We start from the raw sequence: 72,089 nt of genomic DNA on the forward strand, positions 1-72,089 counted from the left end.
ATCAATGCTTCGCCTTTTCGGCGAAACTGCGACTTTTTGTCCCTGCAACCCATCTTGTGCCGAGCTTGTTTCATGCTACAAAATGAAAGGGGCGCTGGATGTCGTAATCAGGACAAAACCACAGAATCTGTTCGTCAGTATTCCTACACCGATTAGATTTGAGTGCAGCTAATGTGCAGTTGACTACGTTTCCGAAGAAGCGGCGCAATTGCAGTGCCGAAAACGCTGAAGCCCAAAGTGATTTTCATTATTTTGTGCTCATTGTAACTTTATATCTACCTTGCTTTTAAAGGGACACAAAAGCGAAACAACAAATCAGTTAAGACTAATGAAGCATTGTTTGCGAACCCTGCAGGCAGTAATTTAAAAAAAATAGTTTGATTAATAGATGGGAAAATGAAGGTCCAAGTATCAGTATTTGAATTTCGCGCCGAAACCCCAGCGCCGGTAAGTCAGCCTGACGTCAGGGATACCAAAGTATGTTTTCACATTTGGGCCGTGTTCGCTGAATAAAAGTTCCCGAAACTTGCCATGTTTAATATTTGGTTCCTTTGGAACACAATGTAGTCAATCTGTAGCGCTATATATTATTAGTAGGCCCTAGAAGATGCCATCAAAATCCAAGACGTCACAGCCCCCAGGTAAGGGAAGTTAAGTAGGCGTCGCCACCCGTATTTCCTTCTTGCGCTTTTTCTGGCTTACCAAACGTCTTATCGTTGTAAGAGTTGTGTTTTTGGTGTTGTAGAACGGTAATTTACTCATCCAGAAGAAATCAGTTTTCACTTTAGTGTCCCTTTAAGTATTCACAGTTGAGAGTGATGGGTGTACTAACATTGCCCCACTTCGTTGTTTTAAGGTGTTCCGGAGCTGTAGGAGATTGATATCCTTTTTCAAAGAGGAAGAGTACAGCAGGGTGGAAGATGAAAATCGACATTCTCGTAACGTCACAGGTATTAACTATGCTTTTTAAATCGTGCACGTGTTTAAGGGATGAAAGGGTGCGCGTGTTTAAGGGACATGTTTTCATGTTTTCATAACGACAAGCGAAGAAATTCTGCGGAATTCAGCTAGGGTAAAAAAATTAAAGCTATTTTTTTGCTTCGAGAAAAACAGGCAGAAAGGGAACGGTCAAAGTTACAGAACTGTGGTCGGACAGTGCCAAACTGATGAGGGGCCTTGCAGGTACATAATAAGCACGTTACGAGTAATTGAGCAGGCATGGTGTAGACAATTTCAGTTTCAGCCACAACGAAATGTCATGATAGACATTAGGCGGGCGTGTGTGATCTACTCACAATTACTGCGAAGTGACCTGGCTAGATTGGCAGAGGCATATGAAGTCTTTTGTGTGACCGCACAGGAAAATCTTGATAGGTTCCTCGTCAAATGCTTCTGGGCGAAGGTTCCAGCAGGTCCAATTGTTTTTTTCCTACTTAGCAAGTCCTTTTAATTCTGCTGAGATGTTTCTGTGTGTTCCTGTGTTCATGTGCTTTGTTGCTTTGCGAATGGCACTGACTTGCTAAATTTGCCAAAACAGGCTCATAGCAAGGACAGAAGAAGGGAACATAAGCATTGCGAAAGCTTTAGGTCGATTGAACTTCAGAGGTTATCCTTTTTGGGGTGCGGTACTGGCAGGTGCCACCGCACCATAACAGCTAATTTATATGGGCAACCTTTCCTTTACGTCGTGATATACCTATTGCATAGCTCTACTTAGTCAGTTATGAAAGCTTCATCTTTCATTTTACTTATCTCTCACTTTTTTATCAGCCTGCAAATGAAGGCCCGATTGCTGCTTGTTTTTTGCTCATTTCCAGGTCAACTCAGGTCAAAAACGAAACTATACATTGTTTTTTGGCTTGCATACAGCAGTCGCAAATATAATCTACTCTTCAATTTTTAGCATGTAGCAATTTGTCATAAAGTCCCAAATCTTAACCAGGAAAAGTAGAACACCGCGTTATCATTGCCACGTAGTTGTTAATTACGTGATGGCTTCTATGCAGAGTGCACACGCTGAGCAATCGTTTATATGCTGATACACAATTTCTTGTCGTGTTTGTTAGGCATATTGCAACATACTAGTTGAAAACCTTCAAGAAAACTTGAGATGACGGTATACCTCATGTGGATCGGTCAGGCACGAGAATTGCACATGAAGCCTTAACTTAGATAGATAGATAGATAGATAGAAAAATAGATAGATAGATAGATAGATAGATAGATAGATAGATAGATAGATAGATAGATAGATAGATAGATAGATAGATAGATAGATAGATAGATAGATAGATAGATAGATAGATAGATAGATAGAGACTAGACGAAGAAAAGGAAGTCAAGGCAGAGAGGTTAATCAGCCTTTGTACAGCTTGCTGCACAGTCATGGATCTGATAGCGAGGTCAGACAATTTCGGCAGTACAAACTAAGATTATATACCCAGAAATCGTATATTGCGAACGAATAACCTGAAGTAGAAAACGAACGAACATTCAATATGGACAGAAAAAGAAACTAGAAACGTTATTTTAATGAGCACAGCAATACTTTGCAGTCGGCGAGGTCACATTGAAGGACTGCTCTTTCTCTTGGGCCAAGATGGACAAAGAAGTTGACGATCCTGTCTTGGATAATATTAGCCTGCGAATTGAGCCCGGCTCGTTCGTTGGCATCGTGGGCCCAGTGGGCAGCGGCAAGTCTTCCCTCCTGTCAGCCATCGTTGGAGATATGAGGCAGCTGAGTGGCACTGTCTCTCTCAACGTGAGTGCATCTGGGAAGACTGCGACAGAAAGGTGGCACGTGGTACCACCACTGCCTGACTCGCTGTTCTGTAGCTTGATGCGGCCGCCGAAACAGTCGCATTAGTCTGCGACGTCAAGCTCAGTAGCAGGACGACGTTATCACGAAAGCGGCTTGGTGCGTCAAGAGGGAAACATGTGATAAATCATTCTTCAGAATATCCTTTTACTGTGTAGCCTATTGTTTCTTTTCTACGATAGGTGTGGAGGCAAAAATCAGGAGAGGAATGCGAAACGAAGTTATCTACGATATAGTGCCTGAAATGAATAGCATTACGGATGCTGGTTAGGCTGCTACATTTGATTGCTGAACTAACATTCTTTTCTTGCTACCAAAGTTTGAGGAATTATAGTGAAGTCTATCGTGATGTTTAACTGCTTGTTAATGTTTGACGCAGGCGCGCTAATGTTTTTCGGAGTAAAACAGCATATTTCACAGAGCGTTGTTGAAGATTAGGCACAAAGCGCAAATAAATGAAATTGTTTTCGGTGGGCAGCAAAATAGGTTTTGATATTTTTGCTCCGGTATTTAAAGATCCGACACGCATTTAGTCTTTATTTATTGGTAAATAGGTGGCCTTTATATTGCACCTTTGTGTGCACGAGTATTTCCTCGATGCCGACTGGAATAGTTCATCAATAAAGGCGCTTTTTATGAGCAGTAGTGTCGATTCACTGTTGGTAATTGATTTACAGGGCTCATTTGGTATTGTGTCTCAAACGCCGCAAGTATTAAACATGACTATACGAGACAACATAACCTTCGGGCGGAAGTTTGACGAGTTATACTACGCTAAAGTTGTGGAAGCTTGCCAGCTCTGTCGGGACATTAACAAGATGCCAGCAGGAGATCTCACTGAAGCTGGGGATAAGGTAAGGTTCGCAGTTCATGCTCAGACCAGGCTACATTGAACATAACGTTTTTTTGTAAAAAGCAAATACCAGAATCATGCAGCGCTGCTTGGTGTTGTTGCTATTCCAGCTGAGCTGGAATAGCATCATCAGAACACTAAGAAGTAACATACTTATCATCAGATAACGCTAACATAATTTGTTGTATACACTTTATGATTGTAGTCAGAATAGTGACCTGACGTTCATACTTCTTTGCGAGAAACTTCCAGAGACTTAGCGGGCACAAATCCATGCAGGGTGAAATGCTGAGTGGCGGTCAGAAGCAGCGGGTGGCGCTAGCACGGGCAGTGTACTCGTGCAGCGACATCTACCTGCTGGACGATCCGACCAGCTCCCAAGACGCTCGCGTGGCACAACGCATCATACAGCAAGTACTCGCACAAGGTGGACTCCTTGCTAGCAGGGTGAGAAGGAAGGCGGTATTTAAAAGCTGAAGCCAAGTATGTCTAGGAAGGTTACGAAAGCAGATGTAGCAGCTTCGCGCCCCTGCTTGTGCATGCGCATCAAACAGGAAAGGATTTCTTTCTTTTTCAAATGTTTTGAAAGGCGCCGCCACGTTCGGAGGTTCTACACCTCCGCCGCTAACACACCCTCAGTTGTTGCCTCGCCGACCCACGTTACCCCCTCTCCCCTTTAGGATAACCCTAGCTATTTATACTGTGTCGAAGAAAGCATATGCCGCCTTGAAGAAGACCAGTCCACTTGTCGAAAGGTTGGCTTCTGCTTTTGCTTTGCTCTCGTTAAGCTCATAGTCTTCAATTCCCATCTCCCGCCTTTTCCTCCTTTTCCCATATTTGATGGGAGTCACACAGCTCTGTTGGAAGTTACACATGGAAGATGCACACTCAAGTTTTGATCTCACAAATTATTTGTACGCCACCATGTTCACATGTTTCGGAGAATGGCGTAGATTTCGTATAAAAACCCAATTGCTTTATTAGCTACTAAAAAGGTGTTAGTAGCGTTCAGATGCCAGAACCGATCATCAGACAGCGTACGCCAATGTATTTTAATGACCGAGCTGGATTTATTCGTAGAATAACGACATAATCGGCAAATATGAGGATCACGGTGGTGGAAGAAACACACAAGTGTGCATTTGTTACGATATAATTTCATTGACCAGCAGTTACACCAGCTTTGCACATTGCTGAGGTCGACCTGAATGGATGAATGGTGTGGTATTAGTATCTGTGCGGTATACTGCGCCAACATCTATAAACTTACTAATATAACCTTATACATGCGTAGGTATATACTTGTGTAATTTATTTATTTACGCTCAACTGAATCCTCTTGCTGTAGCGAAACCGGACGACATTGGTAGGTTTTAAGCTTGCGATTTATTGTATAACGCATTTATGCTAAAGTAAGGTTGCTAGAGAATTGCGTCAATTATCGGATGGGATGTACACAACCGTTATACATGCAATGTTATAAAATAATAAGTAAAATGCCAAGCAAATTTTTACGCAAGGTTTACGGCAAACCGCAGAACGTGCATTGCGGTAATTTGTTGACTCGAGGGCTACAAATGGCACCAATTATAGGCTGTGCTATACAAACCTTATGTCCTGAGCTGACCTTAGAAACAGCGGGCAGCCACCATTTTCAAACTTTGGTTCGACAATTTTTGTTGCATGTTCCAAAGTGGTTCACGAGACGGTGTGAAACTGCGATCGATAACACTGGCTTGAAGGACGCGGTACATCACGCAATGTTTAGTCCGTTTCCTAAACTGATGTGAAATATCGATGGGCTAGCATGATGCTCGTACCTTGTAATGAGGCGCGGTTTGATTTACTAGCGTGAAAACGAAGAAGACAAGAAAATGGTGTCTTCAGCATTATCGAGAGCTGTGTCTTGGAGTAATGGGGATGCGGTGCCAGTCCTTATCATAGCGTAGGTGTCCCCTGCTTTTCACAAGCAATTATAACAATTGTCTTTCGCATAGTTCACGCACGTTCCGGTTTGTTCCTGTGGTCTAGTCGTTTTCCTGCTAACTTCGGTCACTGGGTAGTCGATGGTCTTAAAGGTAGGTCATCGGTCTAGTGGGCGGAGGGATCCGTATTTGAAAAGAACAGCTGGACCAACTTGGTCAATGAGGAAGTGACACTGTGCAATGTGCCGCTCTTCAAAGAATTTCTTTCACGCAAGCTTCGGTGACTGGGTATATTGCACGGGGAATGGGCCCCTTCTCACTGAACCTATGCGATACCAACTTGATTGTCCAGGTGGGTTCCACTGGGTAGGGCACTGGGTAGTGTTTCTCTTCAATGGCGAATAGTGCCTGTAAACTTATCTGATGCTGGGTATCTGATGCTTATCTGATACTCTGAATATCTTGTCTCAATATATTTCATTTGATTATATCACCTCAAATGACCCAATAAATGGGGCGTTACATAATGGGCTATATTCACACACGTGCCACGTGTGGACTTCGTGGGAGCGCCGCTAAATGGTGGAACGTGCGCGGAGGTATCCGTTAGAGGGTATCGCGGCTGCCTACTCACTTCATACATCACCCATTTCAGCAATGGCAATGCGGTATGGCGCCACATAACCTTAGTGCTAACCACATTCACATTCTACAGTCATCGTGAGATGGGTTCTGTTCGAATCTTTTGTGCAATTAGCATTATTTCATCTATCTATCTATCTATCTATCTATCTATCTATCTATCTATCTATCTATCTATCTATCTATCTATCTATCTATCTATCTATCTATCTATCTATCTATCTATCTATCTATCTATCTATCTATCTATCTATCTATCTATCTATCTATCTATCTATCTATCTATCTATCTATCTATCTATCTATCTATCTATCTATCTATCTATCTATCTATCTATCTATCTATCTATATCCATCCATCTACATCCATCTATCTATATCTATACCTATCTATCTATATCTATGTATATCCATCCATATATCTATCCATCTATATCCATCCATATATCCATTCATCCATCTATCTTTATCTCCATCCATCCATCCAACCAAACATCCACCCATACATCCATGTAACCGATGTCCCTCGAACTTGAGTTAGGTATTCCATGGTCTAGTGGAGAAATCATCGAGCTGCTGTGCTGAGGGGACAGGGTTCGGAACCAACCGTCCGGCGAAGTCGGATCACAAAAAATTCACCTGCGATTACGATATTCCCTAATGCAAAATTTGAGCACCGCTCTGTAAGTTTTTTCACTTCACGATATATTGGCTGGCGCGGACAGTCTGTCTCATGCGGCACGTTGCGAACGGAGCGAAGTGAGGCGCGACTGCCTCATTATTCGGGAAATCGCGAGAGATAGCGCGCGGGTGACGCGTGGGCGCGATTCACAGCCGTCGCCGCAAACAGATCTCTGCTAATGCAGTGCTTTGTTTTCCTATATGTATAGTGTCGATGGATGCGCTCACCGCATGCCATCGGTGAACAAACGAGGCGTGCTACTCTGGCGCCATCTCGTAGGCATCGTCGCCACAGTGGGGCGCTACGCTTTTCTTCTCGCGCTTTCGCCGTACCCTTCTCCTCCACCTTTTGCTTTCACTGTTGCCTCTTCCTCGCTTTCCTCCTCGCGCTAGCTTCGCTTTTCTTCCTCCGTTCCACTCCGCGTTTACTCTTTCATCATTCGCTATGCTCGTTCGCTCGGTTACGCCGATGACGCTGAGGCACGCTGACACTCAACGCAGGAAGGGGCGCTTAAGAGCTGCACTCTAATATGTGACGTTGAGTATATGTTGCTGTTAATGAACCTCATTCTCGCCAACTTGAGTCAGTGGGTATGTGGTACTAAGTGCCATTTTTCAGTGACAGTTACTCTGTTGCTGGGCGTAATCAAATCCGCGCCATATATATCCAGACAGTTTATTCTGATTATGTACTTACGCATGCCCCACGTGCTTACTTCATTGTGGCGCCTGCATATTCCATAGCGTGCCTCCTGGGAAGCGCAGGACAGGACACGCCTAATACATCACACGTTATGGCGATGGCAATATGGTGTGTCACTACATTACTTCAACGCAAATCGTATTAACGTCGACTTGCATCGGCAAATGCGTTGCAGCCGGGTTTTCTACTTTTCATGAATATCTGTATTTATATTTGCAACGAATTAGTTGATACCAAACTATTCTTTTAATTAATGCGAGCAGCTGCAGCCGAAAGCTACACTTTGTCGCAAGGTAACCTTAAGCGTACAGATTTTTGAAAGTCGGTAAATTAACGGCACAAGGAGTGAGAGAATAACAGATGAAGGGCAGAGACGTTAACCAGATAAACTGTCCTGTTGGCAATTTGGCACGGGGGGACGGGGTAAGGGCTGAATAAGTGAGACAAGAGGAGAATATACGAACAAAATCTGTCCGTACAAGCACTAGGAAGGCAACTGACAGCGACTGTGGTTTTTCAATCAGGCCCGATGCTGTTAAAACACATAGGATTAGGATAGGGCTTATGAGTCTTGAGACATGAGGGTTAAGACTTCAATGTAGTTAGTGTTATTTTTGGTTTTTTCCGGCCACAAAGAAGTACACGGCTGGGAGCATTACCTGGGTGATGGAAATACGGCGCAAGTGTCACAGCGTAATTACGTCACAGTGTACGGTCTCGGCGCCTACTTTTGTCTTCACTCTGTAAAAAAAAGTGGCAGTTTCACCCGGAAGGTGAAGCATAGATTGCGATAGCAAATTAGTATTCAGTTATACGAAGTAAGCACAGTAGCTTTATCGGCTCTTTAAACTTGGAAACATTCGAATACCATCTGAATTAACGAGCATGGTGTTGGTGCGCATAAGCCAATTTGAACACATCACACTCGGTGAGCGCGAACACTCGCTGTCAAGACGCTAGTGTGAGCAAGCACGGCAGCAGAAGCGAGCGAAGTTACCTTTGTCTATCGCTTCAACCGAAGAGCGGCGAGAACATAAACGAGAACACCGCGCGTACAAAGGTATGAGCCGTCTGCATATCCCGTTGAACATAGAGCGCGCGCGACCGCGCGCGGCCGTGCAAAGGGCGCGCTTGTTGGGGGAGTTGACGCCGCCACCCTCCTCCCCCTTCCTCCCGCGCTACCTTCATACTTTCGTCCATCTGCGCGCGAGAATGAGCCGCGATCGACAGTTCCCCTTTCGCGCGGTCGCGAAATGCGCAGTTGCTGCCGGAGCATAACGCCGCTGCCCCGCCCTCCCATGCCAGCGCGGCCTTTCGCGCGACGGAAGACGGCGCCTTTGCTCTCCGGCTCCCTCACTCGAGCGCGTTAGACTGAGACGCCATTGTCGGCTTCCCTCGCCCGCTTTCACTCGCACGTACAGCATATGGCGCGCAGCCACGGTTTTATCGTCCTTCGACTTTATACGGAACTTCATGCCGACGCCGACGACAGAAATGCGCTTGGAGTGTCCATATAATTGCTATCGCAATAAAAATACATACGTGCCAAATCTTACCAGATGCGTTTTCAAGAATCAGTATTGTGTGTATGACTGGTATGTAATCTGGTGTGACGGCAGACCTACATTTATCATACACGCTTTTATTGGGTTCTGTTTATGTATGCGTGTCGGTCCTTTTCTGTGAACATTCCCATTATTTTTAGGGCCTGCCCACACTGTTGTAGCAGTTAAGCTGAACTGAATAAAAAACAAATACTATATAGTAAAACTTCCTGTACTGTTCACACTTTTGCAGACACGAATCCTGGTGACGAACAACTTAAGGCTGCCCGTATCTCCAAACCAATGGATGTTAATGCACCAGAAGAAAGGAATCACATTTCGTGATTTGAAAGAATTGAAAGGCCACCCCGGTGCACCAGTGGAATTATTTGAAAACGCGCCTTCAAAGCGTCTGTCGGAACGCAGAAACAGCTTGAAGTAAGTAGGCGTGTTTTAGCGTGAGGTTGTTGATTATTAACTATGTTATCGCCAGCGTCTGCAAAAGCTCTGAAGAACCTGCTCTGTCTGCAAACACTTGCGTTGCACCTCATGCAAGTTGCGGATAAAGAAATATGCGGATCCTATGAGCTGCAGGAACCGGTTTAAGCGAAGCTCTCATTCGTGTTTGTAAAGAACACTGTCCCACCTTAGCGGCAATTTGAAAGTGGAGCTCACGCGACGCAGTTGGACACATTTTCACTGGGAACCACTTTGCGCAGCATAAACGTGTCGTTTTCGATCATGCACATGCCACGCACGACAACGATGAAATGACCGCAATGGCATAAACGTGATCCTATGACGACGAAACGACGACAATCGCATGACCTCAGTGGATTCACTATGACACAAAGGCAACGATAGAACGAACACGGCCGCATGGTAACTGCATGACGATGACGCAGCAGCGGCAATGATATGACGATCACGGAAGGACGATGACGAATGACGACAAAACGATCATGGAATGGCGGCAAGGAGCGACGACCATGTCATGACAAAGGCGGTGTGATGACTGCTGTGGTGAAATGATGGTGGGACGGTCACGTGATGCCTATGCTGAATGACGCTGACGATGGGACGACGACGCAATAACAAAGTTGAAGCGGGCACAGGCCATGATGCTGCTGCAATGACGTCGATGACATGATGACGGCAAAGTGAGGGCAAGGATGTGGCAACGACATGAAAATCAAGGTATGACGACGTGCAAGTGACGACGATACCATGAAGACGATGCCACGACGACACAGTGTGACGACAACGTGATGCCGATGCTGGAATGATAACGATAGTATGAGAACTACGGTATAACGAAGATGAGAGGGCAACGTGGTATGACAAAGCTACAATGACGACATTGACATGATGACGACGATGTGACGATGGCATGGCGAGCACGAGCAGACGACGCTGGTGTGACAGTGACAGTATTGTGACCATGGCATGAAGGACATCGTGATGCTGGTACTGGAATTTTGCCTATTGTTTGAATACGAAGGCATGACTACGACTGTGTGAAGACAATGGGTTGACGATGATAAATTAACACGGTATGCCGAAAATGGTATGACGATGCTCGAATGACACCGACTGTAATGGCGACGGCATGCCAATCAAGGAGAAACGACGAAAGCAGGGTAGGCAATGGAACCACTTCGACAATATAACGATCGGATGATGGCATGGCGGCGACGCTATGAGAATGACGTGAATACGACAATGGCAGGACAACGCATTGGTGAGGACGAAATGACGATGACGCTATGAAGACGACGGGTCGAAGAAAGTGGCTTGAAGACAACGATATGACAGCGCAGTAGCAGAGTCGGAGTGAACACGACGGAAATATGACGATGAGGTGACAACGAATGATAGATCACGATCGCATGACGGCAATGTAGTGACGACGTGTTGGCGTTGGAGCTCGCGTCTAATCTTGCGTACATTGCCTGCCGCTGCGAGATTTTTCAATAATAACTACATCGGGTGCTCGTTTGCACTATGTCCGGTAATGGCGAAGTATGCAAGACTGTATGAGGACCAAACGCATGGCGGTGCTGAATGACGATGACTGTATAACGACGATGGTGTGACAACGACGGCACCACGACAACCTGATGCTGATCCAGGTCGTTGCTGGCTGATGCTGACCACCTAGCACATTGTTCCCTCCCAGCTCAATTTCTCAAATTGAGCTCAATGTGGAATTACGACAATGAAACTTCGGCAGTAGAATCACTATGACAGAAAGACGATGATAGATAGACCACGATGACATGACAACGCATGAATCATCAAAAGTAGGAGTATAACGGTAATAGTGCCATCCTGTGTATAAGCTATTCAGCAACACAACAGGCAACTAGCAGTAGCAGCAGCAGTTAACAGAAGCTGCGGGAAAGTCGAAGGAAAAGGTAAAAAAAAAGCTTCGATTTAAAAATAAGGCAGTCGGAATTTGTCAACGCAGGCTGAATTTGGTATTGAGTTATCGAACTAGCTTGTTTTAAAACCGGGCCGTTTAGTATGAACAATAGTGTCAGTAATGCTTGCGTTGTTTTAGTGACGCTTATGCTTCTTAGACGTTCAGTTAGAAGAGCAGTCAGTCAGACCCAACAGTTCGTAATGTCCAATCCAGATTTCTCGACTGAAATAGATTTCTGGCTGACATAACAATGTGCTCGAATCTTCTAATACTTGACGTTTGCGTTACATATAATTAAAGCGAGTTGTAAAACTTTTAAGCTGATGGCTTATTATGAACTTAAGGGATGTCTATTGCCTTCACTGTCTTACTCGCCTATTGCAGCATTAATAGATCCCTTGCCGACGATCATGTGGCTGCATAATGTGAATTTTTCTGACTCCCGCATTTTTTTATTGAAAAGTTTAATTTGTCACTGACGCATTGCCTTTACAGTCACAGCGATCCTCATTTAGAAGAGAACGATGAGAAATTGAAGGTCATCAAAGAAGAAGGAATGTCAAGCAAGGTAACGAAGTTGTTACTCTAATTAGCCGACCAGAGTGGCTTGCAAAACCGAGCTATCAAGGTTACAATCTCAAAGCGTAATGATGTAGGTATTATCGACACTGACTCGGCGCATGGCCAAAGCAACGTTTTTAGCTTCTCTAACTTTAAACGCGGCTTTTATGGCGGCAGTACATAAAACGATGAAGCCACCATGGGAAATATTTACGAAAGGCAGAAAATTTGGACAAATATTTAAGCACGTACAGTCGAGAAGAAAAGTCTGGGAACCAGAGAAGTCGTTAAAAATGTTTTTTTTTCTTCTTCGCAGCCTAGCAATAAAGCTGAAACCAAGTAGTACTGTCTACGTGTGCCTGCTTGACCAGCACCATGCCTTCGGGCAATTTCAGAGTTGTGTGGCTGTACTGGAACAAAGATTTTCTTTTTTTAACTGAAACGACTTTATATTTTGGGGGGCTGTCGGAAAACATCATTTGAGGCAGTCACTATTCAAGTGAATTTAGTAACTACTTTCTCACTCTGGACTCTGGCACTTCGAAAATTTTCACTTCTGCGTGTGCAAAGAAAGCTTTCTTGCATTTGTTTGTAGTGCCTCACCACTTTTTGAAATCTATTGCCATAGGTTTAGCTAAGAAATTAGCTATCACTTAGTAAGGAAAATAAAAAAAAACATGACCAGGACTCTTATTGCGTCATTATTGCGATCATTTTAATGGACTATAGGTAGAGCCAGTCTTTCGTTTTCGTGTAAAACACAATGATTCCTGATTTTTGTAGCTAGAACATGTTTTTTTTTTCAGAATGGGTTGAAACCCGATTTCTCCTCGAGGTTTGCTGCTTTGTAAAGGACAATAACCAGTACAGGTGTTACTAAACTAATGGACGCTGCCCAGACTGTGTAATCAAGGAATCAAGATATGTCAGATTAGTAATATATTATTTGTATATAGTATAACATATGGAATAATCCATACAACACACGAGGGTGTTACAATCTATATCACGTCGGAGTGGAAACGGGAACAAATGTCTGAGTTTTGTAAAAGAATGTACGACTACGAAATGTTAACGCTATAAAACTTATGCGATATATATCGCCTACTAAATGGAAATGTTTTGCGCTTGGTGAGTTTCTTTGATAATTTACAAGAATACCTTGCTGCTAGGTATTTTTGACTTGTCTGCGGGGGCAACACTAACAAATGGTATTGAAAACAATGCTGTTGCACACGGCTTTACTACTAGATTTAGCTGTCATGGTTTTGTGAACCTAATTAGTACACCAACTTGTGTGACATTGTTTTCGTCAACATGCGTTGATATTTTGATGGGAAAGCATCAAATGACCCATTGAACGAAAAAGCCGGCATCTCTAGCAGAGGAACGGCGTCTAAATTTCCATTAACTGCGATGCCATTTCACGAGAGCGCCTCGACGGAGCAGAACGGGCGACAGCCAACACCTGCTGCCGCGCTGGCACGCCAGGTGTCGTGTGAGGGGAGAGGGCGTTGCCGCGACGCCACGTCACCCTCCCTCTGGCTCTAGGAAGCCTGCGTTATTCGCGCGTTCCCTGTCCGCGCAAGCTCTCGCCTGCGTTATAACTCCCGTCTAGGGAATCGCTATAAAGAAATTAATGTATAAAAACAGAAAACATTTGAAAGGAAAAACGTTGGCGGTATGCGAGTTTCGAACCTACAACCCCGTGCTCAAAAACCGAGTGTACTGGAGACAGCAGGCCTGCCCACTCTGCTTTATGACATAATGCTACTTGGACCGAAACTCCCATTGACGAGCCCGGCGTGACTATAGAGATGACTTCAACATCACCGCGGCATACTCGGGAACGCGCCCATTAGACTCTATGGCAATAGGACAAGGTAGCATGACGTCACGTATCGAAGTGCCCGGCCTTGTGCTATCTAGGAGGTGTTTTCCAAGCATCTCAACACGCTCGCTTGCCCGCGAAGAGTTCATAACTGGAAGGTACGCTCAGAGGCGTACAATTGAACATTATGGCTTTCACATTCCCAGCTCATAAGAAGTGCGTAGGTGTCCTCGGATTTTTTGAGAACTAGTCAAACAGATGTTTATAGCACTTTTGCGAATCTCAAAACAGTAAAGAACTCGTCATTAACGGTACATACACATATTAAGCCTATAAATTATGTTTTATAATACATCACTCCAGAATTAACGGCCATCTTTAATTTACTTATTCTGTCTGGGGTGTTTCCAGAGAAAATAACTAGGGTAATTCCACTTTTTAAAGGAGGCGACAGGAACTCTTTGTTAAATTACCGACCGATTTCGATTATTCTACTACTTTCCAAAGGTTCAGAAAAGAATGTTATTTCTAGCATGTCAGATTTCTACGACCGAAATAACATTACATCTTGTGCTCAGTTCGGCTTTCTTAAAGGCAGATTAAAAGAAACAAGATTGCCGACACTCAGAGCATGCACTAAAAAACATGGCAATTATTTTTTTCACGTTGGTGCTATTTAATAGATTCCAGTAATGCTATTTATTGCATAAACGAGGAATTTCTTTTATGGAAGTTCCAAAGAAAGGCATTCGAAGTATTGCACTAACGTTATTTGAGTCGTATCTAACTAACGCGCAACGATCAGTTAGCATTAAAAAAAAATGAGAACTCACGTTTTCTTGCTACATTAAATGGCGTGCCGCGAGGAAGTGTATTAGTTCCTGTGCTTTTTAACTTCCACGTTAATGGCATTATCAATATGAATACGACAGTAAAATTTATCTATGCGCTGACGGCACGACGGTTATTTCTGGTCCGAACTCACAGAAATTAATAGGAAAATGTGATCACCTGCTTATACAGCTGGCTTAGTGGTCAAGCACGAATTGTCTAAAAATAAATCTTACAAAAACTAATGTTATTTCACGAGAGAAATAAAGCATCTACAGACAGCGATTCTATAGTACGTGCTGGTAATGAAGTGCAAATTGCAGATGAACATAAAATTTTAGTCATTACCTTCTTTTCGCACTATGCTTGGTAGAAACACATTGAAAATATCTGTAAAATTGTGTCTGTTGACATTGAAGTCTTGTTTCAATGTCGGAATCTTCTTGCAGCCCAAGCGATACTTGAGCCCAAGCGGCGAGGTGGTGGTGGTGGTAACAACTTTATTGAGACTCTGCTCAGTTATGATCTGGCAGGTCCGAGTCCTAGAATGGCCCCTCACGAGGAGCGACCCTTTCGGCCCAGGCAACGAGGGCTGTTTGTACTTTTTCATCCGACGTTCTGAGCAGCTCTTCCCACGTCTGTTGTGAGGGAGCTGGCAGGAGCGACCTGGGAGGGGGTAAGCCCTCGCACCCCCAAAGAATGTGATTTTAGGTAGCCAATGTTTGATTTGTGCAGTTTTGACATATTGGGGGTTCCATTGCCCGTTGGTAATTATGGCTAGCCAATGTGGGCTGGGGAACGATTTAGTTTGGATTCGACGCAGGATCGAGGCTTGCGCTCGCGTGAGGCTTGCGTTTGGAGGCGGGTAGATTCGCCTTTTTTGCTTATAATAGTTTGTTATTTCTTGGTATGTCGTCGGTCCCTCATCCATGGGATCCGAGTCTGAGGGGCACATCTCCCGGTTGATTAGACCTCGGGCTACCCAGTGCGCCTCCTCATTCCCTTGATTCCCCAAATGGGCAGGGACCCATACGAGTTCAACAGTGTTTTCATTATTAAAGTCCCGTAGGACTCGCGCTGCACAGACGCCTATGCTGCCTCTCGAAAAGTTGACTATTGCCCTTTTGGAGTCGCTTATGATAGTTTGCACGGATGGATTCATGATGGCCAAAGCAATGGCAGTCTCTTCCGCTTCCACGGTGGACGCTGTTTTTATGGTCGCGGTGTTGAGGATACTTCCCTCTCCGGTCACGACGCTCACTACGTAGGTTTGGTGATTTTGCTTTGCTGCATCGACATAAGCGGTGTGCTGGTTGCTTTGGTACCTTTCTTTAAGGGCCTTGGCTCTGGCAGACCGCCTCTTGTCGTGTCTCCCAGAGAGCATGTTCTTGGGTAACGGTTTTATAACCAAACGGCGTTTGACCGCACCGAGTAATGTTGTTCTTCCTGCTGAATTCATAACGGGATTCAGCCCGAGTTTACTTAGAATAACCCTGCCAGTTGCGGTGCGGGAGAGTCGTTCACGTTGGGCTGTTTTATGGGCATCCACGAGTTCGTCTAGGGTATTGTATATACCTAGCTCAAGTAATCGTTCAGTGTTCACATACCTCGGGAGACCAAGGGCAGTTTTATGAGCTGTGCGAATGACGCTGTTAACCTTTTCCTTGTCAGAAAAGCATAGGTGGTAGTAAGGGAAGGAATACACGACGCGACTGATCAGGAAGCGGCGAACATGTATATGGCTAGGATTTTGTGTATTTTTCGCGTGCGTCAACAAAACCTATCATCATCAATGGCTCATACCCCCGTAATCACTCATAGCCCCGTAAGGTATACAGACTACAAGCACTCAGCAAAGTGATGTGAACAGAGCCTACATTCTTTCTAATCATGCATACAACATACAAAAGAGCATGTCGAAAACTTTCATCATTGATGGCTCATACTCGCGAAAGGAATGCCTCGTACCTCCGTAAACAATACAAAAACCCGAGCAGCGCATATCATTTGTGTTCTAGAGTTGTATGGGAAGGCCACGTACAGTTAGACAAATAATGACCACCGATCAAGACAATAAATGAGTGTGCGTACCTATCGTCAAAATTTTCTTTCACCTCAGGGTCGTGCGTTAAACGGCTTCGCCGGTCACCCACCTTCAGAGAGCACAGAATAGAATGGCTCAAGGTATTTAGACCTTGTTTGCTTCCAATTGTAATCATTGTAGCTTACTGTGGGTGACAACAGGTAAGACGAATATTATAAAATCCTTTCGTTACAAAAGAAAATGATTCGGCACATTAATAAGGTGGATTTTCTACAGACAATTCGACCAGTCTTTTTAGAACGTAAAGTTATTAACATAGAACACCTATATGTATTTCGCCTTCCAAATTCATATCACTTCTCAAATGTTGCCTTCCGAAATTTTCTGGTGACTACCAAATCATTCACCCAAATATTCATTTAGGCCTTGCCACGAAATAGTGCTACATGGTACGTGTCGTGTTTTCGTAATAACTATAAGGTACAGTCATTACAATTTAATACACCCTACATTTTAAGCCGATATTAATCTAGAAATGGTTCTTCATCCAAGGGTCTTCGAACGAATTTTGTAAAAATGCGATCACAATTGTATTTCATGTTACGTGGGCGTTGTAATCTTTCATTCCCTTGGGTACATTTAATGTTCTCGATTTCATTGTAGTTTTACAGAGCCGAAGCTGTTGTATTTTTGTAACCTTTGGAAGTGCGCTGACGTATCAAATATGGTATTTAGTCTCCACATCCTTTCTTGCTTTTGCGCGCACTTATTTTTGCGATTAGTTAATCTGTTTTCGGTGTCTAAATGGTATTACTATGTCAACACTCTGCCATATATGGCTTGTAACGTACCTTCGGCCCAGTCAAGCTGTTTGCAACATTTAACCGATGGTTTCTCCAGCAAGTCTTATATTTCAGGAAATAAAACGTATGTATGTATGTATGTATGTATGTATGTATGTATGTATGTATGTATGTATGTATGTATGTATGTATGTATGTATGTATGTATGTATGTATGTATGTATGTATGTATGTATGTATGTATGTATGTATGTATGTATGTATGTATGTATGTATGTATGTATGTATGTATGTATGTATGTATGTATGTATGTATGTATGTATGTATGTATGTATGTATGTATGTATGTATGTATGTATGTATGTATGTATGTATGTATGTATGTATGTATGTATGTATGTATGTATGTATGTATGTATGTATGTATGTATGTATGTATGTATGTATGTATGTATGTATGTGTGTGTGTATGTATGTATGTATGTATGTATGTATGTATTCAGTGCCTGCCGGCCTTGCATGAACGAAAACTGGTTGCTTTTCTGAACGTCACATACACGCAAAGGGTGGAGGAAGAACTGCCGTCGGTCTGCGATTGCAAACAGTAGTTTTGACCTTGAAAGGACGTTTACTCAACTTTGTTATGGTTAAGGAAGGTGACAGATTGATTTAGTTCGATATTACATTATTTGTATCGCCACAGAGCGTGGTATGAAGCAGAAAAAAAGAACGGCAGCACACAAGGGTGAAAGACCCGAGAGGTCTAAGATGGGCCCGTAAATTCTCAAAATGTATAAAGTAACGTACGCCAACCAAAGCTTAGCCATGTGAAAACATTTTACCTCTTCGCATCCTAAATTTTAAATAAAGTGCAAAGAATAAAGTAATGAATTGCTCGGTAAACAGGTCGCTACTTGTTTTTGTTCATGTAGTTCCATTAAAAAGTGTAATTATTGCCTACGAACAATGTTTTGTAATGATGAGTTCGCCAGAATATTTATTAACCGTTTTTTATGTCATTACATGTTTCTTTGAGGAACTTCTGTGGTTTAAATATGTTTGCGGCCATGCCCCCAAAATAATGACTGTTGCCTGTGTTAATTGTTGGTGAAAAATTGCCTGGAAGGTACATATTTTTGGGCTGTCAAAGAGGAAAGACGCCCGATTTCTCCCTGGTTTTTCCTTTTGAGAGTGACACTTGATTTTTACTCCCTCATTTCAAAATAATCAAACCTGAAACACAAGGAACCTAGGTGTAGCTAGCACAAAATTCATTCAAAACACTTCTTGTTAGGTGCGCACTACGCTGTTAAAATAATGCTTACAATAAGATTAAAAAAGTCTGTCACACCAGGAAGTAAGACTGGTCGCCGTAGTTTACCTACTGCCAAGGTTTTATTAGAGATCTAACAACAGCAACGTAGATAGACATTTGCACATGCTCACTCCGAAAGCCCGTCAATATTATAACTATAATAAAGTATGTTTTACCGTTAAAGGTTAAATAAAAAGCAGAGATAAGATGAATAATGCCGGAGTCGTCAAAAAGCGATAAGCATAGAAATATAGGTTTTAATAAAGAGAAAAATATCAAGGAGTCATGGGCGAAATAGTCGGCTGCTATGGATGCATACATATTGCATAATTAACTCAATGAGGCCAGGCGACCATTTGTCGCCACCCCGTTTCGAAAGCATGCCGATAGAAATCATCGTCATCAGCATCTAGCTATAGGCAGCCATTGATTTACTGGTGCCCTTGCGTTGCTCTCAGGCGTAGTGAGCGGCACAAGTTGTACTTTGGCACCAAAAAAAAAAAGAGAAAGAAACATCACCTACGTGTAAAGGCAATTATGCACACATTAAAATAAAACAGAAATATGACTGAGACGCTGTCTCAAAGCGCTATAATTCAGTTAACGTTGCGTCATTCGAAACAAAAATATTCAGGGCTATTGTTGACGCCTCTTCTTGCAAACAGGCGCACATATAAAAACACCAGGAGGTAGCGACTGGTGTACTTCAAAGAATCTTTTCGGTCTTGCCAATGAAGACATTCGCATGAACGAAAAACCAGAATGAAGCTACACCTGCATGCACGAACGTAGGGGTCAAGCTTTCTGGGGTTTAATCACTTTTGAGACATTTCATTATAGACGTCAGCGAGCCTGCGATTGAACGCCGATGAACGCACATTCAGAACTACGCAAGTAACGTACTGCGCGAAAATTCAAGAAGGGTAAAAAAACAGAGGTGCAGAAGAGCGATGAGTACTTCTGCAACATGCTCAGAGAACGTGGACAGCACTTCAGAGCCGATGATTTGTGACGATACGCCCCATGAGCGGGTTGGTGAACGATTAAGTGTCTGTGCACCTGCAACGGGCGATTGTATTCAATCTAAATTATGTTCCGTATTTACTAAGGCAGCTCCCTCACTGTGTTGGCGCAGTCGTGGTCTTGTGGAATGTCTAGAACGTATGGTCTGTGCTTCTTTCAGGGATTCTTTGAAATCGTGCGAGCGTACTTCAAGTACTCTGGCTCATGTGCGCCGGCGGCACTGTTATTCCTGGCGGGGAGTGCCGTATTTGTGGCCTGTCAAATGCTTTGCATTAAAGCTTGGGTAGCGACGATGATGTGCGACACCGTAAACACGACGAACTCGGGGAGAAACATTCTGTGTTGGCTCGCCTTCTTTTGCTTGGGAGACGGTAAGTCTGTTTAGACTGAACGACTTAATTTTATACACGCATAGGACCCGTCAAAATTGGTATAAACCTCGCGTACCGAAAAATGTAATGCTTTATGATGAAGCGTAAAAAAGAAAACGGCAACATGTTCATTGAAAGAATAAAAAAAAATATGTGATAGAAGGCAGCCATTCTATTTCAGAATGTGCTTGTTGTGGTATTCATAATTCCCTCCATGGAGAGAGACATAGCTTATATTGCCATTTCGCTTAGGATTAGGTTTTTTTAGAGTGAATATGACTGAATAGAATATGGGTGAATAGACCACGCACTAGCATTCTATAACGCGTTGCCTTTATGCAGGCAGGTGTGTCACCACTGAACGCTTAGAATATCTTTGCTACAGGAGCTTTGACGGGCTGAAATCGTGAATTACAGGCATCTGTTCTGGATGACGCATGTTCTACGCTCTTCATTCACTGCAAAATAATCCACTAATGACACTGGAAAATGCTAAAGACTTCAAAGCGTACACAGTAACGAAAAGAAAGCTGATAATAACGGAGCACGAGATACACAACCATGAGCATCTGCAGAAATTTTCCAGGCTGTTCAACATGCCAAATAATCTTCATTATAACTTCTTACTGCCCCTCTAAGAAATAATGAAAGTTTTGCTTCGGTTTCTGAGTGCGTTTTGCGAACAAATATAAGAACATGCTACATGCAGCCGCACCCCGAGCGCTCCCACTTTTCTCTCTAGGTGCAATAAAATTTTGTTTAAGCAATAAAACAAATAGAAATGTTGAGCGGTTGCTGCCATCTAGTAACCTAGACGGAGGTGGAGGTAATACACTGCGAAACAAATCAGCTAACGACAAAGAGTGTGCTTGATACTTGTACCTGGAAATTTCGCCAGGTAAAGTAAATATGCTTCTACCGTAGTTTTATAAATCGAACCTTCTTCAAAATCAGCCAATGGTATTTGGCAGAGTGGCCCGGGAGTTCCTGCAGCAAGGTTATATGTGACTACCGTTTGGTCACTGTTGCGGACGCCCATGATATCGAGGCTTTTCACGGGAAACATATAGCTTGGGTCTAGGTTCCCTGCACAGTTAACTTATGGCCTTCTGCAAAATCATCCAGTAGCCCTGTAGCCGTCATAAAGACATGATGACACGTGAATTGTCTCAAACCCGTATTCTATACAATGGTGCCGTTTTCGTACGTTTCTGCAGTTATCCTAAGGCTTGTTGGGGGCATGCTGTTGGCTCGCGCCAATCACCACCGTTCGCTGAAGCTTCATGCCGACATGCTGGAGCGGGTGGCCGGCAGCGCGCTCTCTTTCTTCGACGCTACGCCAAGGGGGCGGACCTTCAATCGTTTCTCCGTGGATCTGGATATAAACGACACTCGTGTATTTCTGTTCTTCAAGCTACTTCTGCAGAACCTCTTTTACGTGTTCGCACGTCTCGCCGTGATAGGAACCCAGGCGCCCTTGGTGTTCGGCCTTACTCTTTGTGCGCAGATCATTTTGATAGTTTGCATGGTGAGTTCGACTGAAATACCCGTTCCGTGAAAACATAATTTTTGTTACTATCGCTGCATTGCTGTTGAGTATGAGTATTGTTCGAGTTATGCACGAAGTCGTCATGTAAATTGGAACATGATATAAATTGAAATGAATTTAATCTTAGGAGCAAATGAAGCAAAGCCAACGTCCACCCTGTATTAGCCTCTCGAGACGGTGACACCCTTACACTTTGCTGCGTGACATAGACGTCTGGATCTTTTAGATTGTTCGAGGATCGGGCAGCTCAGAAACCGTGGCATAGCGTATAACTATTGGGTCAGAATTATGCGGCTTGGCCAGAGAACTGAAGTGGGCCTGCAAATGTAAGTGCTACGGGTAGTTTGTGGAGAAAAAAGAATAATTGCTGTGGAATACTCAATGGAAATTTTAAATACTTCTAACATATTAAATGCGAAGCTTCCCAGTTGCATACGAATGCGACTTTCGTAGTCTGTGCTACCACGCCATGACTGTCCTAGTACCAACGTGCTGCCTCTAATGGCTGCCTAGGGTTTATTAATTTCAAGCAAACAATCGATCATCGCAAGAGCAGTTCTACAGTTCATCTGCAGCAGTCCTAGAGGATAATTATGCAATTATGATGTTTGCCAAGCAACTGCGTTATAGCGTCTAACATACAATGCGCTCAAAATCGCAAATATGTTTTCGTGAATTGTATGGTTTAGTCTACACAGCCATTTAGTGAGATAATAATAACTATAGAATCGTAGATATTCTTGAGCTTTTTAAGGGTCTCGGTATCTGGTCACTTTGTCAGTGCACTAGTGCATAGAGTGAAGGCTAAGACGGTGAAAACAAACGGAATGTGTTTGTATTCACTTGGTTCGAGCAATGAGACATAAGGTACGGGTACGGCCTAGGTACAGAACATATTGCACACTTTTTAACGCATTGATGTAAAAGGTGAAGTATTCCTTTAATTAGGAGTATGTAATTTTTATTGCAGGCAGGGGGATGATAATTTGGCATGCGCTAAGCAGTGGTTCGTTGAATTATTTTCCTGGGGTTTTCTTGACTACGGGCATGCTCACAAATCGCAATACTTCCTGCAATTTGCTTTCTTATTTCTCTTGTTTCTCTTATGCCATCTTGCTATCCTGTGGGCTAGCAGATACGGGAAGAGTGAGAATTAGCCCAGCATTGGTGCGACAACTACGTACCTCTAACTGCCCTTAAACGTGAAAGATGCGAAAAAATGTTTGCGGTCGGAGATTGATGGGACGGCGCTCTTTAATGTGAGGCCATTCTAAATTTAGCAAGAAAAACGGCTCAGGTGAGAACTATCAGTACTGTTATGATATTTTTTTTACTGGTCATCCTGTTCGATCTTTCTTTCAGCGATATCTCATACGGGCCACGATGTTTGGACGCCTCTACGAAAGCACCCGCCTGTCTCGAGTACTCCAGCACCTGACCGAGACACTCGACTGTGCAGGCCTGATACGCAGCTATGGTGTCATGGAACGTTTCTGCGCTCGGTTCCGCCGATTCATAACTGTATACTTGGAGTCGTTCAACGCGTTTTCCTACTTCTTCGCTATGGGCCGGCTCATCAGTACCATCTGCGCCCTAGTGGTCATAGTGCTCACCGTAGCTATAATCGTTGCACCAGCCCGTGATGACCCAGGTTCTGCGGCAATGGCTGGCCTGTCCCTGTTGTCGGCATTCACGGTAAGTTGGCATCATCACATAGACTGCTTAACCTCGTTATTATTTCAACTTTCACTACGGCTAGTGAACATACTGGAGTCAACGATCAGCCAGAATTAAAGGGAATGAGAAGGAGCGCAGGACGTGCACTAACTTACATTAAATGTTTGCTGGAAAACATAACACGAGTACAGTCAGGGTGCCGTCACACACTCGCTCAAGCAGCGCATAGACATGAGTATTAAGGTGCCCTAAGTACAGCGTGAAGTGAACGACCCTGGCTCTCTGCAAAGAAGCGGGAGAGGACAGGAAAAAAGACCTAACAGACTTCAGCGATTGCTTCAGCTCTGAACTGATTTACTGCGACACTATAGCAGGTTATTTTAGGGAACACAGCCATCTCATTGGGAACAACTTACCCGCGCACAACCACGCCTTCGTCCGCTACAGAGTTGTTTACCGAGGACCAGGGAATACGTGTACAGGTGCCAACAATTTCGGTGTCTCTGGTGCAAGAAACCGAGCATAAACTGCTAAGCGCTGAAGCTGCCATGTAGCGCGGTGGTTAGCGGACCTGCCTCTCAAATAGAAATGGACACAGGGACATGATTTCAATCGCCGGTTGCGGCGTTGTGCGAATCTCCTCTTTCTTTATACTTTTTTTGCCGTACGGCAAGTACGTCGCTGAGATCGATGGCGTGACCGCGCTTGTGTTCGTAGTGTAATTCCACGTTACCGTTTCTTGGTGGCACTGTTTCTAAGAAAGGTACCCTTTCGACGACGACCCGGCGATTATGAGTACAATTGTGAGTATAAACACTTATTTTAAGGTTTACACATAAGACATCGAGAAACCCATAAGGTATTTATTATTTATATCTATATTGTTACGATAGCAGCCGGCAAAATAATCTTGGCGGCAGCTTGCGGGCTTTTGCAACAGCGCATTTTCGACAGAGCTATAAATTCTAATTCCTTATGCGTAGTGAAGGCGGACACTGATTTGGGCAAAGAGTGGTCGTAGAATAAATACCACGGCAGTTATTGTAACTTTTTTGTCGTTTTTAGACAAAGTTCACTCTTTCTTCTCGTATCGAATTCTCTGCGTAGTCGATACCATATAGGCTTCGGGATCAAGCCATTCAATTAGCTGCGGGAGTAATGAGGAATAAAGTGTACCAGTTGGAGCGTTAAAAATATTTGCATTATATAGGCTGAAATATATTGAAGCACCAGTGCTGGCGGTGCGCTGTGGTTTTTTTTCAGCCCGAGGTACAGATGCGAAACAAGGCGCATGTCCCGACGAGTGCTTTGAACTCGTTTATCTAGTCTCTGGCTCTCTCGCCATGGACGTGAACTGGCTTGCCGCTTTATGCCTATGCATGTTCTACAGGTGCAGGGGGTTTCGGACGCCTCAACCATCAGTCGCCTGTGCAGAGGCCTGAGACAGAGTCGCGACTTGCTCAGCAATCCAGTATCTCCAAGGGTGGGGAAAGTCGAGAAGAACACCTCGAAACAGGTTGAGGCATGAATCGAAAGTAAGAAAGGCGGTGATCCGCAAGCAATGCATTGCTCAAGTTGAAGGAACCTGTCATGTCGAACATTCCGACTATTGGTGAAACTGACTTTTTTTCATACATCGGCTCTACTATGAGACAGACCCCGTGAAGAGGAACACTTGAAGCAATTAGGTACTGTTACTGCGAAGCCAGCGACATTCCTATAGCACTATAGTTGTATTTCTTAGATTGACGATATAGTTGCCGATATTTTAAATTGTCGTATATTTGTTTCTGTTTTCTTATACATAGTGGTGGGGGAATACTTGAAATTTTGAATACGAATTGAATAGCATTTTTATTCGATTCGTATTCTATTCGAGAAATGACTATTCTAAATTATCGAACATTCCTTTCCATTCGAATCCCAGAAATAACCATACTTATGGAGTCCCGAAGGGAAACGTCTGGTGCAACTGCGATGGTACCAAATGATACTGCTGTAGGAGAGCCCGCACAGGGGCGCCAGGTCCTGAACAATCACAGTGGACGTTTGACTTCTTTTATTGCGATATGGACACTCCAGGCGCATTTCTGACATCCCCGTGACGTTCCGTATAAAGTACATTTAAAATCTGGTAGTTGTGAAAATAGACAACCGGTGACAATGCGACGTTAGAGCTCGGCTTTTTGTTTTTTGTAAATGTACCTTCATAACATATTTGTGCAAGCGAACTGCCGGGCCTCCTTGCCCTTGCTGTCGCGTGAGAGCTTTGGGACGTATGAGGTCTTGTATGCTACGGTGGAGCACGCTGACTGGAGTAGGACAGCCATTTTCTCCCGCCGCCCTCCGCAGGGAAGGCTGCTGCCGGAGAAGGGCGAGGCACCGCTACAAATGAACTGGTTAACGGTTTTGTTCACTACGGAATTGGGCAACAAAACAACGAACGCTACCCAAGTGTCCTCACTTCAACAACTCGGCTCCTTCGAGCGCAGCACTCCTTCAATAAAGCGAATAATGTTCTAGAACCGTTTGGCTATTCACTTATATTGACAATTACGGTAGATTGTTTCTGAACATTTAAAGTGCTGAACAAGGTGTACCACTGTCTCTCCCTGTGAAGCAACAGCTCTTTTGTCCATTTATGCAGGTTCCATTTGCTATGGTGATGACTTTCCTAGGCTGCTTCTGGAATGCCCTGGGTGACGCTGCTTTTCAGAGGGCTCTGGAGTATACGGAATTGCCTTTGGAAAAGGTGCGTCTGTGTGAGAGGCTTCCTTAAAACCTACCACAATATTAAAAATTATGAACGAAGTATTTTAACATGTGGCGTTTGATGCTTATCGCATTTCTGCCCCTACAGCCGGTTGTGGAGAGGCGGGGATAAGATATTTGAAAAGTCGCGCTATGGAATTGGTCAGTTACAAGATATCGAATTCACCGATGTAGACTACACGTTACTACTGTGCATTGAAGGTAGACTGTGCGTGATTCCACTTATCAGGAATCCTGATAATAGTGTCAGCTGGAATTCTACAGTTTCAAATATATGACTAGTTTTACGAATAGCCTTGATTGCGCAGAGCGGAAGAAAACAATATGGATGAAGAATGAGCGTATTGGGGAAGCATGTTTATTTACTTTATTAATTGACAATACCTAAATGGCTCGAGGGAATGAGTTTTACGTGATGCGCAACTATTTTAGACGACATTGAAATTACAAGTTTTTGGAAAGTAGGTAATGTTGAAAAGAATTTGTCTAAAGCACGCGTTTGGTGGAGCGTTAGGCAGTAAAAAAATCAGTGAGCGACAGATTTCTCTAGCTTCCTCGCCCATTTTGGATGGGTGGCGGCCGGTCTGGCGCTGTAAAAATAGGGAGGAGAGTCAACTTGACTCGCGATACGTATGTGCCGGTCGCTGTCATACTGAGGAGACAATATGGGTCGATGGCTATATCGGTGTTTCGGTCGCATTCCCTTACCATGTGGAAGCGGGTGTTTGAACCGTGGCAGAATTTGCACTCGCATTTGTAAAGGGCGGTTTAAATGAGGTGATATTTCGTGCAATGTGGGAATGTATTGGTCTGTAGTATGTAAGTTATCGCGTCCTCTTTCGAGAACTTCGGGTGTGGCGAGGTATAGATTCTTCTCCCAAGTCTGTAGTGAGTATGTCCATATATTTGCGCGAAACGTGTCCGCCAGGTAGGACCATGACTCTATCTTCTAGCGAGGCTGCTTGGAGGGTATGTTATAGGGCCTTAGTGTGGACTGCCTCCTTGCGTGCCAGGGACGACTTTCCACGTGTCGATACTCTGAGCGAGCCGGCGGTCGGTCTATGAGGGACGTTTATTCCAGGTGCGAAGGGGTATATGTACAGAGCGCCGACATCATGGGGCATGCACACATCATGCAGGATCACACGACGTGAGCCTTCCCCAGCACTGCTACACAGACTATGTACAGTTTGGGTAAGTGGCTGGTGCGTTCGAGGACGCGTGGGGTGGCTGCCGTTATTCAGCCTATCGTGTAATTGCGGCACGCTGATTGCGAGTCTGTCAGGATCGTGACGTAGCCTGCTGAGTTAGCCGCGGTGAGTGTTACGACTATTGGTACCTTTTCCACAGTGTCTGTGTTTTCCACAGTGGCTACTGCAAGTTCTTCCTTTAAGTTGTTTATTACACTAAGAATGAATACCTGCCTGCCTCTGTACTTGGCTGTGTCGGCGTACCTGGCAGTTTCCTCTTTCACGGCAGGAGCGCTACTGGGCGCGCACTTTTGCCTCCTTCTTGCTGCGTTGTGTTCCGAATGTACTTATATGCATGCTTCGTGGGATAGGGAAAAAACGTTTGGCTCCTGGTTCGCAGTGGTATTCACTGCTTAGAGTTTGGTTCGCCTTCTATGTCGTATCCCAGCCGGATGTCCCAGCCAGCTTCGAGTAGGCTAAAAATTATATTTCGAATAATCCACATGCCTAAGTGAAATACCTTATTTTAATTATATGCGTTCACCTTCTTGTGTAACATCCAGAAAGGGGCGAAATAACTATTTAAGGATTAAAATTTTGCTTTTACCGCGAAGTATCCGTGTATGTGTCGATTTTAAATAATATCAAACGTTGGTGATGCGCTACTGCACTACCGGGAATAAAGCAATGTAAAGTTGCACGAAGTCGGCGGCACAAAGGCGGCGTGCATGGGAATAATGATGATCATAAGCCTCAAACAAGGCACACATACCAACAGCAGAGTATGTGCCGAGAATAACGTGGTTGTTGCAAAACAACGTTAACGGCGTCGGCAATGTCATTTCTAACAGCGATGTCGCAGCAGCAACGCCACGTTGTTTACACCGTGGTCAGAGTATTCACAAGCACGAAGGGCCCCTTGGTATTTGTGACTATTCTATATATAGCAGTGCTGGAAGTGTACAAAAAGATGGAACCGCTAAAATATTGACGCGTGTATTTGTTTATCGGGTGACCACGTTTCACCGTCAAACAGACGTCATCGCTCAGCGCAGGACGCGCTTGCATGTATCGGAAGTTTCACGAATGTTACCGATGGTTCTATACGCTGTCTGTTGCCACCGAACCTTGTGTAATCTGACTGCATGTATGCGTGACGCAAATTGGGTAGTACTTTCTGGAAGACACGCGCACACCAGCGATTACTCTACAACCTTCGATGACTCGTGTATAAAAGCCGACGCACTTGACCCACTGATAAGGCTTCGACGATCGCCGACTGTGTTCGCCGCTATCGTAGTGCTTTGAGGCCTGTTTTTATGGGCACAAGTTCACCCAATCAAACGCACGTTTCGTCTTGCACAGTTTTGATACTGTGTTCTTTACCGTCACTACTACGTGACAATATGGTATGTGGCGCTGCGTCATTTTCAAGACGTTTTGGCCTCAGAGGCCACCTGAAGGTGCCAGTAGCAATGCTCAAAACGAGTGCTTGAGCCAGAAATGCATCAAACCTTAAACACGGAAGTCGTTCCTCACGTTGGGGTGAAATACTGAGTTGCGCAAACATTTATTTAAAAAGGCGATGTAAGGAGTCTTGAAATTGGAAAGTCATCTCAAATGCCATGCCGCGGTCACGTCGGGCATGTAGATGATTTGGGGTTGCCAACTACGCAATTGAAGCAAATGTGAGTTTACATGAAACAAACAAAACTAAATATAAATGTTACGATTATCTAATCAAACACATGTAAATTGGAAAATACTCAACGAGCTCGAACCAAACAAAATATTACCGTAAGCCTTTGGCTAAAGAGCCAAATGAAAGGTTCTATAGAGGCATGTATATTGAGTAAAAAAGATGACCAGATCCAACATGTCAGAATCCTTATACAGCGAAGCTTTGTGTGTGTGCATGAACAGCCGAAACACGAGTACACACATAGAAAACGCGCGCATACATGTGCACACACAACTGTGGGAGCACACGTATTATGCCGAGCCTCTTGTTAAGCGGGGTTATTGAGTAATAGCGAGCATGACGGACACCTTGAATGCATCCTGCTTTCAGAAGCAGCATGCGCATACGAACGAAGCGCTATTCGAATTCATTCTATCCGCAAGAAGCGTTTACATCTCCATTACCGTACAGCCGGAGATGCGCGAAGGCGAGCTTTCTGGTTCTTTTATTTTGTGGCTTCCCCCGCACGATCGGCGCTACCGTTGCCGTGGCCGCGGATGTGCATAGGCGAGCTTTCTGGTTCTTTTTATCTTGTGGTTTCCCCCGCCCGAGCGGCGCTGCCGTTTCCGCTGCCGCGGACGCGCGTAGGAGAGCTCTATCCGGTGGTGCTGCAAGCGCGCGTGCTCAGCTGTGACTGGGTGGCCTATTCAGCAAGGGCACAGCCAGGCCGCCGCGCCTCAAGTTTCAAGTTTATTGCTTGACTCTTGATTTTGACTCTTGCTTGACGCCGATCGACATGGGCCAAACACGGGGCAGAGTTCCCAGTCTCAACCCGTCCTTTAGCACCGGCCTCCGAGCAGCTGGATTCTTGACTCTACGGTAATCGAGAGTGGACGTAAGCATTAAATGGCAACTGGTAAAGCAGATTGGTTGGAGACGATACTAACCACAATCTTAAAATGGGTCTAGCGCAGGCACGTACCCAGGCGGGGGCCCGGGGGGGCCGGGACACCCCACCGAAATTAAGAGGCGTAACCCCCCCCCCCCCCTATCTGCACACCCCACCACTCCTCACACACATTCCTAAGGCGCCGCCAAATCAGTCTGTTCGGCGGTCAACATATTGCTGCCTTTTACAGCGAGAGCAGTATATGACTAACTTCGGGAGTATTTTTGGCGTCCGTCAACAGAACAAATCATCATGTGGACCGATTCTGGTGATAGTTCACAAAGGGTCCACGCTCAATGGCACATACTCCTGCGGGCTCGGGAACCTGTAACTCCCCCTTCGGGACTTTCGCGATCGGCCCAAGTATGGGGAATGCTTAGTGCCTGCTTCACCTACGCCGCGGGTCGGCCCGGCATTGCACTATCTTCGGGATCGGCACACGTGTGGGGAGTGCTTAATGCCTGCTGCGCCTTCGCCGCGGGTCGGGCCGGCATCGCACTACCTTCGGCATCGGGCCACGTATGGGGAGTGACTAACGCCTGCTTCGCCTCCGCCGCGGGTCCGCCCGGCATTGCACTAGCTTCGGGATCGGCCCACGTGTGGGGAGTGCTTAATGCCTGCTGCGCCTTCGCCGCGGGTCGGGCCGGCATTGCACTACCTTCGGTATCGGGCCACGTATGGGGAGTGCTTAATGCCTGCGTCACCTCCGCCGCGAGTCGGCCCGGCATTGCACTATCTTCGGGATCGGCACGCGTGTGGGGAGTGCTTAATCCCTGCTTCGCCTCCGCCGCGAGTCGGCCCGGCATTGCACTATCTTTGGGATTGGCCCACGTGTGGGGAGCGCTTAATGCCTGCTTTGCCTCCGTCGTGGGTCAAAAGCGTGTGTAAAAACATATTGGAATAGTTTCACATTATAGGGCCCCAGTTGTCACCATCTATTCAACGAACACGCGCATCGCTCTTGCTTCGTTAGTTCAACCTTTTTTTGTTTAGACTGATCCAGGCACCAGAGAATGGATTCGTTTCGTAGTCAGCTGGCCTGTATGCTCGTGGAAAGAGTTGCGGCCAGAGAAAGCGCCAGTTGCGTTTAACTTTTCCTTTTGCCTAATTAATACCTCGAGTGGTGGCTCGCCGCGACTCTGGCAGATCCTCGGAACCATATACTCGCGATATGGGTTAGATAAGGCGGAATATAAGATAATGCAATACGGCGTCCATCATCAAGACGTGCAATAACCGTTAAATCGATAATCAGTACGACTGTCGGCCTCGTCGGGCCTTTCACTAATTGTACAGCACTTTTCGTTCTAAATTGGCAACTGGGAATAACAGTCGCAAGGAGTTCAGAAATTAAGCAATCTACTGAGTGAGAGAGCCAAGGCAACTGCCAAACAGCAAGGAAAAGCAAAAATTAACAAAATTAACCGTTGTTTGTGACAATATTTATGGATCAACATCTCTTTATTTAAAAAGGAAGTAGAGAAAACGTAGCCAGAAGCGGAGAATAATTCCCTGTTTTGAATGACGCTTCTACAGTTATCAGTCGAGCCGCCTGATGTAGCCACTTCTCTGCTGTGCTAATGTGGGTGTTCTAACCTTTCGCGGTGGGTGCAGTACCTCTAGAACCGCATCTTCCTGCGCTCTACACGGTTGTACGGAACTGGTGACCAGGCATCGTTACGCAACATCCCAAATAACAACACAAGTCGGTTTTGCCTCTTGGTAGAGCAGTAAACGAGGGATAATAAAAAACTGTGATTGTTCCGCAAATATATACTTCTCAATAATTATATTAGAGCTCATTCAAAAAAACGCCACTAGAAATTTTATTTCACAGTTTCGGTTGTTGTTCTTGGAAGCGTTCTTCCTGCGCTTCTTTAATGCGCGAATTTTTTCCGCAAATCATTTGAAACAGGAAACATTCCTTCTGACTGGATGAAAGCGCGAATTGTGCCCGTGCTGAAAAAGAGTGATCCTGCCTTGATTGCTAATTATCGTCCCATATCAATAACTTCCACATGTTGCAAAGTTGCTGAGCATATCATAGCTAACTACATAACTACATTTCTAAACGATAACAAGGAACTTACCCCCCATCAGCACGGGTTTCGAAAAGGCTTTTCCACTGTCACTCAGCTAACTTCTGTCATTCATACTTTTGCAAGTGTACTAAATAGCGCTGGTCAAATGGATGTTATTTTTTTAGACTTCAGCAAAGCCTTTGATGTTATTTCTCATGCCAAACTAATTTACAAACTTGAACTTATTGGTCTTCCTAATTTCATAATTCGTTGGATTTCCTCATACTTTTCTCACCGCACACAATTTGTTTGTAATGTTGATTGCTATTCAAACCACCTGCCGGTCACTTCAGGCGTCCCACAGGGAAGCGTCCTCGGACCTCTCCTCTTTTTGATATATATCAATGACATTACTAACGTTATAACTACCCCTGTTCAAATTAGATTATTTGCAGATGACTGCGTTTTATTTCACCAAATTACTTGCCAAGATGATCAAGTTTTACTAAACTCCAATCTTCAGAACATACATACATGGTGTAATAAATGGGGCATGAAGCTAAATTTAGAGAAAACAGTATACATGACGATAACTAACAAAAAGGCTTCCTTCTCATTTCCTTACAATATTTAATCTCCCCTTCTGACCGAAGTCAGCGAGTACAAGTACCTAGGAGTTACAATAGCGAAAAACCTTAGCTGGAATAAACATGTATCAAACGTATGCTCCTCAGCCTTTCGTAAACTCTGCTTTCCTAGACATAAACTAAAACTTGCCCCACCTGAACTTAAAAAATTAACCTACTTTTCAATAATAAGGCCATCACTAGAATATGCGTGCACCGTCTGGGATCCCTACACTAAGCGTAACATCGAGGCCCTTGAAATGATTCAACGCAAAGCCTTCCGTTTTATTTTTTCAAAGTATCGTGTAACTGACTCACCAACGACCCTCATGCGAACTCACGGTATTGAAACATTACAGCTGCGCCGGAAAATTCAAAGACTGAAACTACTTTTCTTACTAAAAAACCATAAACTGTCTATGAATGCAGACCCCTTCCTTAAAGCTAACACTACGCGCCAAACACGAAATCATCATGCACAATCATTAACCCCTTACAGTGCTAGGATTAACGCCTTTAAATACTCATTTTTTCCACGCACCATTGAGGAGTGGAACAGGTGTCCGCCAGATCTTTTAACCAGAGCTGATTCTTTTGACTCAGTGTTTTCTTCACAGCATTTAATTTGAGAGCCATTTATTTCTACGTTAACTTTTTGTATTTTGCATATGAGCCTTGTATTTATTGATGTATTGTGTTACAACTTGTATTTAACATTCTTCAATTTTGCTACTCCTGTTCTTTTTGCATATATTATGTATTCGCCCCTCCTGCTTGGGCCTACTGTAGGCCTGCAGTATGTTCTAAATAAATAAATAAAATAAATAAGTCCACTTGATGTGGTTCTTTTTCCATGTAAATGAGAGGTGTATCTCACAGGCGTACCTGTGAGATACTCTTTAATTCAATTCTCTTTTGCGGGTGTACGCGTCTTTATGGCGAATGTGGAGCATTATTCACATTTGTAAAAGTAATAGTACCGCCCTCATTTGCACATAAAGGTTACCTTGGGTTGCCCCCCCCCCCCCCGAAAAAAAATCCTGGGCACGTGCCTGGTGTAATGCATGCTCGCAAAGGCACACCCCACCCCACCACACCGTACCACGCCATAATGTGTACTGGTCCATATGGACGCCGCGCAGCAAGAAGAAAAAAACCGTCCGCACGACAGGCAGCGAAAGACGCCAGGGAGGCACAGCGCACCTTCTAGCTACAAGAAGAATTAATTCTGCAATTTTACGTGCCAAAAGCACGATTTTATTATGAGGCAAGCCGTAGTGGGGGTCTTCGAATTGGTTTTTACCTCCAGGGGATCTTTAACGTGTCCTAATGCACGGAACACGGGCGTTTTCGCACTTCGCCTCCACCTAAATGCGGCCGCCACGACCGGGTTGCGATTTTACAATTGCTAGTAGGTACAGCGGGGCGTGGCACTTTAGACGGCGCTCGACGTTTCCGCGCAAGCGCGAGTAAGAGCGGGTGCGAGAGAGAAAATCGGGGGCTTTTGCTCCTTGAATATATGACTCAGCCTAGGCACTACGGAGGAGGTTTTTTAGAGCGCGTTGTATTCGTTTGTCTCCTAGACATGCCGGCATTGCAGAGTGCTGTCGAGTTGGTTTATACGCTCCGCCGCTGGCTGCCCGCGCGGTGAGCCAGTGGGCGCGGACGCCGCTTGGTGATCGCTGTGTCTGAAGGGACAATGTTATGACTGGTGTTGTATAAGTCGCGGGTCGCTTTTTTTCGTCGCGACGATAGATCGGATTTTTTACTAGCACTGCTCCAGGAGGGCACTTATAACCGGAATACGGAGGCCTCAGGAGAGCACCTGAGGTTATATTAAAGCAGGCGGCGCAGGATCTCCGGGGCACCCAAGCGGTAGCGGGGGGATCAAAGCTGGAAGCCGGGCGGCCCGTGTGTTGGGGCCGCAGAGGTCGAAGCGTGCCAGGGGGTGTTCGCATAAAAATTTGGCTGTCCGCGATAGAGGACTGCCGATCTTATACTCCCCTGGCACGCGCAGGCCTCTGCGAGCCCCCACCCACGGACCAGTCCGGCTTCTAGCTTTGATGTCCCCGTTGCCGCTTTGGGGTCCTGGAGCGCCGTCAATAATGCAAAATAATGACACGTTGTTTTCATTAATAAAAACATGATCGAATAAATATAATTGCCTCGAGCCGCCAACTTGTGATGCTAAGTTCAGCACTACCGCGCCCCGCGACTTCTGCCGGCACGCCTAGGGACAAGCGCATACAACGCGCGCCAAGAAACTCCTCCGTAGTACCTAGGCAGACTCGTATATTCACGAAGCAAAACTCCCCACATTTCCTCTCTCGCACCCGCTCTTATTCGCGCATGCGCGCAAACGTCCGTCGTCTCCGCAAGTGCCACGCCCCGCTTTACCAACTAGCAATTGGAAATACGAGACCGGGATTTGATCTCGCGAATTCGTGCTTCGCAGCGCAACACCATAATCGCTAAGCCGCCGCAGCGGTTACAAGCGCTTGAAGGAGGCGCCATAATTTGCGCCACGCAGCGTGGCGCCATCTCTCGAGGCAACGCAAAGCCCGCGGCTGCCTGTATCTCTCTTTTGAACGTCGCTACTGCAAATGACAAATAAAAATTCACCGTTCTTAATGTTACAGCTTTAGTGATATTTTGAACAAACAGAAAAAGACGTGGAAGAAATATTTTTCTAACTTGTTTGGGCAGTAATTAGCGTTTGTAATGCAGTCCAGTGCAAAGGCCTGATGGCCAAGAGCGCATTTTTAAAAGTTTAGACTGGTTGCCCGGATAACCGTTCTGGCTTTTGACTCAACGGCTTTTGACCCTCCGTCAGAAACAACTGCTTCCATGTGGCCCACCCCCAGGTCGGCCGCCAGATGTAGACAGTTGGGTCTTGGGGCCCCACTACCGGACACTGCTGGACTTCCTCCGAGAATCCGGCGTTTATCTACACTTGTAAATAATTATTTATGCCAGAGGGCATTCTGTCGCAATAATAATAAATAAAAGCCTAGGTGGCGGAACGTGTTTTTGGGACACAAAGCGGAAGGACGAACTGAACGGAGCAGAAAATGACCCCAGGCCTTTCTCACTCGCAAAATTGCTGGGCCTCGTCAGGCTCGTCATTCGTTTCGCGAGTGATGAGCAGAAGGGGGAATAAGATCGACGCACTCATCAGGAACAGCACTAAACGAGTATTCGGCATCCTCATGACGACCAGCACGGAGAAGCTGATGCAACTCAGGGTCCACAACACCCTGAGCGAAGTCGTAGAAGCACAGAAAACGGCACAGATCGTTCGCCTCTCTACCACCAAGGCCGGCCACCGAACACTTGAGATGGCGAGTCTGGCAGCCATGGCCGAGGAGTCGTGTGCCGTCCCGCTCTGCCAGGGTGCAAGGGCCGCCTTTCGAGTCTCCCCCTTCCCAGGGAACGTTCACCCACAACACAACGAGGCCCGGCGCGCTGCCTGAGCACGAGCACTCATCAAGAATGTCCTGCAGAAGCCAGAGCTCGCATCCTTTGTCGACGCGGCGCAGTATCCCGGAAGAAACTCGTACGTGGCCACGGTGGTTGACCACCAGGACAAGATCCTGAATGCACTGTCTATCCAACACTCGACGGCGCCCGTCGCAGAGCAAGTCGTAGTGGCACTGGCTCCGTGCGAACCTGGGCGCACGCAGATCTTCCCGGACTCCAGGTCGGCGGCGATGGCCTTTGTCGCCGGCTCGGTCTCGGCCGAAGCTGCGGCGGTGCTGAGGACTTGCAAGCCAGGCACGGCCCGTCGCGTCATCTCTTGGTTCCAGGCTCAGTTGGGCCGGAACTTCTCCCCGGGCTCGATCAACCCCAATGAGCTCGCCCACGACCGGCGCGAGGTCTCGTGAACCGCGCCGGTCTGAGGTGCCCGACTTCGCCGGGGATCGACTGAACCACGGACCTGCTGCTTACTTTCCACGACATCACTGCTCACTACCAGCTGGGACGCAGGCAGTTTCCGGCTCCTCACCCGAAGCTAGGCAGATCCCAGGCCTCGGTGCTTAGAATGCTGCAGACGGACTCCTTTCCGTCTCGATCCAGGCTGAGCCACTACACTCCGGGTGTGGATCCCCGCTGCCCCGACTGCGCCGAGGAACGGTGCACCTTGAACCACATGCTATGACAATGTTCTGCATTGCACCACTCGCCTTTCAATAGGCAAGAAGACTGGGAAAAAGCCGTCAAGAGCGATGACCTTCAGCTCCAGCTTCGGGCTGTCCAAAAGGCCTGCGACAGGGCTGACGATCACGGTCTTCCGCCCCCGGCGCGGGTGCGGCCCGCGACTACGACAACGTAGTCCCTTAAGATCAAGTAAAGTTTCTTGTCTGTCTGTGTGTCCAAAAGGCCTGCGACAGGGCTGACGATCACGGTCTTCCGCCCCCGGCGCGGGTGCGGCCCGCGACTACGACAACGTAGTCCCTTAGGATCAAGTAATGTTTCTTGTCTGTCCGTGTGTCTGCTGGGCCCATGGCCATCGAAAATAGCACAGCGAAAAGCATTCAACGCACTTCAACATTTTATGAAGAAACAGGCATCCTTAACAAGTACTAGGTATTGCACTGAATGATCACACGATGTTACTACAACGTTCTTCTATTATTTGTAATTATTGGTGCTTGTATATTACATGTTACTTTTTTTCTGTGCGTGACATTTTTTAACACTGCGTAATTCCTCATCTGTTTATATGCTCATAGAAGTGTACATCACGGCCGTTTGTGTGCCTTTGTGACTTTGTTTAGGAACTAATTGTGGTGCAACCTGCATTTGACTTTCATATTGTTATGTTCATGAGTGTATAGGACTGTGGTGTAGATTTCTGACCGCATGAAGCAATTTCTTTTCATTTTGTGACATATTTTTCATATTCTTGTTTCCGCTGAGAAAAGCAGTAGGCGTCACCATTATAAGGTGACTACGTCTCTTTCTTTTTTTTTCATTTCAATAAAATAAGTAAAGCTGAGCGATGTGCGGCCTTTTGTTCCTGCTCTTTCGACAGTGCTTGACAAGAGATGGCTGGTCCTTACAAGTGGGTGAGGATTAGTGCATTTGAGCTCAAGATATCTGTGGCACTAGCAAACCTGCAACAGACGGTAGATTCATAAGAGTAATGTACTCTTCCGTTTTGCCGCAGGAAGTTGTTACAAAGCGCAAGGATTCCATCGGTCACCCAAAACACGGAAGTCCTCGGATTTTCGTTCAGCCCTACGATGACTTGTGGCCCAGTAAAGGGGTCGTGAGGTTCGAGAATTTCAGCGCCTCCTATCGACCAGGGATTACCGACGACACGCTCAAAGGTATATCCTTTGTAGCAGAAGCGGGGCAGAAGGTGCGTGCATTTGGAAGCCTGCATCTTTTATCCTCATGTCGTTTGCTGATACTTCCTGTACGTAAATATTAGGGAACTAAGCTGCCACACATTTACTAGATGAACGTGGTTTCAAATACTCATCTGCTTGCGATTGCTAAAAAATAAGCTAGAGTGCGAGTTTTCTAACCATCTTGTGGTGCCTAACGCGCCAAAACTGCAATGTATTTAATTAGCTTCGCCGTAGCGGAGGCAGCCGACCAATGCTGGCCCCTGTGGCCTTTTAATGAACAGTTCAGTTTAGGCAGACAAGCATTTCTGTATTTCATTCCCATTGAAATTCAGCTAAGGCGTCAAAGAATTAGACCAGCTACCATGTGCTCAGCAGGGCGAAAGGCATAGCCACTGAGCCACTTGACCTATACTTCTACTATCTGCACGCCAGAACGCTCCAGAGTACATGGCGTTATGCTGCTGAGGAGGAGCTGGCAGGTTCCATTCATCGGTTGCTCCAGCAGAATGCTCCTGGAGGAGTATCCTAATACGCTGGCGTACCCTACTTTCTGAGGACGCCAAATAATCTCGAGTGGTCAACATTAATCACATACCACATTGTATCGTCTCTAATATGTTACAGGGTGCTTTGGGACGATGAATTATGATTTAATTTCTCCACGAATGTAAACTCGGCTGTCGTCAAAGTAATGCCTGCACTCACGTGAATGACGTACAATGGTGTGAAAGAATGTTGTAGAAGGCACTAAAGAAGCAAGGATAAAGCATATAAATAAAAGAGTGGAACTCGCGATCGTTCCTGTGGAGACATTTTTAAGTATACCGGAGTATTTATGCATTTTAAAGCGTTTCTTACAGAAAGTGTCTCTTGTATTTTGCTCACGTTTCCAGTTGGCTGTCGTGGGGAGGACGGGTGCCGGAAAGTCATCGCTTGTACTTGCACTTCTGCGTATGATCCAGCGCACATCAGGAATGATCACCATTGACGGAATAGATATACACACACTTCCATTGAGTCGCCTTCGTACTGTAATTAGTGTTATCCCACAGGTAAGAGTAAAAAAAAAATCGTATGCAAAAGTTTTTTTTTTGCGAAGAGTTTTTCATAATGTTTGGACGTTGACTGCAGAGCTGTCTTTAAACCGAAAATAAGCTTATAATTCGTTAATTGGCCGTTATTAAAGTCATCAGCGTTAATCTCGTAGGAAACATCTCGCAATTACCAAATATTGCTACTTCAGTAACTATTTATGCTATATCCTCGATACACCTGCTGCTTTCTGAAATCACCATCTTTCAGTGCGTGTGTACTTTAACCCCTGCAAATTATGAATTGAAGTTAATTCAATGTGCAAAATACAGGCACACTTTAGGAGGGCAAACGTACAGGGCCTAATCAGGCCCATCCCCTTATAAACAGTCATATCGTTTGACGGCAAGCAGTAATGTCACTTCACAGTAGAATGAACCACAAAAGTGCAAGACAAATATCTAATAACACCATCGAACAACGCACAACACATGTACGTGTACGTAGTTGCTTGTTTAACAGGAAATAGTGTGTATATGACAACATTTATTGCCTTCATTTGAAGAATGAGGAGTGATTAACGTTTCTATTACTCGTATGAGCTCAGACTAGCAAACAGCAACGTAAATGCGATTGAATGAGCTCAAAGTCAAGCTCTTTCTTTACTCATAGAAACACCATTTCTGTTATTGCGATAGCACTTATAAGGTCACACAAGCCGCATTACTGCCATCGTCGTCGTCGCCGTGGTGTTCCAAGGGCGATAATATCTTCCCCGCGTGGCGCAGGCGGTATGTATGAGTGAAAGCGTGCGTGGGTGAGCTGACTAAGGCGGTTTGACCTCGCGCGCTCGCGGGAGGAAAGCGCGGAGAAAGCATGCAATATTCTATCGCACGCAATGCGCAAGGGGAGGGGAGGAAGGAGTCGGGAGTTTTTTCTCCGGCAGCTGCTGCATATGGCGAGGCCGCGTGGGTCCTATATCGAAAGCGATCTGCTACGGGGACAGAGTCTAGGCGTCTAAGCGAATCGAGGGCAGATAGCTTCGTATGCATTGTGTTTTGCAGCTTAGTTCGCGTTGAAGCGAGAGGCACCACGAAGGTCAATCCGCTCGCTCCTTCTGCCGCGCTTCGTTACTCCAGCGTTTTGACAGCGAGCTTCCTCTGTCATCGAGTGAGATGCGCAAATGTTTGCGTGTGCGCGCGCGGCACCATATCTTTCAAGTTTACAGGGCCGATAACACTACTATCCTTACTTTGTATAGCTGTCTACTAATCTGTTGTCTAAATCGATGTTTCGCCTCTTGGGTGAAACTGCGATTTTTTTGTTACCCGATAGACTGGGAAATCGTTGAGCGCACATCTTTAACGTATTTTGTCTATGAAATATGTTAATGGAAAGCAACACCAAGGAGTTTACCAGGCTGGACACGTTCAATTACACGGCCAGAAATTGTAAAATCCACATTTTTGCTACAGTTTTTATTTTTTTAGGTCGAGGAAAATATATTTTCTATTTAAAATTTCATTGTAGCCTATTCGCACTGAGCTATATTCCCAATTCATTTACTTAGTATTCCCCGCAGGGGCGTCTGCGTCAGCAGGCGTTTGGTGTGTTGCGACACCACGTACCCGAGCACACGAGGGTTGGACCCTCCCGCGTGTAGTCGTGCGCGGCTTAGCCGTGTCCGGGGAAAAGGGGATCCTGGGAGTTGAGTCAATGCCGGGTGCTTGGACCTTTACGGCCCCCCAGCAGCGGCAACACACTCCTTTGGCCTCTGCTTCGCGTAGACGGCACCTCCGGCCTGACCCGACCGGGGGAAATCGGCAGTCACCTTTTCCTGTCCTCCCCTATATCTTTCACTTTCCTGTCTCCTTTCTCACAACTCTCCTGTCTCCTCATCTCTTCTTGCATTTTCCCTTTTTTCCTGGGTGGCTAGGGTTAACCTTGTGTGGCGAGCTGTCCTGAGTTCAGCCATATTTGGTTATAGTTGCGCTGTACAGCTGGCGTGGGCAGGACTTGCTTACAAGTTCCTCTCCCGTCCCTTTGTAGGGCTCCATGGTGGGTGGCTGGCACCGCGGCCGAATTATACGTTTTTCCCATGGCACCTCCTCTCTCCAAACCAGATCGCCCTCAGAAAAGAGGGCGGACCGATGTCACTGCTGATTTTTTCCAAACAACCAAAGAAGTCTTCCCTAAGTATCACGTGATACACAGTGAAATGCCAGAAAAACCGGCTAGAAAGATATCTCCGTTCTCAGTTGCAAGATGTCTGAAAGAAGCCATAGGCACTAGTTATAAAGTAACAAAGCTTGCTAGCGGTGACCTACTGCTAGAAATCCAAAGCAAAGCTCAAGTGTGCAAACTTGCTAATATCCTGTCGTTTGAAGACATCCCCATCTCAATTTGAACCCACAGATCGCTGAACACAGTGCGTGGGGTGATTTCTGAAATTGACTTTCTGGATCTCTCCGAAAAAGAAATGTTAAATGGTCTTTCCGAACAAAATGTGAGCAATGTTCAGAGAATTAAGATAAGAAAAGATAACAAAGAGTTACCTACCAAGCACCTAATTTTGACTTTCACCTGCTGCACACTTCCAGAGACAATTGAAGTTGGGTATACGAAAGTTGCAGTTCGCCCATACATACCGAACCCTCGACGTTGCTTTAACTGTCAGAGATTTGGCCACGGCTCCCAGAGTTGCCGTGGGCGCAAAACCTGCGCGAAATGCCCATCCAAAGACCATACTTCCGAAATGTGCGAAGCAGCACCTCGCTGTGCGAACTGTGAAGGAGACCATGCTGCATACTCCAGATCTTGTCCCTCATGGAAGAAAGAAAAAGAAATTATTACATTGAAAACAATTGAGAACATTTCATTCAAAGAGGCTAGAAATCGCATCCTAGTTAAAAATAAGTTTTCACTCAAACCGAACATGAACTTCGCCGATGTGGTACGACAGGGCGATCCACCACACCGGCCTCCGGCACCTGCCCAGACCACACATAGTGAGGCTGGGACGGAGCCATCCTCGCCCCCGGTGGTAGCAGCTCACGCTGCTCCACCAGCCGCAAAGCAGGCTATGCCATCCCTCGAGTTGGCAAGCCTCAAGGCCTCTGCCCACGAGGGGAGGTCTGAAAAATGTGCCGACGTGCAGTCTGCACGACCCTCCAGCGCCTCTGATGAGGTGATGGAGACGAGCCAGGGTGGTTCCGTGCCGTCAACGTCACAGGGACGGCAGAACTCCTTGGATACTGCGTATAAAGAAAACCCCCGAATCACGGGGCGAAAACCAATTAAACGTATCCCAACTCCACACACATAAATCAATATGGCGTTCCTAATACACTGGAATTGCAGAGGACTCCTAAATAATTTTAGCGATATAAAAGAGATCATAAATTCTTTCTCTCCTGTAGCAATGTGCCTACAGGAAACGAACTTAGGTCCTCAGCATACAAGTGTACTGAAGAAATATAAAGTCTTTCGCCGTGACCGAGAGCAGGCAAACAGGCTCTCAGGAGGGGTAGCCATCATTGTACAAAGTGGCATTGCAGCTCGTGAAGTAAAAATAAAAACTAAATTTGAAGCTGTGGCAGCCACTTCGCTCTCTTACAAAACGATTACGGTGTGCTCTGTGTATTTAGAACCACACCTAAAAATAGCCCTTCATGAGTTAGAGGACCTGTTCCAACAATTACCAGAACCCTATCTGGTAGTTGGGGATTTTAATGCGCATTCCGGTTTTTGGGGAAGCGAGAAAACAGACGTAAGAGGCCAAATTATAGAAAATTTCATTTTGAGCAATAATGTTTGTTTGTTGAATTCTGGCAAATCAACATACTGCTCCCCAAGCTCAGGAAAGATGAGCTGTATCGATTTATCTTTTAGTTCACCTTGTATTTTTAACGATTTTAAATGGGACGTCATAGATAACCTATATGGAAGCGATCATCTACCAGTCATAATCACTCTTCCATCCTCACCTGCAATCATTCCAAACAAACAACGACGATGGAAGCTCCAAGCAGCTGACTGGACACTGTTTAGAGAAAAGGCCAATCTAGATGAAGTCTTTTCTGAAGACCTTAGTGTCGATGATCTAAATGAAAAATTCACAACCTGTATTTTAGCCGCTGCCCGTTTAGCTATCCCCCAGACTTCAGGAGTGGTGAGACAAAATCACAAGGTGTGGTAGACTCGGGAATGCAAAGAAGCAAAGCGAAAACAAAATAAAGCCTGGGGTGTCCTTCGCCGATATCCAACTCAGGACAACCTCCTAATCTTTAAAAAGGCGCGAGCTAAAGCACGATACGTCCGCCGTAATGCCGAAAAGACGTCATGGCAAGCATACGTTTCATCAATAAATAGCACAGTCACATAAAAAAAAATGTGGGAGCAGGTACGTAAGCTCCATGGTAGCTACTCCCCATTTACAATTCCTCTCCTGACAACCCCTGGCATCCAAACAAGTATAGAGGAACAGGCCAACATATTAGGAGAACATTCCGCTGCAGTCTCTAGTTCTTCACACTACACCGAGTCATTTTTAAAATATAAAAACGTGGCTGAAAAGCAAAGGCTTCCGATTAGTGGCAGCATAAATGAGCCGTATAATAGTTTAATCACTCATCAAGAAATAACTAGAGTACTGTCTGCAGGGAAACAAACTGCACCAGGGCCTGATGAAATTCACTATGAAATGCTGGCACATCTTTCCGAATCAGCTATAAATGTACTTCTGCATTTTTTTAACAAGATACTGTTACAAGGGAAAATACCGGAGGCCTGGAAAAAAGCTATTATTGTACCCTTTTTGAAAACCGGAAAGCCACCGACATCTCCCGGTAGTTACAGGCCAATAGCCCTTACCAGCTGTCTGGCGAAATCTTTCGAAAGCATTCTGAATATTAGATTGATGTTTATTTTAGACTCCCGTGAACTACTTGACATCCATCAGTGTGGTTTTAAAAAAAACGTGCTCTACAACTGATCACCTCATTCGACTTGAAAACACAATCCGAGAGGCATTCATCCATAGACAACACTGCCTTGCCGTTTTCTTCGATCTAGACAAGGCTTATGATACTACTTGGAGGTATGGCATTCTCCGCGACCTAGCAGACCTGGGCATTCGCGGCAGGATGTTAAATTGCCTGCGTGACTTTTTGTCCAACCGTTCCTTCCATGTGCGCCTCGGTTCAACTCTCTCAAGGAAGTTCAGTCAGGAAAATGGTGTACCACAAGGGTGTATCTTAAGCACTACCCTCTTTATTGTAAAAATGAACTCCCTAGCACAAATAATTCCGAAATCCATTATGTATTCAGTTTACGTTGATGATCTCCAGATTGCTTGCACATCATCAAACACAGCAACATGCGAGAGGCAACTACAGTTAACAATAAACAAACTATCAGCATGGGCAGATAAAAATGGATTCCAGTTTTCCCCACAGAAAACAGTAGCTGTTATGTTCTCGCTGAAACGAGGTTTACAGCCTGATCCCACCTTACACCTTAATGAAACCCAACTCCCAATAAAAAACGAGCACAAATTCCTTGGCATTACATTTGACAAAAAGCTCACTTTCCTACCCCAAATAAACACTTTGAAAAACAAGGCCTCTAGAGCACTGAACATACTTAAAGTCCTTTCACGGAAACGCTGGGGCTCTGATAGGGCATGCCTTTTACAAATATACCGCTCCGTCATACGGCCGTCCTTGGACTATGGGTGTATAGTGTATGGGTCTGCCAGATCATCTTATTTGCAACGATTGGACCCAGTACACAATTTAGCTTTACGCTTGTCAACTGGTGCCTACAGGACGTCGCCAATAACCAGTTTGTATGTAGAAACTAACGAACCCCCTCTTGCCGACAGAAGAAGCATGCTGACATGCTCATATGTTCTAAAAATCCGTTCCTTGCCAAAACATATATGTTACCCAATAGTTAACAAATGCCCATCTAGAATATTATTTACAAACAAACCCCAGGCTATCAGACCACTCCTTCTCCGTTTTGAAGAAAAATTACAAGAGTTAGATGTAACGGACACACTGCCTAATATTGCCCAGAAACCCAAACCACTGCCACCATGGTACTGTTTGCCTTCTGTTTCTGACCTCGCATTAACACGATTTCAGAAAAACCTAACGCCGCAGGAACATATATTACAAGAATATTTAGCACTAAAAGAAAAATATGGGGAATATACAGCATTTTATACCGATGGTTCCAAAGCTGCACACTACGTGGGATGTGCTGTGATACAGGATAGCTGGGAAAAAATCGTACGGCTGCCGCAATGTGCATCAATTCTCACTGCAGAGGGTCATGCAATTTCCATGGCAGTGGAAAGAATAATCCATGAAAACATTGAAAACAGCATCATTTATACAGACTCACTAAGCATACTTACAGCCCTTCAGCCTAGGAATGCAGTTCTGCCAATAATCGGTGACATCCTACACAACATAACAGGAGCCATGAGGCGGGGACAAAACATCAAATTTTGTTGGGTGCCGAGCCACGTAGGAATCTGTGGAAATGAGAAAGCAGACGAGAGTGCAGCTAAAGCTCGAAAGAAGGAAATAAAAAACATAAGAATCCCTTACAGAGATTGCATGAAATTAGTGTGCCATAAACTGAAAGAAAAATGGCAGTCCGCATGGAACAATCAAACGAACAATAAGCTACGCCTTGTTAAACCCATCATAGAAGAGTGGAAGTCATGTTCACACCAAGAACGTTTTATTGAAGTTGTCTTATGTCGCCTCCGCATTGGACACACACACACTACCCATAACTACTTGCTGACAAAAAAAGACAAGCCAGTCTGTGAGAAATGCGGAGACGAACTTACAGTGACCCACATTTTACTCTCCTGCAGACAACTTGAGACATTAAGAAAAAAATATTTTAAGCCATTTTACAGCGAACGTATTCCTTTTCATCCTTCACTGATTTTAAGTGAAGATGCGCTGGTTGGGACAATTCATGTATTTAGCTTTTTAAAAGAAGCCGGTTTTCTTGAAAAATTGTAAAGCGTGACCTTGTTCTCTTTTACATCCAGTGACACACCTCATCCAACTTCTCATGTCAGAGAAGAAGGCTGAGGTGTTTATTTAATTTGTTGGAATCCTCGGGGTCCTCTATCAGAAAAGGACCTTCTGAGGTTACCCAGCTTTTTCCTACATTATACCTTGCGATTGGCGCATGATAGCCTTAGTTGCTTATGCGCCATTAAACTCAACATCAACATCAACATTTACTTAGTATTTGCATCTCTATTTATTTGACCTGTATTGTACCCGCTATAAATTTGCATCGTACGTATATAAGAGTATTTTGGGCGTACTTGGAAAGTTTACAATGTCAGTGATTTACTGAACAATATGTGGGACCCAAGATCGAGCCATGCGGCACACAAACGTCTATATATTTGTATGTTAACTGAACAAATACAATTTAATTATGCGCATTGCAATTACGAGGTAAAGTTACTAGCGAATAGGGATGGTGGTTTTCCTTTCGTCCGAAAGAATGGTAATTTACGTTAGATTACCTAATGGTTTATTGAATCGAATACCTTCTTGAAGCCCACGAAAAGGTCAAGTGTCGATGTCGGCTAGGTATTCAGATTCCAATATATGAAGAGATCGTATGAAATTGATCAGAGCTTTATGGAGGATGCTTGGGCACATGAGAAAACCCGCGATAAAGCAACATAGCAAGGTTGGTGAGTTGGTTAGGATTCATCGTACTTTTGGCAACAGGGCAAAAGCAGACGAAGACAAAAGGAAGAAAAGCGACTACACGGCGCTGACTCGCAACTGATATTTTGTCAGGATGTTCCCACGCATATAGGAACCGAAGTCCAAAAAACCTGGGCATGCGCAGGACACATGGTACGCTTCCATGATGTAATTATCAGGACTGATATGTATGGCGACGTTCTTTCTCGTTAAAGCTGAACGATGGTTCACTTATACAAGAAGCTGTGTACCTATCTTTAATAAAACGTCTATTATCATCAAACATGGAAACGAGACAGATCGCAAGAGAAATAGAAGGAGTATACGGCACAAAGATTACAAGGGGGAGGGGGGGCAATTGTATAAGTGAAGCATCGGTCATTCTTCAGGAGAAAGAATTTTGCTATTTATATCACACATGATAATTACATCATCGAAGCATACCATGTATCCTGGACATGTCAGGGATTCTTGGACTTTGGTTCCTATATATGTGCGTTAAATTCCTGAATAAGAAATCAGTTACAAGTCAGCGCCGCGTTGTCGTGTTTTTCTTCCTTTTATCCTCCTTTGCTTTTGGAATGTTACCAAATGTACGTGAATCCGCCCTAACATGACATACACGCTGCGAAAGTCGGAATAACTTCCGGAGCTAGAAGGAAAGTGCTGTACTTGAGAGTTTTTTTAGGAAACTACACAAACGCATCCCGAAAAAATAAAAAAAGTAAATGTTGAGGCATTTGTATCAGAACTCTGTGTGGCCTCAAGGCCATTAAGCCTTTTTACCGGCTAATAGCGCTTCAATTCACATTACTCAGCAACGCACAGTACCGTCCTCACGCCTGGATATCTGCGCAGCTGTCGTCAGTCTTTAAGACATTAAGCGATTTTAATGATCTGCCTCCTGCGAGAGTGCCCTTTCCAGCTAGTCGAGTTTAAAGAGGTTACGGAATCATTCGCTGGCACCATCGCTATTTTTCATGTGTTAACTCGTAATTAGGACCCTGGAAGTGTTAAAAAAATTGTGGTCGAACAGGTACAATGGCTTGGCCTCACCCCCCCCCCTCTCTCTCTGAGGGCGTGTCAGTTATCGCCACGCAATGGTGTTTAACACGAGTGCCTAATTGAGGCATTTGAACGATGTCGAATTCATAATCTTTCTACTTCCAATCGCATCAGTGAGCCGTCATGTTTTATTTCATTAGCTCAAATGAAGTGACAACACGTTATGGCGGAATGCCACGTTTCCCAAAATATCACACCTGCTAAATCTTTCACACGTTAAATTAGTGCTCTAGAAATATTCGACAAGTGCCTAGGGGCACGACTGATCGACGTGTCTATGCGGCTGAGCAATCAGAAGTCGCAGCTCGCTCCCCGTTTTCAGAAGAAAGGAATTTTATTTTATGGCATCAATCTATAAGCCTTTCTTTTCGTGGGAGGGAACTTCGGCTAGTTGACGTAGTAAGGCGTGCTCATTTCAAGGCATAATCTCAAAATAATTGATTTCAAAGTAGCTTCTCCTATTTGGGTTCTTGTGGCACCATAAGTATTCTCAATACGTACAAAGTATTTGGCTTCTTCCGATTCCAATGATATCAACCTATGCTTATCACTAAAGAATTACCATGAGCCTTGATGTAGCAGCGAGGTTTACGTGTCTTCTGCCTCCCACGGTAAGAGAGGCTGTTTTGGTACAGTGGAAGGCAATTTACTCCCTTACTTTAGAACGTTCCTCCCATACACTCCTCCTCGACTCGAGAAAACAGATGGCAACACTGCCTCTTTATAGAATTGGTCACTGACACTCCGCATCAATTTTTGAAATGCCTAGTGTCTTCTTCAGTTGTGGGCGGCGCTATACTCAATTCGCTTGAATGGAGGAAGAACTTCGAGTCAGGGATCGTTCAAGAATACGGGGATGACTTATACAGGTCAAGGTTTTTTTTAGTGCGTCCTGTTAAATCAAGCTACTCAATGTCATTATAGAAAACCAATCGACCGAAATACTTTCAATCATACTCAGGACTACTCCATGTTTACTGGCACGTTACGTGAAAACTTGGACCCACACGGCAGCCACTCAGATGAAGTCCTCTGGAGAGTTCTTAGGAGCGTGCACCTAAGCGACTTCGTCGAAACGACGCCTGAGGGGCTGTCATTCTCCGTGTCTCAAAAGGGAGAAAACCTGAGGTGAGTAAATGGGTTTATTTGTCACCGGCGTTTTGGACGACAGTCAGAGCAAGGCAGGGACTCTCAGCACAAGTGGCGTTCCCTGAGCAAAGCGCTGGAGAGATTGATCCACTAGAAAGCACTGGAGAGGATGGCTTGCTATAACGTTCTTCTTCGCTACAGAATGTACGTTCACCTGCTGATGAACCCTGTCTCAGAGGCTGCGGGATTGTCTAGCTACTAAAGTACTTAAAAATTGATAATCGTCTTCCTGATAAGCAAAATAGTAAAGGGCAACGACAGTTCACAAATTTTTTTAGCTCTGTAAGAAAATGGAAAACACTGACCACGAAAAAAATTAGAATATAAAAAAAATCTTCATTTTCATCATTACCATCACCAGCCTACTAACATTTGCCTGATGGTTTTGGACTGATAATATATTCATGCTCCTTAAAAATATGGAGGTGTCCACACGAAAGTCAAACAATTAGGTTACTGATATTTGATGAAAAGCTAACGTTGTGGTGCTTTTGCGCGGTGAATTGTAGTGCCGGTCAGCGACAACTGGTGGCGCTCGCTGGGGCCCTCCTGCGAGCCACAAGAATTCTGGTGCTGGACGAAGCAACTTCCCAAATGGACTCGGACACGGAGCGCAGGGTGCAGACGGCTTTGAGGGAGAGCTTCGCGCACTGCACCGTTATCACGATAGCGCACCGCATCGACACCATACTAGACTACGACAGGTGAGGCACCACTTGAACAACGTCATCACCGTTGAACACACTTCATATTGCCCAACATGGAGGACAAGTGGCGATATCATTCGGGTGATGATTCCAAGGTCGGGGACTGACTTGTCAACCATAGTGATGGAATGCAGGTCTTCACTGGGTACAGTGAAAGAACACTTGTTTAACAAGATTTCTGCACATTGCAACCTGCGTTTTTCTAGACAACTCAGGAACTCTTCACTACGCCGTCTTTCATAGCTCCTATGTAGCTTGTCGGGTCATTACCGCGTTAATCGGTTACTAAAGTATAGCTACGTTAAATCAAGCAAATTATCCAGCCAGTTCCTAAGAATCTAGGTCTTTCCCAGGCTCTCTTCACCGTCACGTTGGAGTTTTCATAAGCAACAATCTTTGTGGCTGCCCTTCAATATCAGCATGCTGCATCATGCTAGTGAATAAAGTATTTTGCAGGGAAACCCACAACTTCTACGTGGTATTAGAGCGTGTTGAATCGCGGTCACCTTGGAAGAATGTCAGGCTTCAATTCACCAGCGCTTGACTGCTCGTGCCTTGCATGTTTCTCGCACGATACATCATGCGTTCTCACGTGAGCGTGGTGCTCGGAAGCCCCGAGTGAGGGTGCTCTTGGCATGATTGGTTCGACTCTTGTGGTCCGTTTCTGTAGTTCGTAACTAGGATAAGGGCGTCACACATGGGATCGCTTGCCTACACCTAAATGTTGGTAGCTGCGCTATACCGGGGCATTGCACTAAGCTGACCAAGTGGACACGCGCAATCGTCCGCCACTATCGCCGAGAGCTGCTTGTTGGCGAGAAGATAAGGTAGGGAGGTTGAATAAAACGAACAGGTTTATCTTACATGTTTACAGCGCACAACTGACTCAATGAGTATGAAAGAACACTCCATGTCGGAACACTTTAGTTGCATGAGCAAACTAGCCTGAGCACGTTCTGCACTGCACCAAAAACCTGCCTTTAAGCCAACGCTTTCCGTATGTCCTAGGCGAGGAAATTCGGTTACTCTTTTCTGGCCAATCAGAAGGGTCGAAGTGTTCGCAACACTCTGCCCATAATGACGCACCAACTTGCTGGACCCTGTCTGTGAAGTTGTGCAATCGCTCCGAATTCGACGCAACCAAGAGGCTGTTAGGAACCTGAAGTCGATGCTGTTCCCACAGAAGTCGTCGACGTTGGTATCTTGCATCAATTAGTGGCCTCTGAATGATAGTGAGCTTGTGGCGATACTAGAAGCCTGGCCTTGACGGTCGTTACGTGGTTCCACAGAACACTGTGGTTACTGTCACCTCGAAGGGATATTCTTTGTTGGCCTGTAATAGTCATCGCCGGGCACCGCCGTTGTCTACGTGGGCGCTGGTGAAGAGGTCGCTTCGTAGCAAGTATACCCAAAACATTCCAATTGCCATTTGGGACGCGACACGGCACAGCCTGAGCATTCGCTTGTTTCTGAGGCGTTGCTCCTGATTATTGTGGTCTTGGCAGCCCTGCACATGCGTTGGTGTCCGGAACCACCATTGCATTCCGGATACAGCGGGTTCCCGTGGCAGTTTGACATGGCCCGACTGCACTAGCAAGGTATATACACGGTGTCCCTACTATTATGCAGCAAGATTTAAAAATGTGTGAATGCCACGTACTTGGACAGAACTAAAGTGATGTCCCAGAACAGAGAAAAAATACAAATAAATAAAGGCAGGGAAAACTGCCGTGTGACTGGCCGATCGATGCACTTAGCGTGTATTTGCGGGTTTCTTTCAAGCTCGGAAAAGCACTTTTATGCACCACATACTGTGCAACAGAAAGCTGTATCGCCAGTTTTTTATGTTGCTCTTCAATTTTCTCATTTACATTTTTTATCTAGTCATTTTAGAAGTTGATTAATTAAGACTAATTATGGAATTAGGCATAATGCAGAACATGATCTCTGTATCCACAAGCGATGGCAAACAACATTACCTTGGTTCTGTCCAGTTACGTGGCATTTGTATATTTCACAGCGTAACCTGTTATGGGCTCATTCCAACAGTCATTTCAGGTAGCGATGATGTCCGCCGCCAGTGTCCGGTCTCCGTAGAAGCTATCGCCGGGAATGAGAAAAAATTACCGAGTTCCCGCCGCGATCGTACCCATTCTACCACTGAGCCATTTGTGGTTAGTGACATGTGTTAATAGCATCGCGAAACAGAAACTTGTCAACAAAGGCGAGTTGTTGGTGAAGGACCTCAAGTGCCTTGTCATAGACCCGGAATGTAAGAATATCAAGATGAAGCTTCTTTGGCTTCCCCACACCTCGAACACAGATGGATTGTTGGAGTCCTACTGTCATATGGCACAGCGCAGTCTAACACGAGAGAAATGTGGCGGTGTGACGCCATGAAGGTCTGGCCAATGACTAATCGAGATGTGGCGTTTACATTGAAGGATGGAGTTTCTGCCAGTAATCTGCCTCATATATTGAGCATATACGGGCACCAGTGCCTCATCTTGGTTCCTGGCCGACCACTAGTTTGCCTCCGGTGCAACAGAGTCGGGCTTATCCGTCGACAATGTAGAACACCGCACTGCAGTAACTGTTACCGCTACGGTCACCTTGCAGATGCATGCATGGGAACCTACGCTGACAAGCTTCGTGGAAATATACCAACTGAGTGGGAGACCATCACCGATCATCTATTGGATGTTAGGAAAGTAGTGGATGCAACCGGTGATACAACCGCTGAAGCTCATTGATAAGAGGAAATTAAGCCTTCATCGGCTGACAATAGCCTTAGTCCGAAGCCTGCTACGAAGCCTGCTCGTAGTAAGGTTGAGACTAAATTGCTTTACGACGAGCCAACTATGTCATGCGCAGATTTTCCACAAGTTCATGATCGCCCACCGTCAATGGAATCTGGATCGATGTGCGAGGCCGCCAAGAAGTATCCATCGCCACCTGACAACCTATCACCCTCGGGAAATGAGGCCCGGGTTCTCAAAGTGTCAAAGTTGACAAAACCGCTCCAGGGAACGCCTACTCCTGCAGATGCATATTGTGTTAAAGTGCAACAAAAGGTCGCTAGTGCATGACCTCATCAAGAAGGGAGTGGTGCACCTCTGGAGCAGCGTTTATACGCAGCACCAAGATAGGTAATCATGGCGGGCGCGCTTCCCTTCTATTTTAGTACTTTAAGTGTCCGTGACTTACGAAGTAAGGGACGGCAAGTACAGCTTCTTCGTTTGTTACGCAACAGCAAATTATATATTGCTGCTATCCAAGAAACAAAGATTGAATCCGACGAAAGTACAGAAGTAATTCCGTCTCCATTCCTACATGACTATAATGCTTGTGTTAGCCACGCTGTAGGCATTTCCGCAGGTTGTATGTTATTTGCTAGAAAACATTGATATTGTGATTTCCAACAGTTGTTACATAAAGGGAAGGGCGCCTAATATGGTGTGATATTGATATCAGTGGTATGAGCTTGATATTTGTGCGTCTTCATGCCCCGAACAAGTTACGTTAACAAGAATATTTCTTATCCCTAGAACGGTCTATTCCTGTACTGATCGTGCATTGGTCCTTTTTGGAGACGAACTATGTATGTAACGCACTAGATCGTATGTCATTGAAGCTGAGACATGATCCAAGCAGTGACGCGTTGCAACGTTTGATATGTATTATCGGCTTGTGGACACTGCAGAAAATGAAAAGGCGGGATGTCGCCACACGCATTTCCAACGCACCTCGCATGCAAGTCTTGACCTGATTTACGTTTCACTTAGCGCACTATCTCTTATTTATGGTTACACTCTGCACCCTGCCTTCTTTAGTGACCATTGCCTAGTCTCAGCATCGTTTGGTAGCCGTCGGTACAAAAGTCGGCGTATGTGCTGGCAGTTGTGGAAGTTTTATAGCCAATTACTTTCGTCTGACTGCTTCCTAAAGCGTGTTACTAGCTTATGGCTAAACTGTCATGCCGCAAGGACTTGCCCCTCTCTGCTGTGTGGGTATTATTCAAACAGGAAGTTAAAATGTTAGCTATTGAAGAATCATCAATATTGGCCTTTGAAAAAAGAAGAATTACAAAGCATTGCATCAACTTCAGATACAATGATTTCATACCGAGCTTGAATGTATACATCCGGGTCAATATATTGATCATATTCATAGTGCCAAGGCGCAGTTACAAACTTTGTACACAGAGAAATAGAGATGTGCACTAGTGCGTGTGCGAGAGGAGCGTTTTCTGGAAGAACATCCTCGCAGTAGGTCTCTAGGCGATGACCGCCCAAACGCGCTGTTTAAACACATACTACACATAGAGTACGGTGGAATCATTGTTAATGAGCCGACTGAAACAACTAAAGCGTTTTTCGAACATTATCAAAAATTATTTCAGGGCCTTAAGCCATGGGATACAGATGCTACCAGAAAATTTGTATTGTTGCTGCCTCAGTTAAATCAGGATGATTATGAATATGCAAATAAATACATTGATATTAATGAGGTAAGTTCATGCATAGATTCGTTAGCGAAAGGCAAGATGCGCTACAGTGATGGCCTTAGTGCGGAATTTTATCAGTGTTTTCGCTCCCTCTTGTCACCATTATTACTTCAGGTCTACCGTGAGGCCTAGGAAGTAGGGTACCTAATTGCGACAATGTACGAAGGGCGCACACTGTCCTCATAGCCAAAAGTCATGAGGAGACCAAATTGCAAAAAGTGTACGGATATCGGCCTATCTCGTTATTCAATGTGGATTATAAAATTTTTGCAACGCTATTAGCTAACCATTTGCAAATCGTGATAAGATGTGGTCATAATAATAATAATAATAATAATAAAAATAATAATAATAATCAGCAGCAGCAGCAGCCTGGTTACGCCCACTGCAGGGCAAAGGCCTCTCCAATACTTCTCCAACTACCCTGGTCATGTACTAATTGTGGCCATGTTGCCCCTGCACCTAACTTTCTGCCGCCCACTTAACTCCGCCCACCTAACTTTCTGCCGCCCCCTGCTACGCTTCCCTTCTCTTGGAATCCAGTCCGTAACCCTTAATGACCATCGGTTATCTTCCCTCCTCGTTACATGTCCTGCCCATGCCCATTTCTTTTTCTTGATTTCAACTAAGATGTCATTAACTCGCGTTTGTTCCCTCATCCAATCTGCTCTTTTCTTATCCCTTAACGTTACACCCATCATTCTTCTTTCCATAGCTCGTTGAATCGTCCTCAATTTAAGTAGAACCCTTTTCGTAAGCCTCCAGGTTTCTGCCCTGTACGTGAGTACTGTTAAGACACAGCTGTTGTACACTTTTCGCTTGAGGGATAATGGCAACCTGCTGTTCATGATCTGACAATGCCTGCCAAACGCTCTGTGGTCTGTGGTCGGTGATCATCAAATATGTGGCATCAGGGGCCGGTCCATTCAGACCAATATTCATGTTGCGAGATCGGCGCTAGAGTTTGTAGCTGAGAGGATGGGCAGGTAGCAATAGTACTGCTACATCTGGCTATAGGGCGTTTGACAGGGTCAAAAACTCGTTCCTGTTTATTGTACTAGAGCACGGAAATATGGGATTCTTGCTTGTTAGAGGTGTCAGAATGTGTTATGCTAATGGCTCAACGAGGCTAACGAGGCTAAGTATGTGTCTACTTCGACACAGCGCTATGCTTGTCTTCAGACGCTAAATATGTGAAACATGATCCCTTCGCGCTCTTACACTGCTTGTCGTACACCGCATGAATCCCGCTGAGCTGTTGTCTTTATGAAATTGTGTTTTACTGTGTGCCTCCAAATACCAGAATATGCCTGTGTAGTTTGGAAGGAGCGAGCAAGTAAAGTGATATCTATTTTGGAGCACCGCTTTTGCCATTCCGGCGACCATAGTGCAGCCCTCTAATACACCTAAACTCCCACCTCTAAAATCAGGACGTATTAAATCCGACCTTCTGTTCCTCTACAAGGTGGTCCATGGCAATGTACATTGTGCAAAGCTTCTTGATCGTGCGCAACTATCCTTGCTTTAAAATTACACCGGGCAGCATCCCGTGTTTTCTGCTCAGCTTTCTTACATTAAAAATCATTTTTTTTTTCCAAAAGAAAAAGGAATGGTGTAATATGTCTTCTACCTGTATTGAAGTATTTCAGAATTCATTTTCTGTGTTTTGTGTATATGAAGATACTCATCTTGTATGATTAGCTCCCTCTTAGGCCTACCTGCTTATTTCCTGTTTCCTTATCTAGCATTGTTTTGACTACCACATTTCTTTGTCTACATCTATTTTGTCAGTTTTGTCTACTATTTAACTGACCCAACACGATGGCTTCGTAGCTTTTCCTGGGCACTATAGCAAACATTTGTTATTGCAACTTATGTGACAGCGCGAAACATAAGGAAGGGACAAGAATCAATCAGTGATGTTTATTTAACATGCCCAGGAACAACCTGCAGGTCTGAGTGCTGGCGCGCGCATACATTAAAAAATGTATGCGTGGGCAATAATAAACAAATCAAATCAAAGATGTTTATTAAAGTGCTCAGCAACAACCTCGAGGATCTTGGTGCTGGCGCACACGACAATACAATGCACAGGAAGAAGAGTGGAAGCCCACACGCACATACAGACATACACACATGCGCAGACACACAAAAAAAATAATAATTTCGCAAATACAGATTCTAACAGAGCATAAAATGCGTACACGAAGAGAATACAAAGCAAAAGTGTACAAACAAATAAGGATTGCAGAATGACGCAACACACAACAGATATGAAAGGTTTTGTTCAGTTATTCAAATTCCTCTGCAACTCTTTGCAGGAAAATATTAAAGTTAGGTATGAAGATGTAGACTCACTCTGAATGGCGTTATATGTAGCCTCCACTCTAGATAGAGGGTCGCAAAAATCAGAAGGCTGATAGGCGCGCTGTTTCCTTGTCCTTTTCTGCAGAATCTAAAAGCTCACATTAGAAAGCAAGTGCGAGCAGCAGATTTTTCCACGTATTAATTTGTGGAGAAAAAAATCCGATTTGTTGCTTCTACAGGTAAAAGTAGGTAATGCGAGAGGCTGTGTTAGCTCTATTGAGATAGAAGGCTTTTGACAGACTTGATGTTGAAATGCAGACGTGAACTTTTTTTGCACACTATCGAGAAGTTCACAGTTTCACCTACAAGTGCCGCCCCAAATGACGGAGGCGTACTCAAGAACTGGAAGGCGTACTCTCTTATAGAAAGTTAAAATTGGCCAAGGTTGTTTCAAGTGCATTATTATTATTATTATTATTATTAATTTTATAATTATTATTATTATTATAGAAGAGAAGCATTCCATTTTTTCTTCGTACTCTGCAGAAGCCTCAATAAGCAGGATTCCAAGTGATACATTGCATTCTTGGAAAAGAGCCCCTTCAACCGGCAGCCGGGACTTTGAAAGTAAATGCGTAAACACTTCTAAACGTGGGGAGTGTTTTCGCCTGCTCGAATCTAGCGAAGTAAAAGTCCAAGCAGTCTGTCTTGCTGCCGATTTCTTTTTACAAGGCAATTAGCGGCATCCCTCAAGGATGAGTATTAGGACCACTTCTTTTCAAAATATTAATGACGTTCGTCCCTCTATTCAGAATTCTTGGATCCTTCTACATGCCGATAGCTTCGAAATGTTAAAGAAAATTCATATTGCAGAAGTCTGTCGCATCCTCAAGTCGTGCCTCTAGTTTTCTGAATGGTGCAAAAATAATCACATCACCTTAATTGCTTCTAAGATTGAAGCCATGACTTACAGAGACAGGACACGAAGCACTTATTTTTCTTATTCCATAGATTCTGAACCATTGTGTAAGGTCTGTGAGATAATTGACCTCAGTGCACGTTTTGATATGACCTTACAAATTTCTGCTCACACTAAACATATTACAATGCGGGCTTCACGCTCTATTTGTTCTGTTTGCAGACTATCGAGGGAATTCAATTCTCCTACACCGTTTCCCAAACGGTAAAAAAACTACCTGTTTTTCTCAACTCAGATACGTGTCACTCGTCTAGAGCGGCATTTCTAGATCCATTATAGATCAGCTCAGGAAATCGTTTGTAAGCAAATATCATCCCCGTTTTGCTAACACAGACACCGGACGTTGTTCTACCACTGATAGTTTATTGTCACTGCCCTTACTTCACTGCCCACGCAATCGCACTGACCTTCTCTTTCTTTTCTAACTTCTCCACGGCATCCTCACTTGCCCCGAATTCCTGAGTTTATGTTTCGTATGTCACGCAAGATCACCAGAGAACATAGACCTTTCCAGGTTCCTGCGTGTCATCGCCAACACTCAACCGTCCGCAGAATACTGTCATTTCAATGCTTACTTTCATGATCTCGACATTTTTCATAGCTGGCTGTTATTGTTCTTTCCCGAGTTCAAGAGGGGGGAACCTTGGGCCAGTTGGTTCGACATGTTTAACGAGGACAGGACCGCTCGTCCTGTCCACTCCTTCGTCACGTTCCGTCTGAAGTCGCGGTTCTTTTCCTCTCCTTTTCCGAGTTTTGCGTTGTTTTGTCATAGTTGCGCATACTTCTGAACTGCTCTTCTCCTCCTTTTATGTTGTCATTCACCATGCGCCTTGTTGTATGTAAAAGCTTATTTTCAATATTGTTTTTTTTTTATAGTTCTTCTCACTTATGTTACCTTGCAATTTTTTTTGTAGGTGTGTATGGGGGCGCCCGCACTTAGACCATAAGGCTGTTTCTAAGCACGGTGAATAAATGATTGATTGATAAATTATTACTGCTCTTGGTCTTGTTGGTGTTGTTGCTGTTGTTATAAAGGTATGCTAATTTCTGTGCCGCAGGGTCGTCGTCATGGGTGACGGTCGAATGCTGGAGTTTGGTGGTGTGCGAGATCTGCTGACTGACCGATGTTCCGTGTTTCGCAGCATTGCTGTCAGCGCTGGAATTGACGTCGCGAAAAGAGTACCCAACATGGCATCAAAATAAAACTACTCTAAAAGTAATATTTTTAGCATAGCCATGCTGAAACTAGCATATACACTAAACGGCATAGAGGATATAAGACACGCTCTTAATGCAGACGACATCACCATCTGGACAATAGGCGGATTCCCAGGAGCTCAGCAGGACGTATTGTAAGAAACCATGGATCGTATAGAAAAGTATCTCAAGGGTTGCAGGTTCGCGTGCGCACCGGAAAAATCGGAGCTTCTCAGACTAAAAGCGAGAACCACGGATAGACCGCCAGAACGGTGAAATCAGAGAACCAGAACTCTGACTTAACGGTGTGCAAATCAATAAAGCAGAATCGCTCAAACTCTTAGGCCTACTTGCACACAAGGATGGATAGGGCGCCGCCACCCTACCCAAACCACAAACCGTCACTCAAGTCGCACCTTTGGTACGACGGGTAGTAAGCAGAAGATAAGTCTTGAAAGAACTAGATGCAGTAAGAATTATCCAAGCCTTCATCATCAGCAGAATCACCGAAGGCACACCTTACATGGACCTGAACATAAACTGAACTCTCTCATCCAGAAGGCTTTCAGGATTGCCAGTGGGATCTCCGAACACTCCTCCACACGACTACTCTGCTCTGGTCTCCAGAACACCTGGGAGGAGCTAGTTGAAGCCCACAAAGTTAACCAACTCGAACACCTCGCACTTACTGAAAGGGCAACACTCAGAAGATTAGGATATGCTAAAGCTATGCAACCGCGCAACCAGAAAAGGATAATCCCAGATAAAAATCGTCAGTACAGCTCCGTAACCACCATTCTAAGAAATCTGCATCCAACCCACCATGAAGGTAAAAGAAAAGGCAGAATAGGGACTCTCCGAAAAACTTTTGGCCGAAATCTGGACACACCATACACCGATGCAGCGACACACCGATAGAGGAACTCCGGCCCATGCGATCAACGGCGTCGACAGAAAGAGTAAAGAGAGAACGGCAGCTAGAACTTTAACGAGAGAAACAGATACGGCAGTAGGAAGCGCAATAGCCTTGGCCATGTCAACCTAGGGGAGGGAGCAGTGATACTCAGATTCACAAGCAGCTTGCCAGAACTTTCAGAAAAGGAGAATCTCTAGGCAAGGCCTATAGATCATCAGAACCACAGCAACGAAGAAACTACCAGATATATACATGGTTTGCACTCTGGGGCATGAGCCCTTGCTGAGGAATGAGGCAGCCGACGCCTCCGCCCGAGCTCACGTTCACCCGGCATTCTCACTGGACGCGCCATAGAGAACGGATGAAGTCCCGAAAAAGTACAGCGATATTCTGCAACACTACAGGCTTTACAGAAGAACTTATTCGCCACCTCACCACAGCCTAACAAGGGAAGAGGCAGTAACTGTCAGGAATTTACAAATCAACAGCTACGTCCATGGTATCCTATTGCACAGAATCTCACCTACTCAGCACTCATACTTCTTCACATGCTGCAATGTTCCAGAAATGCTATGCCATAAGGTTGGTGATGTCTCGGAAAAAATGGCACCGAAGAGCAGTGGGACGCCAAGCTATCAGAGCCGCACCGGAAGAGAGAGCGCAGCCTCACCGAACAGGCACAGGAGATGGCCATGGCTTGTGGCTACCTGGAATAAGAAGGCCGCCCACCGAGGGTGCAAACTGCGTTTGCTCAGAATAAAAGTTCATTCTCTCTCTCTCTCTCTCCAAAAGTAACTGCGGTGTTCATTGGACTGTCGTCGGGTGCTAAGTTGGAGTTTCGAATTAACGTAAGGGTAGAAAGGTGCACGGCACCTCAGTGCTCTTCTCACCCATCATATCAAATATTGTTGTTCGTGCTTTATGAACCATTTCTTATAACTGCCGCACATTTTACCAAGTCCGGTAAAATTTCTAGCAAATACGTAAATACAGTAGGAGCGAGTGGTACGAACCACGCGAAAGCTCCATTAGAAAGAAATTTGAATCAATATACACAATAAAAGAGAGTTGCACATATTTCAATAGGCCCATGTCTTGGATTATTATTGACAACAGAGGCTTCACGAGCAGCCTAATCACTACGACATCGGTGCATACCACTTTCTTCCGGCCTCCAGCTTCAGCCACATCTATAGACCTAACCTTGCATTCACCTGACGTCCATGTGAAGTGGTCAATTGCACCTGACCGCATGGGAAGTGATCACTATCCAATTTTACTGTTTACTGTCGACTTCCATATGCGTGGCGCTAAAATGAGCCATGTTGTTAATTGGGGCAAATACAGGGAGCAACTTGCAAGTGTTTCTGGTGATGTGATAAAAAAAATGATTTATGGTAAGATGGCTGCTGCCACGGCGGTCAAGTTGCCTAATCATTTTCCGACTTCGGATTTAAAACTAGGGAACCTTTGCGCAGCGCGCAGAAGGGCGGAGCGACAACTGATGCGGAAGAAGGACGACAAATCCTTCAAGACGACCTTCAACAGTCCTAACTCTGCCATTCGACTCCATACGAACAAGCTCTGTAGGTTGCAGTGGGCGTCCTTCTGCGCTAGCTTGACTGTTTTTTCACCGATGACGAGAATTTGGCGAGTCATTGGTAGCCTTACTGGTGATTCTCGTCCTAGTAAGACTTTCGAAGCGCTTGAACTGCGCAAGCAGAAACCTCTCGCGCTCTTGGCAGAGAAATTCGCAGATGCATTTGTTCGTGAAAGTTCAGGAATTCATCCATGTGCTCTGCCGGCAACATCTACGTCTATTATGGACTCCCCGTTCACACTTCGAGAGTTACAGAAAGCGCTCAGCAGGCTGCGGCGTCGATGTGCACCAGGTCCTGACGGTATTACCAACCAGATGATGCAGAACCTACCTCTAGAACACCGGAAGATGCTCGTAAGCTATCTCAATCGAGTATGGGAGACTGGCGACGTTCCTTCCTCATGGAAGGTGGCTTGTGTTGTCCCAGTGCTGAAGCCCGGCAAAGAAATTACAGACTTGGCCCTGTATCGTCCTGTATCACTGACGTCGTGTGTGGCTAAGCTCATGGAGAAGCTCGCAAGTAAGCGTTTATGATGGTGGCTCGAAGATAGAAGGGCTCTGCCAACATGCATGACTGGATTCCGCACAGGTTTAAGCGCGCAAGATAGCGTCTTGGACTTGATAAGCCACATTGAACATCAAAGAGCTTTCGGCCTCACAACACTAGCTATTTTCCTAGACGTATCAAAGGCTTATGATAGCGTCCTTCAGAGCTGAATACCAAATAGCCTTCAAGCCATAGGCGTACAGGGCTATCTTCTGCGATTCATTCACTCATTTATCAGTGATCGTAAAATTCAAGTACGGTTAGGAAGCACCATAAGCACCGAAAGGGTGGTATCGCGAGGAGTACCTCAGGGAAGTGTTCTACCATGCTGTTTAATGTTGTAATGGCTGGTCTTCCCTCTGGAGTGCAAAAACATTGCAGGCATATCCATATGTCGATATATGCGGACGACATTTCTATTTGTTTAAGCGGATATCAACACAAGCGTTTAGCTCTGATAGCTCGACAGGCATTACTTTCAGTTCAAAATTACCTTCAAGGTGTTGGGTTGACTCTCTCGGTGGAAAAATCTGGCTTCATCATGTTTCTAGGTAGAGGAAGACGGTATGCGCGGCTAAAGATAGACCTTGATCAATCTTGCCTTCGTCAATTGAAGCACAATCGCTTTTTGGGTGTCATTATTGACTAGCGTCTACAGTGGCGACGAGCTGAGGACTCTATTGTGACATCACTATCTCCGCGTCTCAATGTGATCCGTAGATTTGCAAGTGAGCAATGGAGAAATCACCCTTCTTCAATGATCAGGCTGCACGATGCACTAGTGACGGGTCGAATAATGTACCAGCTCCCTTTACTTTCCCCCTCACTATCACAGCTGGAACGACTTGAGGTTTTGCACAGAAAGGGCCTAAGGAGGGCTCTTGGCGTTCCGCAGACTGCTCCTAACAATGCAGTACTTTATGAGTCTCTATAAAGACCTCTTAGCCTAGTCGCTTCACAAAGGTTATGGATGCAAATTGGCCGCCTCAAACAGACGATAGCTGGGCGAGCCCGTCTACAGAGCCTTCAAAAGAGATTTGAGTCCCGAGCATACTTGGCCTTTAATACTCTTGGTTACCTGGCTCTTGACGCTAGAGGTCGAACTAAGAGGTTCAAACCACTTTGGTCTTTCGCGAGCCTCGATTGTTCGTTGACAAATTCCTTGCGTTCGCGCTAAGCGAAGTTCTCCTTTGGCGGCAACGCGTTCGCTCGTACTGGAACTTCTTGAGACTGAATATGCACGTCATCATCAAATTTTTACTGATGGCTCTGTAGACAAGGTCAGAGCATCTAGTGCAGCTGCTTTTCACATTCCCTCTTTGAAGTATGATTGGTCGGTTCGCTTCACTGCAGTCGTGTCCTCCACAACAGCCGAAAGCGTTTGCATTGAGGCAGCTCTAAAGAAGCTACGGTTTTGTACGCCTCAACCTGTTGTCATTCTTACAGATTCTAAATCCGCCCTTCAAAGGTTAGAGCACGGGTTGCCTACTGATACCTTATGTCTAAGCTCCCTACGCTCGGTGCACAATCTCCATACGATTACAATGGGTGCCCTCACACATAGGTATCATAGGCAACGAGATGGCGGACAGCCTCGCCCATAGAGCGCTGTCTGGGAATCCTTTGAGAAAAGTGCCTCAAGAGGACAAGAGACTCTTCAGAGAAGCGGTGTCGTGCCAGTTCAGCTCTTTGTGGAGCTCACCTCACAAGCCATGTGTGACCAAGGGTCTCAAAAGTAACCAAGCCACTTTACTGCTCCGCATTCGCACGGACTCTGCTCGTGCCCCTGCGTGGATGTATAAGACTGGCCTGGCGTTGTCTCCATTATGTTCAACGTGTGGTGTGTGCGGTGACATAGAACATTACCTTATGTGCTGTACGCTGTATAACGCGGAAAGGAGTGTGTTATTCGGGTCCCTCAAGAAGACAGGAATTCCTCACAGTTCTCTTCAGGACATTGTTTTCCCGCGCGGGAACCAGTTAGGTAGGAAGGAGGTTTCTCGCCTTCTTTTAAATTACCTGCAGGACACGGATTTGGACTCCATATGGTGACCTTAGGAGTGACTATGTGTAGTTGTGTGTCTGATTTATATGATTTATGTATTTTAGGTGTCACTACGGTGGAGCAATTACCGGCAGCAACTGTAAGGCTAATCTCACCAGTAGCCTACAACCACTCAACTCAACTCAAAAACGAGCTTTAGGTTTGTGCGTATTTATACCCCAAACAAGTTACGTAAACGAGAATATTTCTGATCCCTAGAACGGTCGATTTCTGTACTGATCGTTCATTGGTCCACTTTGGAGACTAACTGTGTATGTAACGCCCAAGATCGTACGTCATTGAAGATGAGACATGATCGAAGTAGTGATGCGTTGCAACGCCTGATATTTGATTATCGGCTTGTGGACACTGCAGAAAATGAAAAGGCGGGATGTCGCCACACGCATTTCCAAGGCTCTTCGCATGCAAGGCTTGATCGGATTTACGTTTCACTTAGCGCACTATCTCTTAATTATGGTTATACTGTGCACCCAGTATTCTTTAGTGACCGTTGCGTAGTCTCAGCATCGTTTGGTAGCCGTCGGTACCAAAGTGGGCGTATGTGCTGGAGTTTGTAGAATTTTAATAACCAATTACTTTCGCCTGAGTGCTTCCTAAAGCGTGTTACTGAGCTTATAGCTTATGTGTCATGCCGCAAGGACTTGCCCCTCTCTGCTGTGTGGGAGTTATTCAAGCAGGAAGTTAAAATGATAGCTATTGAAGAATCATCAATATTGGCCTTTGCAAAAAAGAATAATTACAAAGCATTGTATAGATTTCTGAGCGAATTGCATGAGCTTGAATTTTTACATCCGGATCAATATATTGATCATAGTTATTATGACAAGGCGCAGTTACAAACCTTGTACAGAGAGAAATACAGAGATGCACTAGTTCATGTGGGAGAGCAGCGTTTTCTGCAAGAACATCCTTGCAGCAAGCAGGTCTCTAGGCGATGGGAACCCACACGTGCTGTCTGAACATATACTACATATAGAGTATGGTTAGCAAAACGTGAACAAGGTGAATGCAGGAGCCAACGTTTCGACAAGTGGACTTGTCTTCTTCAAGACAAGTCCACTTGTCGAAACGTTGGCTCCTGCATTCACCTTGTTCACGTTTTGCTCATCGTCTTGAATTTCCATCTCCCGTATCCCCCGTCTTTTCTATAGAGTATGGTTGAATCATTGTTAATGAGCCGACTATAACTAAAGTGTTTTTCGGACATTATCAAAAATTCTTTCGAGGCCTTAAGCCATGGGATACAGATGCTGCGAGAAAATTTGTATTGTTGCTGCCTCAGTTAAATTACGATGATTATGATTATACAAATAAAAACATTGATAATAATGAGGTAAGCTCATGCATAGATTATTCGCTAGCAAAAGGCAACACGCGCGACACGGATAACCTTAGTGCCGAATTTGCTGAGTGTTTCCGTTCCTTCTTACCACCATTATTACTTCAGTTGTACCGTGAGGCCTTGGAAGTAGGGTACCTAATCGCCACAATGTACGAAGGGCACATTGTCCTCATAGCCAAAAGCGATGAGGAGACTAAATTGCAAAAAGTATACGGATATCGCGCTGTCTCGTTATGCAATGAGGATTATAAAATTTTTGCAAAGCTATTAGCTAACCGTTTGCAAGTCGTGATAAGATCTGTAGTCGGTAATCATCAAATATGTGGCATCAGGGCCGGTCTATTCATACCAATATTCATATTGCGAGATCGCTGCTAGAGTGTGTAGCTGAGGGGATGGGCAAGTAGCAATGGTACAGCCAGATCTGGCTAAAGCGTACGACAGGCTGAAACACTCGTTCCTGTCTACTGTACTAGAGCACATAAATATCGGATTCTTGCTCGTTAGAGGTGTCAGAATATGTTATGCTAATGGCTCAACGAGGCTCTCGAGGCTAAGTAGTTGTCTACTTCGACACAACGCTGTGCTTGTCTTCAGTTGCTAAATATGTGAAACAAAGATCCCTTCGCGCTCTTACACTGCTTGTCGTACACCGCATGACTTCCGCTGAGCTGTTGTCTTTCTGAAATTGTACTGTACTGTGTGGCTCCGTATACAAAAATATGCCTGTGTAGCTTGGGGGGAACGTGCACCAACCGAAAAGCAGTGGGACGCCAAGCTATCAGACCCGTACCCGAACAGACAGCGCAGCCTCACAGAACAAGCACAGGAGATGGCCATGGCCCGCGGCTACCAGTAATAAGGAAGGATCCCACCTAGGGCGCAAACTGTGTTTGCTCAGGATAAAAGTTCATTCTCTCTCTCTCCAAAAGTAACTGCGGTGTTCATTCGACTGTCGTCGCGTGCTAAGTTGGAGTTAGGATAACATAAGGGTAGAAAGGTGCACAGTACCTCAGTGCTCTTCACACCAATTATATCAAATATTATTGTTCGTGCTTTATGAACCATATCTTATAGCCGTCGCACAAGAATCTGGTAAAATTTCTAGCAAATACGTAAATACAGTAGGAGATAGTGGCAGGAACCACATGAAGGCGCTAGAGATTAGAACTTTGGAACCAATATACATTATAAAAGAGAACTGCACATTCTTTCATAGGGCCACGTCTTGCAATCTTATATTATTGACAACAGAGGCTTCACGATAAGCCTATCACCTGCCTTGGTACGACATCGGTGCAATACCTTGAGGAGAATGGGAGTCATATGTCCCGGCAGTTCGGTAAGCTCCATCGAAAAAGCAGCAGAGCCTTGCACGGGAGCGCAAGAAAATTCCTCTGAAAATTTATGCGGTAAAATGCAGCTGTCACTATAAGATCAAAAATCAAAAACAAAAACCAATGCAGAACCAGCCCAACAAACTATGTTCGTTTGAAAAACAACGGTAATGGTAGTGCATCTCAGTCTGAAGTGCCAATTAAGTATATGTTAGAGGTAAAATAAGAAGGGGATAGTGCCCACTGACGAACTGTTGCTGTCCGTAAGCGTTCTATATTAAAGCATATCTCATGCGTCTTTTAAAATTCAGGCCTGAACAGCGAGTGTTATTGGAGCAAATGTATAAAAGCCATAGAAGGCACATAAACGATTGAAATGAATTTTATTACCGTAAGTTTTGAGTGTCTCAAACATATAAATTATAGAATTTAGAATTGGAGAGTTGGTGGATCCACAAAATCTAATCCCACCACGCGGTAGGGTCCTTAACAATTCGAGATTACTTGCAGCATCCAAGGTTTCTCTATCCAAGTACGGGCGCCCATAAACAATTTCAATCCCAACGCTCATGTGACGCAACTTTAATAAAGGTGTGCTGTGCTGCGTCATTCAAGCAAGAAACAGGGTGGGTCAAAAAGAAAACAAATGCAGGCTTTCTTATAGATAAAAAGAAAGGCCCATATACGAAAAAAAAATAGCAAGCCAAAAAGAATCGTAAACAAAGTTTTTAATTCGTTATGAAACGTAGTGATGTTACATTTGGGGTCAAGTTAAAAATGATAACCTTGGCAAATTATTGCAACCTGGATAATTAACAACAATAAAGAATACAGAAGAGGTTTTACGTTGCATAATCACGTCCAAGTTTGAACCGAAGGTGCTTCCTCAAAGCAGGTAAAATTTCAGTTGCCTGTAATTAGACCTAGAGTGTTGCGATCATGTATTGCTAGTTCTGGCTTCCGAAATACATGCACGGATACCACTGCACTCAGAATCTGCGTGGGTCCACAAAAGCTTCACTAATTGCCCAGCGCTGTTGTTGTTCTATATATAGTGCAGTGTTTAGAACTCCCGGCTCTTAAAGTCACACTGCTGCAATGAGAACGGTTCGAATCCGATTAGTGCCATTTGGAGAACAGTTTTGTTTTTTGAGTCCTAAGGTTAGGTGAAAGTGGGGAAGATGGGCGGCCTCAGGATTACGTAGTAACGTTGATGATGACAACGTCATCAGCGGTGCACGCGGTGCATGGAGAGACGGACAGTTTGGAACACTTAACTGATGTCGTACGAACAAAAAGCTTCTCTATTTCAGCTTAACGTAAAGTCTCACTGAATACCTCTGCCTTTAGGATCTAGTGAGTGTATCGAGTATTCCTTCTTTATAGGAAAATCATTTTTACTAATTCTCACATCCATTTAAAACTCACAACTTCAAACATTTAAGCTTGTCAGTGCGCAACATCTTATATGAAATAATTGTTTCGTAAGCACGAGAGAAAGAAAGAAAATAAGAAAAGCGATGAAAAGACAGGGAGGTTAACCATAAAGTGTAGTTGGCTATACTGCATGGGGTGAAATGGGAAATGGATGTCAAGTGATAAGAAAGAGGAAAGGAAAGTATACAGACAGGAATTGGCGAAATAAATTGGAGCACAATGGTACAGTTTATCTTAAAGGCCCGTAGGCCATTGGAAGTGAACTAGTGGACTGGCTGCCTTAAGTACCCACGTCTGTTGCGACCACTGTTCAAGTATTCTTACAGCGCAGACCTTAAGCACCCGTTCGCGCGATGAGCAGCGTTGGCGTCGCCGTCGGCGTAACCGAGCGATCGACATGAGGGCACAGGGGAGGATGAAAGAGAGCGAACTCGGAGTGACGCGGAGAATGAATGACGTGTTGGGAAGAGTGCTCGACGAGGAAATCGGAGGAGGAGAGGAGGAGGGGTGGCGCCAGAGTGGCGCGGCGTCTAAAACCCCTAAACGAAATAAAAGTAGCGCCGTCTCCTCTCTCTTCCTGCGCTGGCGTTCTCTCTCTTCTCTTGACTGTGGAACCCCCTACACGGCGCTGAACTACCAGACGCTCTATGAATCAAACGCTGTCGCTACGTATCGCTCGTGCTTTTGTGGTCGCATTTTGATCAATTTCTTTTTACGTTATGCTATGACTGGTTGCCGAAACCTCGAGAGGTCGTCTGAATATCGTTGTACTTGTTTGGCTCTGCTATTATAGGTGAGACACTGATTTAGGCCGCGCACGACGTCAGCGTTGGTTGATTTACTGGCGCCGCCTCTGCGCTTCAGCAGCTTCAATCTATTGTCGGCCAGCGTACACAGCGGGCCTTTAACATTATGACTAAGCTGCGAGAGCGAGATACATATATCGACCAGCAGTATATATGTAGTTGTCTTACAGTTTTATCTTCTCAAAATAGACGCAGAGTAGAAACGATGAGTTAACCTCCAAGTTTGTCCTGGCCACTGACAAAGTCACGAAAAAATTAGTTTACTCCAGAATCAAGGGCCTTGCAATGTAAATAGCGTTACCGCAGTTTTTCTGAGAGATTATTTGTTTCGTATATCAGATGACTGAATGAATGCACCCGCAACATGCGATCTGTCTTATATATAATGTGAAGGAGCATGCTGTGACAATAATGAGCACCGGTTATATCAAATGTGGAGGCAATATTTTTTTCTTTATCGATGCGTATGAGTGTTTGGTGGAAGACGTGACCGGCGCCGCTCTTCTACGCTGTTACTTTTTCGCTGCTAAATGCGTAAGCATTTCTATGCTTACCCAACGAAAAGACCGTCCCTCCGTTAGTCCCGGAGGGCAAAACATGTCGAGATTGCGTCCGCAGCAACGAGCGGATTCGCCTTCGTGCAGCCTCTCGCTTTAAGGCAATTGAAGCGGCGAGAACACAGCGTTCGCGGAGCTCTCAGCATACGCCCCGCTCGGCCACTTTCACAGACCGCTTTTCAAGATACAGGCCCGCGCCTATTTTTCCAACGCTAAGTAAGCGGTGAGAACACAGCGCGGGAAGCTTCCAAGGTGCGGCCCGCGCGGCGGTGCCATACGAAGCCGTCGGCCGACTACGTTTGGTCAATGGTTCGACGCGGATGGATAAGGAGGTAAAGATCAATAACGGCTTATGATGACTGCGACGTCATCAGCGCACTTTCTGCCACCGTCCGCACCCGTTCGCGTCGTCACAACGCTTTCGTTTGTACTGGCCTGATCAAGTTTCATAACACTCATAGTGACACCGGGCTGCGTGGAGATGGGCAAGTGACAATGCCTACGCATCCTTAGACAACTCCCAGAGGAGTTTCTGCGTGACGCTCCTCAAGCTGCCTCTACTGGACCAGCTTTTACTTGCAGCCTCCTCCATCAAGTAGATGGAAATAAAGTTATTGTATTCTACCTACAACTCAACAACTAAGGAGAAAAGTTGCACCAATAAGTTCGTCTGTCCGCAGGTAAGCGGCCCTTTTTGCCTACGCAGAGTCACCGCTTCGTAAGGTACGGCGGTACACTCAAAAGTGATGTTCGTATCATCATCATCATCAGCCTAGTTACGCCCACTGCAGGGCAAAGGCCTCTCCCATACTTCTCCAACTACCCCGGTCATGTACTAATTGTGGCCATGTTGTCCCTGCAAACGTCTTAATGTCATCTGCCCACCTAACTCTCTGCCGCCCCCTGCTACGCTTCCCTTCTCTTGGAATCCAGTCCGTAGCTCTTAGTGACCATCGGTTATCTTCCCTCCTCATTACATGTCCGGCCCATGCCCATTTCTTTTTCTTGATTTCAACTAAGATGTCGTTTACCCGCGTTTGTTGCCTCACCCAATCTGCTCTTTTCTTATCCCTTAACGTTACACCCATCATTCTTCTTTCCATAGCTCGTTGCGTCGTTCTCAATTTCAGCAGAACCCTTTTCGTAAGCCTCCAGGTTTCTGCCCCATATGTGAGTACTGGTAACACACAGCTGTTGTACACTTTCCTTTTGAGGGATAGTGGCAACCTACTGTTCATGATTTGAGAATGCCTGCCAAACGCACCCCAACCCATTCTTATTCTTCTGGTTATTTCAGTCTCATGATCCGGATCCGTAGTCACTACCTGCCCTAAGTAGATGTATTCCCTTACCACTTCCAGTGTTTCGCTACCTATCGTAAACTGCTGTTCTCTTCCGAGACTGTTAAACAGTACTTTAGTTTTCTGCAGATTAATTTTCAGACCCACCCTTCTGCTTTGCCTCTCCAGGTCAGTGAGCATGCATTGCAATTGGTCTCCTGAGTTACTAAGCAAGGCAATATCATCAGCGAATCGCAAGTTGCTAAGGTATTCTCCATCAACTTTTATCCCCAATTCTTCCCACTCCAGGCCTCTGAATACCTCCTGTAAACATGCTGTGAATAGCATTGGAGATATCGTATCTCCCTGTCTGACGCCTTTCTTTATAGGGATTTTGTTGCTTTCTTTGTGGAGGACTACGGTGGCTGTGGAGCCGCTATAGATATCTTCCAGTATTTTTACATATGGCTCATCTACACCCTGATTCCGTAATGCCTCCATGACTGCTGAGGTTTCGACTGAATCAAACGCTTTCTCGTAATCAATGAAAGCTATATATAAGGGTTGGTTATATTCTGCACATTTCTCTATCACTTGATTGATAGTGTGAATATGGTCTATTGTTGAGTAGCCTTTACGGAATCCTGCCTGGTCCTTTGGTTGACAGAAGTCTAAGGTGTTCCTGATTCTATTTGCGATTACCTTAGTAAATACTTTGTAGGCAACGGACAATAAGCTGATCGGTCTATAATTTTTCAAGTCTTTGGCGTCCCCTTTCTTATGGATTAGGATTATGTTAGCGTTCTTCCAAGATTCCGGTACGCTCGAGGTTATGAGGCATTGCGTATACAGGGTGGCCAGTTTCTCTAGAACAATCTGACCACCATCCTTCAACAAATCTGCTGTTACCTGATCCTCCCCAGCTGCCTTCCCCCTTTGCATAGCTCCTAAGGCTTTCTTTACTTCTTCTGGCGTTACCTGTGGGATTTCGAATTCCTCTAGGCTATTCTCTCTTCCACTATCGTCGTGGGTGCCACTGGTACTGTATAAATCTCTATAGAACTCCTCAGCCACTTGAACTATCTCGTCCATATTAGTAACGATATTGCCGGCTTTGTCTCTTAACGCACACATCTGATTCTTGCCTATTCCTAGTTTCTTCTTCACTGTTTTTAGGCTTCCTCCGTTCCTGAGAGCCTGTTCAATTCTATCCATATTATAGTTCCTGATGTCCGCTGTCTTACGCTTGTTGATTAACTTAGAAAGTTCTGCCAGTTCTATTCTAGCTGTAGGATTAGAGGCTTTC

General features: G+C 45.1%; 1 protein-coding gene across 1 annotated transcript; it reads left to right on the top strand.

Moving 5' to 3' along the window:
• Positions 1–877: 877 nt before the first annotated feature.
• On the top strand, positions 878–58,950 carry LOC126522999 (ATP-binding cassette sub-family C member 2-like). The gene is made up of 15 exons (XM_050171838.3): positions 878–950; positions 2,556–2,761; positions 3,496–3,672; positions 3,951–4,118; positions 9,420–9,604; positions 12,087–12,159; positions 20,161–20,371; positions 21,589–21,899; positions 23,283–23,615; positions 26,245–26,349; positions 38,007–38,201; positions 39,087–39,245; positions 49,012–49,178; positions 49,709–49,903; positions 58,758–58,950. The coding sequence occupies exons 2-15, from the start codon at positions 2,600–2,602 to the stop codon at positions 58,900–58,902; spliced, it is 2,586 nt and encodes an 861-aa protein (XP_050027795.3). The 5' UTR covers positions 878–950; positions 2,556–2,599; the 3' UTR covers positions 58,903–58,950.
• Positions 58,951–72,089: the final 13,139 nt, after the last annotated feature.

Source organism: Dermacentor andersoni, chromosome 6, assembly GCF_023375885.2.
Source record: "Dermacentor andersoni chromosome 6, qqDerAnde1_hic_scaffold, whole genome shotgun sequence".
Classification (NCBI taxonomy): domain Eukaryota; kingdom Metazoa; phylum Arthropoda; class Arachnida; order Ixodida; family Ixodidae; genus Dermacentor; species Dermacentor andersoni.

Coding starts and splice junctions, on each gene's coding strand:
- LOC126522999 (XM_050171838.3), top strand. CDS start 2,600: ATGGACAAAGAAGTTGACGATCCTGTCTTGGATAATATTAGCCTGCGA. Junction 2,762..3,495: donor GTGGCACTGTCTCTCTCAAC/GTGAGTGCATCT, acceptor ATTGATTTACAG/GGCTCATTTGGTATTGTGTC. Junction 39,246..49,011: donor TAATTAGTGTTATCCCACAG/GTAAGAGTAAAA, acceptor AATCATACTCAG/GACTACTCCATGTTTACTGG.